This window comes from Eleutherodactylus coqui, chromosome 5, assembly GCF_035609145.1.
Source record: "Eleutherodactylus coqui strain aEleCoq1 chromosome 5, aEleCoq1.hap1, whole genome shotgun sequence".
NCBI lineage: Eukaryota > Metazoa > Chordata > Amphibia > Anura > Eleutherodactylidae > Eleutherodactylus > Eleutherodactylus coqui.
In genome coordinates, this window is record NC_089841.1 from 223,706,964 (window position 1) to 223,779,052 (window position 72,089).

At 45.4% G+C, this 72,089-nt stretch overlaps 1 protein-coding gene across 1 annotated transcript; it reads left to right on the forward strand.

The window, feature by feature from the left end:
* Positions 1 to 8,395: 8,395 nt before the first annotated feature.
* Positions 8,396 to 37,436, forward strand: LURAP1L (leucine rich adaptor protein 1 like). The gene is made up of 2 exons (XM_066604268.1): positions 8,396 to 8,931; positions 36,712 to 37,436. The coding sequence occupies exons 1-2, from the start codon at positions 8,737 to 8,739 to the stop codon at positions 37,087 to 37,089; spliced, it is 573 nt and encodes a 190-aa protein (XP_066460365.1). The 5' UTR covers positions 8,396 to 8,736; the 3' UTR covers positions 37,090 to 37,436.
* Positions 37,437 to 72,089: the final 34,653 nt, after the last annotated feature.

A 72,089-nucleotide genomic window follows, 5' to 3' on the forward strand; every position in this document is an offset into this window, starting at 1 on the left:
TTGATGCTCGTTCGAGTAACGAGCACCATCGAGTGCACCAATACTCGAACGAGCGTCAAGCTCGGGAGAGTACGTTCGCTCAACTCTACTCAACAACGTAATATGAATTCACATCACATTGTCCTCTGATGCCACCAACAGGTAGGGGATGACTGGGAATGGGCCAATGACATTTTTTTAAACGTGTCCTCTTAAAAAAAAACAGTAATTATTCCTTATCAATAATTTGGTGAGTGCATCACGTCAGCACCCATGGAGAGATTGTCCCCTTACCCTAGTAGAAATAGGAATACAGAAAAGTTAAAAGCCTCCTCCCCTTTCCCACACAGAGGGTGCTTCCTTTAACTTGGTGCTGAACTAAGCCTATCCCGAAATGTGTGGTGTAAGATGAAAACACAATGCACAACATTTTTTACAAAAAACACTACGGGTCAGATTTAGTATTACAAATGATCCGATTTTCTGATGCAAACTGCAACAGAAAATTGTCTTGCGCGATTTGCACCAAATATAGGGCTCCTGCACTCGGGAAATTTTTGTGCACAAAATCACTTGCACAAACTGTAGACGATACAACTCATTAATTTCAATGAATTCCCTCACATTGAGCATTTTGCGCCTGTATTTCCATGTTTTTGTGCACATTCGCACACCTGAGGCTCCACTAGAGTCTATGGGGGTGTGCAGGTGCGTAACTTGGTGATTTTGCGGTGTTAATCGCTAACACTGGGCACTAATTACACTGCTGAGTCGGTTCAAAACTGGCGCGGGTGTCTCCTGTGCCAAAGTGAACAGTTTCGGCAGGGCAAAAGTGTACAGGCACGTGCAAAAGTACATGATTACGCTCCATTCAGAGCCCAATAATGTCATTCTCTCGTGAGCGTATCTACACATAAATAATGTGAAAACAGTAATCTCTGTGTGAGCATGATTCTGGGGATGATACCACTTTTTTATGTGTTGCTATTTTCATACACTAAAACCCGTTTTTTTGTTTATTTTCTATTAATGGATCTGTATGAGGGCTTGTTTTTTGCGGGATGGCCTCTAGTCTTCATTTATCCCATTTTTGGGTACTAACCTTTTTTGTGGGGCATTGCAAACATGGCAATACTAAATTTGTGTTTTTTTTATTTTAATTTTTAATATTTTTTGCTTTTTTTTTTACACTTTTTATTTTTGTCCTACTAGGAGGCTTGAATATCATTACATTTGATTGTTCTCATAATACACTGCTATATTTCAGTATAACAGCGTATTATATTGCCTATGACTTTTAGCCAAAGGCTAAGCCTCATAGGTCACTATCGATGACGTACCCAGAGGCCACCTTCAAAGCCTCTGGGTGCCATAGCAACCCATTGGGACCCTGTGATAAGCCCCTTCCCACTTTTAGCTTTTTACATGCCGCAGTCACATTGACCGCAGCATATAAAGCGTTAAACTGCGGGGATCAGAGGTTTCTCCAGTCCCCGCTGTTAGAGCAGATACCAGGCTGTCATTCAACAGACCTGTGTCACGTTTCTCACACGAGACCTGTACCAGGTTTCTGATGTAGCGCCATGAAAAAGTGAATGCATCAGAATAAAGCACTTTAAACACTCCCGTAAAATAGCGTATGGGTGCTTGTTAAGATGTTACGACTGTCTAACCTAAATTTGCGCTGCCTATTAGACAGTATTAATATATCTGCCCCTATATGTGACATAAGCCCTATTTTTTTTCTTTTCAGAGTACATTTGCGTAAATACATAAGCACTGTCAATTACAAAGAGTAAGATTTTTTTTAATTCAATAAACTCCAAAACACAAACTATAACATAATGCAGATTTAGAATTTATAACTTTTATATTTAGTAGAATGTCAAAGGCAGTGCTGAGCAGTAAGTATTCCGCTGATTTACACATTGCTGTAAGGGTTGGCACAAGTTCATGGTGTATGTAATGTGGTTTTTTATCGTTTCTGTGTAAAGGTTATCAAGTTGGTGCCTGTTTGTATCAGAACAGGTGGGTGTTCACAAGGACTATGTCACCGCATGGCCTCAAGCCTGAACTAAAAATGATCAGTTTACATAAAAGTGATTGTTAGTCTTTGGGGAATGTACACATGGGGGATTCACTTAAAGGGTAACTGTCATCATCGACTGAGTATTTCCCTACAATTATATTAATAAGGTGTATTCAGTAAGAATGAAGAAAAGATATATTGTTAAAGACATGACCCTAATATGGCATCTTTCCACATACGGTAGACACAATGCACTATTCATTTTCAGTTCACATGCTAAGATTTTTCTCATTTTCTACCTCTTCCGGTTTTTCGGCGTATATATGGCGCAGCTGGCAGGTCATTCCCATATATATTTATACATGGTACGGTGCGGACACAGGATCAAGAGCTGAACGACATCAGCAGCATGTCAGCTATAACATATAGCTGACACTGCTGCAACGGCCAGAATCAAAGAGAAGTCCAATCCCGGACGAACCCCTTAAATGCTACTTGACCAGCGATCAGCTTTCCCCGACGTCCCAGTGGTGAGGCTCTGTGGCTCATGCTGTGGCCTTGCAGCTTTATAGAATAGCTGCTACCTTGTGAAAACAAAACGTAAAGTCGAGCAGGGGACACACACTATTACGCGGGGATGGGCCTGCAGTCATGACGTCAGATGCACCGCGGGCTCCTCCTACTCTGGTAGTTTTTCTGCATGGCAATGTGTAATCTAGACCGAACAAGAGCAGCGTTTGCTACGCTTTTTCGTGCTGTAAAGCAACCACTTTGCCGTCAACATTAAACAAACGGCACAAAACTTTGGAGTGGGAAATAGTGAAAGGTCTTCCATACTTTGGGCCCAAAAATGGTCCAGCTCCTGAGCTCAGGGTGAGACAAGTACAGTAATCTCTCCCGAACTCCCTCATGGGCCTTTACAGTTTTAAATCCCCAGTGGCAGCGAGCCTACGATGACTTTCAAAGCTGACTGAGAAGCCTACTCAAACCACTGCGAACGACAAGTCAGACTTTTTTTTAACATTCACACTGAACATTTTGCGCTCAAATTCGATCATTAGTAAAACGTGTAAATGATGCCTGGGAGGGCAAGGGAACCAATGACTGGGAAGGGTTGAGAAATTAAAGGGGTTGTCTCGCGGCAGCAAGTGGGGTTATACACTTCTGTATGGCCATATTAATGCACTTTGTAATATACATCGTGCATTAAATATGAGCCATACAGAAGTTATTCACTTACCTGCTCCGTTGCTAGCGTCCCCCTCGCCATGGATCCGTCTAAATTCGCTGTCTTCTGGCGTTTTTAGACGCGCTTGCGCAGTCCGGTCTTCTGCCTTGTGAATGGGGCCGCTCGTGCCGGAGAGCTGGTCCCGCGTAGTCATCGTAGCTCCGCCCCGTCACGTGTGCCGATTCCAGCCAATCAGGAGGCTGGAATCGGCAATGGACCGCACAGAGCCCACGGTGCACCATGGGAGAAGACCTGCGGTGCATCGTGGGTGAAGATCCCGGCGGCCATCTTGGTGAAGGAAGAAGTAAGAAGAAGGAAGACGTCGCAGAGCGGTGATTCGGGTAAGTAATAAAATTTTTTTTTTTTTAACACATCCCTTGGGGTTGTCCTGCGCTGAACGGGGGGCCTATGGAAGAAAAAAAAAACCGTTTCGGCACGAGACAACCCCTTTAAGGCAACCAGGGCTTAACAAAAAAAACTGTGGACTAATGTGAGGCCCAGTTGTGGATGTGCTGCTAGGTGTCGACAGGCCCATTAATTATTTCTGGGAGTGCGGCCTCCTCGGGCCACCCTATTGTCAGGTGCGCATAGTGTTCAAATGCAATTGCCAACCCAACTTTCAACCAATGTCATCGCACTATGGTTGTCCCCTAAGCCACCCAGCCACCATGTTTCTGGCCAAAACATTATGCTGCTTTAAGTAAGGGACCTTTGGCCCTAAAAAGGCAAAGTCCTGAAACTTATTTAAAACTTGCCCCCACCCCAAAAAAAACTAACCAAAAACACAGCACAGAGAACATTAAAGTGTGGACACAATAATTTGCAACCAAAATTTGTTTTAATCACAAATAATTTTAACAAAACATAGCCTCTTGGGTAACTCTTAAAGGGGTTGTCCCGCAAAATGAAGAGGCAGACTGCGTATGCGCGTCTAATCCAGCCAGGAGAAGGATTCGGTCGGCACCATGGAGACGGGGATGCCAACACAGGGGGGTAAGTTTATAACTTCTGTATGGCCAATATTTAATGTACGATGTATATTACAAAGTGCATGTATATGGCCATACAGAAGTGTTTACCTTTGCTTCATTTTGCAGGACAACCCCTTTAAGGCCAAACATAAAAAAACTGTGCAGCCTGCACCTTAAAGGAAATAACATAAAAATAGAACAACCCCAAAGACTCAGCCAGGTTTGAGGAGGCCTACCTCAACTGGCCATGGCCCTGGCTGGTGGATGGCTGCGAGCCATGGCCTGTTGGGTAGGGGAAAAGCCTGCGGCCTGGCAGGCACTGCAAACGGCCCAGCCTGGCCCATGGCCCCTGGAATAAGGCCCCAAGTGCCAGCTGTGGGTGCCCCAAATACCCAAATTTAGGCTGGCGTATGGCATACCCCAGCTGATGGTGAGGGGGGGAGTTCTGATATTGGCCCTTCTGGGAGTGTTCTGTGGCCGTGGAGACTCCATACATTCAGCAGCCAGAAACACTCTTCAGAAGGCTCTGGCTGCAGAACTGCCTCAAACAGCGTCTTCACAGCCTTCCTCATCTTGGTGATGAGGCGCTCAGGCAACTTGCGAAAATTGTCCACAAGCCACAAGCCCCCCAATAATCCTCACCCATGGTTTGTAAGTATCCCAGGACAGCCTGGTGCACCTGCGAACCAGGAGAAGGACTTGTGGGACTGCCCAAGGAGAAGCATTGGGCCCTAGCTGTGCCTGTGCTGGGCCTCTCCTCCGCTGAGCCCTGCATGTCGGCTATGGCTGACTCTACCCCCCACTGCTGTTTTCCTCTAGCTCCTTCTCCTCTGCTGGCTCTTGGCTTTGCTCCTCCAACTCTGGGATATTACTTGATGACCTAATGGGGGAAAGGGAAAAAAGAAACAATTTAAAAGTTTCAGAAAGAACAAAAAAAAAAGAGTCAAACAAGCAATTAGCTCAAGAAATAATTATTTAGAAAAAGAAAGCCCAGGAGGTAGGTGTACCAGTACTGTTTTCTGGGCCGTGCTCCAACCACCACTTGTTGCCCAAATTCATGTCGATACTGGTCGTGTGCAGAGCGTCAACTCTTCTTCACTGAGTCTACTACCGTGTTTCCCCACAAATAAGACACTGTTTTATATTAATTCTTGTCCCAAAAGAGGCACGGTGTCTTATTTTCGGGGTGTCTTATATTCACCTGGCCCGCGGCATATGGGTCACTCGCGCTGGTCATCAGCGCTGCGGCAGGCTTCAGTGTAAACCTCAGCGTTGACACAGCACTCTCTTTCTGGTGACAGGGCTTTGAATACCCCGCCTCCAGCAAGCAAGTGCTGTGATTGGATCACGAGCGCCGCTGGCTTAGCTAATCAAAGCTGAATGGCTTTGAAAAACTGAAAAGCTTTTGAAAAGCTGAAACTGAATGGCTGTGAAAAATCGAGTGCCGGCTCTGATTGGCTGGTGCTAGATCCAATCACAGTGCTCGCTTGCTGGAGGCGGGGTATTCAAAGCCCTGTCACCAGAAAGAGAGTGCTGTGTCAATGCTGAGGACACTGCAGCCTGCCGCAGCACTGGAACCCAGTGCAAGGGACTCAGATGCCACCGGCTAGGTGAGTATTGCTTGTTTTCTTTTTCATGTAGTGTAGCTAGAGCTTATTTTTGGGGGAGGGCTTATATTTCAAGCGTTCCCCCACCGGGGGTGGATTTGCCCCACCAAAAAACAAAGGGCAACATATTATTATACAGAAAATGAAACATTAATACCAGGCTGTGTTCTCTAATACTTCACACCCCCCAAAAAAATATTAAGATGCCAACTGGCAAACCCAACATAAGCCTTTGGGGGTAAGGTAGAGAGAAAGTGCATACAGGTGCTGGAGACAATAAGAAAGGCACACCAAAAAGGCTCCAGGAGCATTGTTAATGGAGTGACTACTGAATGCGGCTACAAAGTGCCCCAAATGCAGCCACACAATAGCCCTAGTAAACAATGTTTGGTTCACAGAGATGCTTTCTAGATGTCAGATATTGCAACAGGCCAATCGTATACTGATCCTGGCAACAGGCATTATCCAAAATATACTCACAATACTTTTTGCAGAGGACGGGAGTGCCAGTCTCCCAAAGGGCACCATAGACACTTACCCAACCTCAAGCCATAATGCCTCTTTGGCTCCCCGATCCTTATACTGGGTGCAGGTGGCACTCCACACAGCCAGGCGGCCCCAACTGCAGGGATAAGAAGTAACATATCCGTGGCTGGTGTTTTGGTTTTGCTATGATGCAGGGGCAATGTAAATGTCTGCCGTGGCTAAGGAGGCATCAACAGCAGACTGGTATAGTAGCCGCCCAGGAGCGCAGCTGGGAGCAGAATTACACACAATTACTTCACTGAAAAGATCATTTTGCGCGAGAAAATCCGAAGTTACAAATGCAAACAAATAGGGGGACCAAGTAGAAGCCATAAAAACCCCTGCGGGATACAGGGTGAGACATATTGTCGCTAAGCGGCTTCTTTATGGTTAAAAAGCCCGTTCACACTCTTGCGCCTACCACACTTCTCATGGCTTAGAATGGCAAGTAAAGGTCTAATTAGTGTGATTAAATGCCTAATTAGGGTGAGATGTCTTGTTTTCCCAACGTTGGGCGCAGCTCAACTCCCTCCCCTTTTCTTACTGCTCCCATAGGAGTCTATGGGACCGAACAGCGTATTTCGGCTGAAAGATAGGGCAAGACCCATCTTTTACGGCAGCATCAAATTCCACTCAATGATTTTGGTCGCTTATGACCTAAAAATCGCCAATCTGAACGAATACATTGGAATCCAATGCTTCAGACGCTCGCAATCTTCAGCCGGTCGTGGCTACATAGCCGCAATAAAATGCTCCTGTGAATAAGACCTTAGGGCTCTTTCACACCACCATATGTGTTTTTACAGTCGCTGGTACGAACGGTAAAAATCGCATGAATGAAGGAATGCCGCGATCAAATTCTGATTCTTAACCGTCTATTTTCTGCCGGTCCCACGGGCAGCTGCCGTGTATCTGCGAAGAAATACGCTGCAGTGTGGAAATCCCTCGATCATCAGAAATCCTCGGAATGACTTCTAATGCCTAAATAGAGCCAGCGGTCTCTTTTTCCCAGCGTTGGACGCAGCTGACCTCCCTCCCCCTCCCTTTTATTTCAGCTTCCATAGAAGTCGATGGGAGCTTCCAGCGTATCTCTGAGTGTAGCCTCATCGTGATGAATAGACTTGGGATCCATTTTTGCCGCGCCGCCGCCAAGCGTCATTCCTTGGGTTCAAATATTTTGAATGAATGGACTTGTTGGTTTTCCGTCCGGCGTATTGTGGCGCTTTCGTTATTTTCGATGACGAATGGCGGTAAGTATGGCGAGTGCGAATGTGGCCTTAATAGAGTTTGGTCAATAGAACCGAACCCGTCTGCCAGCTGGGTGCTATGTAAAATAACAAACAAGCGCATACTCACCCCTCCTGGGGCGCTGTTGGCGTTGGCATCGGCGGAGGTTCCAGATAGGCCGGCTGGGCGAAAGCACGTGACCACAACGGCCAATCAGATGTCGCAGCGTCACGTCCCCAAACTCCTGGGACCAGGATATGAACTCTGATGCCGAGAGCGCCATGGTGACGCTACTGCCTATGCTCAGCACTGCGGTCATGTGTTTCCGCCGATGCCAGTATAGGCGGCTATGCCCTCGTGTGTTATTTTAGGTGTTGCCCAGCTGGTGGACGGGGTTTTGTTTTAACGACAAAACCCCTTTAATCGCCTCATTTTTCTCGCTTGCCGTTATTGCGACACGATTGGTACATTTGGCACCATTTCTACCCGCCGCTCTGTGACGCTGTGCGGTTCTTCAGGCGCGTCAGCTTTAATATGCGACCCCCGTTGTGTCTGCTTGTTGTAGGCAGCGCTTTGTATTGTTTATAGCACAAAGCACATAACTCTGCCATGATCAGAGAGGAGCTGCAAACATTACCTCATGAGGAGAGCCTCTCCAGTCACAGCTCCGTGAGGTAGTGCAGGCAGCTCCCTGACACCTAAACAACGCGCAGCTAGCAGAGCCGGGCACCAGAGGAAGACGCCATATGCCCTTCTACTAGGAGATGTACGGTACAAGGGCTGCGGCACATCAGCTCCTCTTGCCACCGAGGTAAAGTTTCAGCAGAAAGTAAATGCTGGAGACGGCAGAGTGCCAGAGCGCCCGGGCAGCAGCCAGCTGATTGGTCAGTGTGCCGGGACGGAGGCCAGCTGATTGGTCGAAGTGCCAATGTGCCGGGAAGGCGGCCAGCTGATTGGTCAGAGTGCCAGTGTGCCCGGGCAGTGGCCAACTGATTGGTCCTCTCTATTACAGCGGAGGGAGACACTATGGGTGTAGAAGGACTCCTATGTAATTACATGGGAGCAGCGCACACCCTGACGGAGGAGTTGTGACTTGTCACCCAGGAAGCTATGACTTCTAGGTCTGCCCTGCACTAAGCATCACCCCGGCTGCCCTCCTCACCTCCGGCCATGGCTGATGCTTCCACGCTGGACCTCCGTGATATAGAGATCAAGCTGGGACGGAAGGTGCCCGAGAGCCTGGCGAGGTCCCTGCGGGAGGACTGCAAGAAGGATGCCGCACACCCCGAGTGCCCGCTCAGCCCCAGCCAGCCCGGCGCCCTGGAGAGACTGGAGACCAAGCTGCAGCTGCTGAAGCAGGACATGGTGAGTAGCCGGGGGTGCACCGGGCACCGCAGGGTGGGTAGTGCCCCCTCTCCTGTGCTCCACGAACAGGTGCTCCTTGCTGGGATATACATATATATGCCATGATGTGTAACTACTACAATGGCAGAGACTAGGCACAGTGTGATCCCGTCTCCATCTATAAGGGCACTCAACTTTGGGCAGTATATTAGATCCGTATAGTATACTGGCAGAGAGCCCGTCCCAGGATGGCGGCAGCTACTTATATACAGTGTATATATATGTCATATGTTACAATAGCAGAGAAAGTGTCATTCAAGTCCGACAACTTCTGCTGGGTGCTTGATGATTTTTACAGTGTGTATGTATGTATGTGTATATGTGTATGTGTATATGTGTGTGTGTGTATATATATATATATATATATATATATATATATATATATATATATATATATATAATCGAAATCATCAAGCACCTGGCAGAGGTTGTCGGACCTGAATAAAACTTTGTGTGATTGTAACATTGTTATAAGTGAATGATTACAATATCAGAGCAAAAGGAGAATTTATTATGGAGAACTAAATGCTTAAAGGGAGACTCCAGTACCCTGTTGTACCGCCTCTAGCTTAGATACAAGATGTGATACGGATGGACATAGAGGCTCTAGTACCCTGTTGTACTGCCTCTAGCTTGGATACAAGATGTGATACGGGCGGCCATAGAGGCTCTAGTACCCTGTTGTACCGCCTCTAGCTTGGATACAAGATGTGATATGGGTGGGCATGGTGGCTCAAGTACCCTGTTGTACCGCCTCTAACTTGGGTACAAGATGTGATACGGGCGGACACGGAGGCTCTAGTATCCTGTTGTACCGCCTCTAGCTTGGATACAAGATATGATACAGGTGGGCATGGAGGCTCTAGTACCCTGTTGTACTGCCTCTAGCTTAGATACAAGATGTGATACAGGCGGGCATGGAGGCGCTAGTACCCTGTTGTACTGCCTCTAGCTTGGATACAAGATGTGATACGGGCAGGCATGGAGGCTCTAGTACCCTGTTGTACCACCTCTAGCTTGGATACAAGATGTGATAAAGGTGGACATGAAGGCTCTAGTACCCTGTTGTACCACCTATAGCATGGATACAAGATGTGATACAGGGGGGGCATGGAGGCTCTAGTACCCTGTTGTACTGCCTCTAGCTGGGATACAAGATGTGATAGGGGTGGGCATGGAGGCTCTAGTATGCTGTTGTACCACCTCTAGTTTGGATGCAAGATGTGATATGGCTGGGCATGGAGGCTCTATTACCATGTGGTACCACCTCTAGCTGGGATACAAGATGTGATGGGGCGGGCATGGAGGCTCTAGTACCCTGTTGTACTGCCTCTAGCTGGGATACAAGATGTGATAGGGGTGGGCATGGAGGCTCCAGTATCCTGTTGTTCCACCTCTATCTTGGATACAAGATATGATACTGATGGGTATGGAGGCTATAGTCTCCTGTTTTACCACCTCTAGCTTGGATACAAGATCAGATAGGGGCGGGCATGGAGGCCCTATTATCCTGTTGTACCGCCTCTAGCTTGGATACAAGATGTGATATGGTTGGGCATGGAGGCTCTAGTACCCTGTTGTACTGCCTCTAGCTTGGATACAAGATGTGATATGGTTGGGCATGGAGGCATACAGGTTCCATTCGGTACCCTTCGGCATATCATTCCACATTTACTGTAACTGAGCCTCTAGATCATGCAAACTGGTAGGCTAGATAAGTTGGTGTCCCAGATGCTCTCATACATGTTCTATTTGTGATAAATCTGGCGGCCGGGCAGCCACGGAAGTGTGACAATGTTGTGGCGACTCCTATGACCCCCTTCTGTGTGCGGCCGACCATTTTCCTGCTGCCTCTTGGAAGCCACCATGAGAGGAACACATGTGGCTGCAGGATGTCCTGAACACAACGCTGAGCTGTCATTGACCCTCGTACCACTACTAGAGGGGACCAACTGTTGTATGTGATGCCCCCCAGACTACACCAGCAGGGGGCAGTGTGCCACTCCACAGCAAAGGCACGTTTGAGGTGCTCACTCCGAGGTCTCCAGACACGAACACAGCTGTCGTCAGCGCCCAAACTAAACCTGGGTTCGTTGTTGAAGACAACCCATCTGTAGTGTCCAGTTTCGTCAATTACGACATCAAACAGAGGGGATGGTGGGTGCGTGTCAATGGCAATATTTGTAATGGGCGCCGTGCGACCAAATAACCTTCAGCCAAGCACCTGGAAATGGTCTTGACAGACATAGGGGTGTAACGATGGCGCCCCCTGTCTCTGGATGGCAGACAGTGAAGCATTTGGAGTTGCCCGTGCTTGTCGGACGATCTAGCGTACATTCCACTAAATCATTTCACACGATTTAAATTTGGAATGTGTTACATTAAGTTTGCTACTTCGTTAAGCTGTCGCTGTGGAGCCTCAGCAGACGACTGATGAAGAAGTGTTCGTGTCATGATGGTGGCTTGTGTGACTGGCAGAGAGGTGGCTCCGCACGTCTGTCCAGCACTACACTCATATGAAAGCAAAATCTGTGTTGCCCATAGCAACCAATCATAACACTGCTTACATTTTACCTCAGCGGTATAAGAAATAAAAGCTGCGCTGTGATTGGTTAATATGGGCAAAAAAGACAGATTTTCTCTTAGGTAGCTTTCATAAGAGTCGGGTACCAGCCTACTTTTCCGTGGCCCAACCCATAGATGCGGTATTTGCTGCGGAAACTGGGGAGCAGACGCCGCTCCAGATTCCACAATGCAAATCCGTTCATGTGCCGCCGGCCTAAGATGTATAGGTGCATATATATATCAATACATAACAACATTGGTGTATTTTATCCCATTCCCTATATAAAGTCCCAACTATTAGGGCCCATGTCCACGGGCAAAAGAAGAATTAAAATCCCCAGCAGATTTTAACTCTTCTCCTGCCCGCGGATCCGCACCCCATAGGGATGCATTGACCACCCGCGGGGTAGATAAATACCCGCGGATGGTCAATAAAAGGGCTTTTAAAAAAAATGGAGCATGAAAAAATCTGGTCCATGCTCCATTTTCGTGCGGGTCTCCCGCGGGGACGGCTCCCGCGGGCTTCTATTGGAGCCTATGGAAGCCGTCCGGATCCGCGAGAGACCTAAAATAGGAATTTAAAAGAATTTACTCATCCGGAGCGGACCGGGAAGGTCTTCTCTTCCTCACGGCCGGATCTTTCTTGCTTCGGCTCGGCGGATGTGCCCGGCGCATGCGCGCGGCACGTCGGCGACGTGCCGCCAGCGTGACGAGTTCATCCGCCGGCCGAAAAAGAAGATCCGGCCGTGAGGAAGAGAAGACTTTCGCCGCCCGCTCCGGATGAGTAAATTCTTTTAAATTCCTATTTTCAGCGCTCATGTCCGCGGGGCAGGAGGGACCCGCTGCAGATTCTCCATGTAGAATCCGTAGCGGGCCTGATTTTCCCCGTGGACATGAGGCCTTAGATTGAACTTGCTGGTATAATAATACATTTTTTTATCACATTACAATTTGTTATCAACTCCAAGATTTCTGTTTGTTGACCGTGAATGAAAACAATGTGTTTACAAATATAGAGAGGAATCGTCCAGAGAGCCGAACCTGCTGGGATCACCAGTCTAGACAATGCTCTGTGAGCGAAACGCATCAGCACAACAGCTCTTTATAGGTAATTTGTTGCAATGTATCAGCGCAGGTCAGGTAGTGCTCATTGCAGGTCGGGCTCTACTCCGTGTATACACTAGGAAGCGCTCTATACAACAGACCAGGCGTGTGGCATCCATCTGGCACATATATGTAGGCCGGCTTCACATGGACGTGCGCGCACAATATGTAGTGAATTCAGTGGGTTCACTCACATTCCCATATTTTGCACACGCATTTCGGTTCGCATAAAAATATAGAACATGCTCTATTTTTTGCGTATTTGCGCTCCAAAGATCCCCATAGAAGGTAATAGGGAGTGCGCCAATGCACACGCAAGGAGATCCGTAAGAGACTGCGTAATTTCACTGGAAAGAGAACACATTTGCAACTGATTAGCCATTTTAATTGATGTGTCTTTTTTTGCCACACGCAAATGAGCATGCCTTGTGAGGGCATAATGCCGATGCGCATGCAGAAAAGAACTGTTCACTACACAAAACGCAGCGTTCAGGCGCGTGGACATGTTCTTGCGTTGATGCCGGCCTAAGCGGTATTATTTAATTGTAATCAGAAGCGTAACTTGAAGCTCCTGGGCCCCAATACAAAACCTGTAACAGGGCCCCAACTATAATGCTTTATTCATAGTACTGGGCTCCCTATATGGAGAAGAGAGGCCTTATGGGCTCCCTAAGGCTCCTGGGCCCGGGTGCAACCGCATCCCCTGCATCCTCTATAGTTACGCCCCTGATTGTAATTATTGTCGGGACCTCAGGCACTGTTCTTACTATAGCATATCCTGAAAACAGGACCTGTTGCAGCACTTGGATGGGCACCCCTGCTCTAAGGGCAGTGTGACCAGAGGCTACAATCTATCATCCTGGAGTCCAGAGATAGTGACAAATAGAGATGAGCGAGTATACTCACTAAGGCACATTACTCGTGCGAGTAGTGCCTTAGCTGAGTATCTCCCCGCTCGTCTCTAAAGATTCGGAGGGCGGGGAGCAGCGGGGGAGAGCGGGGAGGAACGGAGGGGAGATCTCTCTCCCCCCCGCTCCCCGCCGCAACTCATCCGTCACCCGCGGCGGCCCCCGAATCTTTAGAGACGAGCGGGGAGATACTCGGCTAAGGCACTACTCGAGTAATGTGCCTTAGCGAGTATACTCGCTCCTCTCTAGTGACAAACTCTTAGGGTTCGTTCACATCAGTGTTGGACGTTCTATTAGGAACCTCTGTCACCGAATTCTGATTAAAACAGGACAAAATAGCGCAGCATGCTGGGTTATTTAATGCTGTAAAAAGCTGGAATCCTGGAGGTAAACCAAATGTACCTCTATATACCCAGAGAGGCTATCAAGTTGGGATTATTCACCCTGGAAAAAAGACGGCTAAGGGGCGACCAAATAACTATGTATAAATACATTAGGGGACGATACAAGGATCTCTCCATGATCTGTTTACACCCAGGACTGCGACTGTAACAAGAGGACATCTGCTATGTCTAGAAGAAAGCAGGTTTCATCACCAACACAGAAGGGGGTTCTTGACTGTAAGGCTGGGTTCACAAAACCGCCCGCAGCCGCTAATCTCGGGATTAGCCAGCCATGTGGACCTCAGAAATCTTGTCCACACGGGACGGCTAATCCGCTGCGGAAAATCCGGTTGAAACCGCGGCTGCGGCCACCGCAGCCGCAGTTTCAAAAGAAGCAGCATGTCTATTTACTTTTTTTTTTTTTGTTTATTTTCGTCGCGGCCGCGCTCTCCTCTATGGAGCGCCGCGCGCAACGGAAAAGCAATCGGCCGGGCCGCTTCAATGCCCGGCGGAAATCTCGCGGTTTTTGCTGCGGCCAAACCGCAAGATTTCCGACGGGAATCCGCCCTGTGTGAACCCTGCCTAAGAGCAGTGAGACTGTGGAACTCTCTGCCTGAAGACGTGGTGGTTGCAAAATCCATAGAGTGATTTTAGAGGGACTAGATGTCTTTCTAGAGCGCTATGATATTACAGGATATAGACATTAGGTGACCAGCGGGTTGTTGATCCGGGTCTTGGAGTCAGGTAGGAACTTTCAAACGTTAATCCAGAGATTATTCTGACTGCTGCGGTATTATAGAGTCAAGAAGGAGTTGTTTCCACCAAATTGGGTAAATTGGCTTCTGCCTCATTGTTTTTTTTTTGCCTTTTTCTGGATCAACAAGGGATGGGTTGAAACAGGCTGAACTAGATGGACATTTGTCTTTTTTTCAGCCTAGCATATTGTTACTATGTTATTTATCTTAGGACGGATCCGTTCGGCCGGGGGTTTCGTTTCCTGCTCCCCAAATGGAGCAGGAAAATGAAATCCCTGAACACTGTTGTTAACGAGCCCTTAGAACTTATTCCGATGGTTCACTTAAGTTGTGTTTTTTTTGTTTTTTTTACTGCATCAACGTACCGGGGCTTTTGTGGTTTTGCGGTACTTGTATTAAAAAACCCTCAACCTCGCCGCACTCTAATGCTTTGTCCACATCTCCTATTTGCTTCTGTCAAAGGTGTATGTCAGGAGAATTCTGTAACTTTTACCTCCAACAGAAGGCTTGGACCTATTCCACCGTAGAGGCACACAGACATACATCACCCATAGGGTCTGGTTGTTGGACCTCATGCCTTACATAGGAAAGTACAGCAGTGTGCTTTCCTAAATAGTGGGGGGAAAGTATGCCAGTGCTTCCTGGCAAGGTGGATGGAAAAAAGATTGGCATTTACTGGCATCTGTTCAGTAAGTGGAGCCCTACAGGTATGGTTGGCCTATGCAGCAAGAGCTTTCTTTCTCCTGCTCTGTCTCAGGAGGGAACCGAACAGCGCCGGACGAACCCCCTTGACCATAATGCAGACTGACCACTTTCTGCCTAGTTGGCCGGTATTCTGAGCCGGATCTGCGACGGAACCTTTGAACCCAGGATGTGAAAGTGGACAAATATTAATGTTTATACATTCTATATCAGCTCTTCACAGTTTTTAAGATCTTTGGTTCCTGTCACTCATGGAAACAGGCGACTCCCCTCCGGAGTTGGCACGTGTATCCTCCCTGATGGCTCCCACCATGCCCAGCGAGGCCAGCTTCACATTCCCATAACCACTAGCAGCTCACGCTGAAGCCACAAGATCTCACTAGTTATGCTTTGATTAAAATCTTTTCATTAGTCACAGCCATAAGATTTTGCCAGAACTAGTGAGATGTTGTGGGTTTCATTCTGTACTGTGGGGGTTATGGGAATGTGATGTTGGCAGTGCTGGGCATGATGGAAGCCATCAAGTCGGATGCCCACACCAATTTTACAGGTCTTTTGTGGGTTCCAATTCTTTATCAGTTTAAAAACTGAAGGCCGGTGCTGGTGATGGATGTGCTACACAGCAAGTACTATATACACGCCCTGGGCATGGAGTCTTTACGGCAGTACACGGAAGCTGTTCTACTGCTCGGCACAAGCCTTGCAGCCTGCATGCAGTGCCATAGAGCTCAGCCAGGCTCCCTATGCAAAAAGCGCCTGCACTTTTTTCTTATTTTTTTCATGTGCAGAATAGATGATTCTAACCATTTTTGCAATAGGTTTTATTACCTGTTATGCAGCTAGGTGAAGGGGAGTACTTCTCCCCTTCACAGCACTCGCTCCCCGCTGGACTCCAGGGAGCGAGCACTGTGAGAAGAGAAGCCATCTGCAGAGTAGAACGGCTTCCCTTCACAGCATCAGGGGGCGGTGGCATATGAAAGGGACATGAAAGGGATGGGAGTAAAACACTGGGAGTGAGGGGACACAGGGGGCAAAGGGTTATTAAAAATAAATTAGATATAATAGTGACATTTATGAATAGACTGCAATACTGGAGGAGAACAGTTGTGTGCGCAGCTGCTCTATAGAGAACAGGTGCGGACACATCTGGATGGAGCCAGACAGCTAGAATTGCTCACCCCCGTCTTCACCTAGCTGCAGAGCAAAAGAGGCGTTTCTGAGAAAAATGTAGTGAATAGGTAATAAAACCTATTGCAAAAATGCTTAGAATCCCCAATTCTGTAGGTGCCAGTACTCTTTAAGCATTGGAGAGTACCTCTGTACAGACGGAGAAGATGGAGCAAGCCACTTTCGTTTCCCTTTACAACCCTCAGTAACCCTCTGTATAAAATTGGAAGCTTATGTAGATACCGTAGAAGCCCCATGTACCTCGATGGCTGCCGTATCGCCATGTGCATGAGCCCTAAATAGATTTTTTTCTCTGTCTTCTGGTTAACTCAGCCATGATTATCGCCTTATATCGCACTCGCCAACATACGATTTCCCCGTGGATGTGAAGCGTTTTTATATCAAAACCGTCTCGCATCACTTCGAGGAAGTAGCAATCCTCCTTCCTTGGCTGAGGATCGTGGAGTGTACCATTGCACACCGCACCTAGCACTTTAAGGGGTAACACTATAGCACTTAAAGGGGTAAGATACGTTATTCCCTGTCCTCAGCGGGGATGATTGGTGGGATCCAACTGCTAGAACCATCAATGATCGCCAGAATGGGGGTCCTGTATCCCCCTGAGACACTGGCAAGTGAATGGCGCAGCAGCTTGCATGCTCAGTTCATTTCAATGGGAGCATCAGAGGTAGCCAAGTTCAAACCCCAACCAGGATGTTTCCATGGCTCCAACAGGTTTCAGTGACACATTAGCTAATTCACCACCAAAAGCCAAGGAGGCTCTCATTATAAAGACTCCTCTGTTAGGTAAACGTGATGTAACCATGCGAGATATGACAGCCAGATGTTATAAAATATGGCCCATTACTCCTGTGTCACCTCCAGTATCCCAGAACATAGTTTGGTTCCCCCTGGCCTCTGTGATGGGAAGGATCAGGTTACTCAGCGTTTCCATTAACACATATTCCCAATCTCCAACAACCGTCCCCCTACCACCTGCTGCTGCTGAGGACAATAACCTATAGGGACAGAGCAGAATAGGGAGATATTGGAAATAATAGTACAGGCGAGCTCTGAGTACTTGTATCACTCAGTAGAACAAAATATATTGTATGTGCACCTATAACAATCCAACCATTTCGAGAGACCCCACCAATCAACAGGTTATCCCCTAGCCCGTGGATAATGGATAACTTGCACTTGTGGTACAAGCCCTTTAAGCCTGATGTGACAGCGTTCTTCCTTCCGTACTCGTAGGCGATGGTGACAATGTGTCCTAGTATAACTGATCGCATGTGCAGAACACTCATGTCATTTGGAATACAAGCCTACTTCCATCTTGTACGAATTAGAGGCAGCGCAGAAGTGACTGCAATTCAATTTGTAGACCACATGGACTGATTTTTATGAAAACTGTCCAAATTAAGTCAATTATCTGAGATGCCGGCACTGGGTCCCTAGAATCAGCAAGATTAGCCACCACATACAGTTCCCTGGTCTACATACAGTATCGTTTGCTGTATATGTAGAGGCTCTTCTACTGGAAGTGATCACTTTAACCCCTTAGCGACTGTCCATATACCTTATGTTGGCGGTCACTAATGGGCTTTATTCTGATGCGCCGTCTTCTTACTTTCTGCATCAGAATAAAGCTACGGGGCCGGGAAGTGTAATAGCTCCTTGCTTTGGGTACCGGAGGTAGCATACCGGAGGCGGCAGTGAGCGGTCCCCGGTCATGCCATCGGCGTTATTCAATGACTAACGGCAATCGCTGAAAACAAGGGGGAAAAAAGAAAGATTTTTCTGTTTCATCTCCTCTCACCGATACAATGTGTGTCATAGTTGTAATGCATGTCACATGGCCGGACGGGAGGAGTACATCTGACACATGCACTTTCTTAGTTTTTTCAAGCACACCCATAATAGAGCATTTCTTCAGGAAAACCTCTAATTATAATATATTGTATATGAAGAAATAAGCTGTGTATCTGTATGCAAATGTGAATGAGGTGACTAATCTTATAAACACCCACAATTCACAGGGTCGGGTAATAGATGCTTCGGGAGAACTTACCATCAGGTATTGCACCTACAGAATCCCTGATGCAAGAAAATACTTTTCAGATCTAATTTTCTTCAGAGCACTTATAGATGATGACAGGAGAATCCCTTTAAGAATAAGATCCTGTTTTTTGTAAAATAGAGTTAACCCTTTCCAATCCACTGTCTGACGTCTTCCTACATTCTGATTGAAGCTTGTACAGCTCCAATGTCAGAAGATGTCCGACAGGGTCTTCTTACCGTCTATTGCCAGCCACTTCGCTGTTGGAGCCTCTCTGGCGCACACACTGGCTTTAGCCAGCAGATGGCACTGTTGTATAACAGCAAAAAGAAAAAGCCTTTTAGGAAACCGTGAATCCAAAATTGGATTGGAAAGGGTTAATTGGCAACAGGACACCATAGGGTAGGCACCCTGTTGTATCCCGCTTGTTCCAATCTTTGCAAGTGCGTGATGCATGACATTCATGGAGTTTTTATTAGCATGAAAAAAGCCACAAAAAAGGGAGGAAGCCTTAATGGGGCTGTCTTATAGGCAGCGGTACAGGATGGCACAGGCTGCTGCAGCCAGTCACAGTGCTTAATCGCTCAGCTCTGTCATTGGCTGCAAAGGCGTTGGATGTCCTGTAGACAGGCTCCTGCAACCTGTAAACAGTACGACACCTGGGGTTGTTGGGACGTGCGGGGATCAGGAGAGGTATCTATTAGCTGGTTTATTATTTTCTGACGTGGGGAGCCTGTTTTTAAGATACAAAATTCCATCGCACAGCTCCTTCAATTATGGGCTTACTGCCTGCATCGTGTGGCTAGTCGGCATTTGTGTCTTCAGCTGCAACACACATTGTGCAGCCAAAAATCACACCTTTGGCCTGCCTTTCTCATCTGTAATGTAAGTGGACGCTGTTGTGTCAAGGCTCACAATTTGTGGCAGCCCAGGGGTCGTAAAACAATCTAGCAGGTTTAGACTTCTTGCATCTGTTGGGTGGCGGGCACAGCAACTTACTAGTTGCAGTGTGACTGCATTCACAATACATGCAAGGAAGGCAGCGCAACCCTATGGTCTTAGCCAAAGTCACTGTATAGCCTTATTCTTAATTTCAACTGGGATACAGCTACACACATTAGGCACCCATGGAAAGTGAAATTTGGCTTTTACTCACTTGGTTTCCAAATATGTTCAAACACACAGGGGTTGTCTGGTTCCCAAACATTAGGGCTGGCTGTAGTAAAATACTGTCCCACCGCTGCCAGGATCCAGCACTGCAGCACCGCTGTGGTCCCGGCGTTTGTCGTGACAGCTAAGGTCAGATGGCTACTACAGCCAATCAGAGGCCACAGCCTCACCAGTCGTTCTTCTGGTATAATTGATCACATCCTGAGCACCATAATGCTAGAGATTCGTGAATCAGCTGTCACAAGAAATGCGAGGACCACAGGAGGTGCTGCAACGCTGGATCCTAGTGGTGGCAGAGGAGTAAGTACTGCTTAGTTTGTTATTTTACCCCCTATTGAAGAGATGTTGTCCAGTAACCAAACAACCCCTTTAATCCATTTGGCCTACGTTCTTTCGGGATGCTTTACACATAGTTGACTTGGTGTAGATCTGCAGCCAATTTCAGTGCTGTTAATTTGTCCCAGATCTCTTCCTTTGTATTGGGACTGGAGGGCAAGGAATGTTTTTGCCTGTGGAGAGGGTTTAGGGAGGCTTATATAGGCCTTGCAATGCTCCCTGGGAAAAAGCCATGCAAATGAGTGATGGGATAATCTTCGGCACCACCATCTATTGGAATCATTGCAAGGGGTGAAATCCGGGCTGAACATCCGCAGCATAAATTGACATATTGTGGTTATAAAATTTGCACCGTAGGTCATTTTATGCAGCATGTGGACGAGATTTCATTAAAATCTAAAGTGCAGCATTTATGCTACTTGTGGAGATACTCTTCTTCATTCTAAAACACTTTTCAGTACTCTCAAAAAAGTATCCGGACTTTAACCCGTCAACCTTAAGCCAAAAGGACACACTTAGTCTTTGCCATATGTCATGCTGACATGGTTTTGTCTGACAGAGCCAACTCTTAGTGTGAACAGAGTCTCACAAACAGCAATGTAACAAGTCACTACTAGAGGACATTGCAAAAGTTTTCTTGGGGTTCTGCTTGGAATGTGAGGAGGACTTTTCTTAGTGCATACACAAGGAGCAGCTCACCCGATGGCGCGGCACACGTCACCGCGACGCATCAATCAGCGGCTAGTGCTGATCCTGGAACAGGTTTTAGTTAAGCAAACATTGAACAGTTACTGCAGCAAATGTCACATCCCAAGCACCCCTGCAGGGCCTCATTAACCCTTATTATTCAGGTGAGAGTTAGATCCTTCAGCCAAATGAGAAATTCATATGTCACAATTTACAGCTTATCTGAGCTAGTAAGAGGAGGACTAACAAGTGAGAATAATCTGCAAAGTGTATGAGTTCTTTTAACCTTGGCAGAACTACATGGTACATGATATCTTAAGAGTATTAGGAGAAGCATTGGCTCGTGAGACCTTAGTTGAAAATGGTTGAGAGGCTCACTATTAGGGCTTCTTCACATGACCAAATGCGCAAAAACGCTCGCCCCAAGCACAACGTATTTCACGTGATTGAGGTTGGCTGAGGTACATTTGCGTGCGTGTCTGTGCATACTACTGTACGTTTTGCACAGAGAGCTAGTTCACACGCGTGCACGACACACCCTTTCTATGGATTAAAAGGCTATTTAGCCTAATGAGGTCCAGATGTGGGTATTAATGTAATATGTCTCCACCGGAAGTATGGGCGAGACCGGGCTGAGCTAGAGGTAACGCCCAGGTTATGGCCACACCAAGCTGGCGAAAGAGAGATAGTTCGTGGATGCGATGGCAAGACAGGATGCCTGTATCTGGCGTCCTGTTGCTACGGTGAGCCTCCGTGATTTTTCTCACAGGGTCCGATTACGATAAACAGCGTGCTCCCTCTATGAAACCCTTTACACGCTGCAATCTACATAGATTGCTGCGTGTAAGGGGTTAACAGCAGGGGTCACTGCTCCGATGCACCCCCAAGCTGATGCAGCGGGAGGCCAGCTATTACTAACAGCCAGCTCTCCCGCTGCAGGAGCTCGTCAATGTCGAGGCTGATGGCAAAGCAGGACAGCTGTATCTGGTGTCCTGTTGCCATGACAAACCATCGGTGCTCCACAATTTTTTATTGCGGGAGTCTGATGACAAAAAACAGAGTGAGCTTCCTCCCTTTGTGAAAACCCTTTACATGCTACGATCAACTTGGATCGCGGGATGTAAGCAGTTACCAGCGTCCCTATGATGCACTGAGCTCTCAGTAGCTTTGTCAAGCTAGGTACATCACAGCCAATCGGGAGCTGTAGGCATGACTTGGGCGTTACCTCTAGCGCAGCCCAGGCACGTCCATACTTCCAGTGTCGACATATTATACTAATAACCCAGATGTGTTCCTTTTTTCGTGGCTGAGCGCAGTGTTTCACACCTCCCCTTACATATTTGCGCACCTTCTATAACATCTATGGAGGCCTTTGCTGCGCAAAGCCCAGGAAAATAAAGCTGATCCGACTTTTTTCCCAGTGCGAAAAACACACTCATGAGCACAAACCCATTGAAATCAATGGGTTCTATTTTCTGTGTTTTGCACATGCAGAAATTTATTTTGCGCACAAACACGGTCACGTGTAGCCGCCTTTACGGGGGCTTTACATGGGCCATCTGTCAGCAAAAAGAATCGCTCAAATGCATGATTTTCAGCCTTTGTTACCACATATGAGTGTGCACATTACCTTGGGTTTACTAACCATTTGCCCAGAATGTTTCTGAATGCCTGACTTGTACAGTTGTATACATGAGTGGTCATTCAGATTCCCTGCTGATTGGACCAGAGACAGAGCAATGCAGTATGGGAAATGAGGGAAAAGAAGTACAAGACAGTGAACTACTGGCACAATGGTAGATTTGCAACACACTCCTCGCCTGAAAGTGGATTACAAACATCAGGGCAGCAGAAAAAAAGATCACCTGAAAATCAGAACCTAAAAACATATAACATGTTGCAAATGGCAGTAGGTGAGGAGAACCTGTTATATTGTAGAAAACGTATTGGAAACTCAGGTACGCTTTAAGAAAAAAAAGACTGACAAGTTTTTGAAGATGTTGAAATATCTACTTGTGCAACATCAAGCATTTGATAGCTCACCATTTTACGACAACTGATGACCTCTTTGTTACCTCAGGCTCAAGTATACAATCGAGAGAAGGGTTGGTTGGTTGGTCTACAAAGTTTGTGCTTCTGTACAAACTTATACAGACTACTTTGTAAAGTTGTACACTACAAGGACATAGAGGAGGTAGATACAAGCCGTAGCTTTTGGGTTCTGTACCTAATTGTTCTGTTGAGAAATATGGCAGTGGCTTGTTTATGACTCGTTATAGCTTGACATCAAAAAGCATAGTAAACCTAAACTTATTTTTTGTGTCTTTTATACGTCCCAATATAATTATATACCCCATTCTATCATTTTCTCCTTCCATCGCATCGGATGTCCGCGTGCCCGAATCTACAGCACAAAAACATTCTTCGTTGGTTGTCTTTTGATTACATGTTGGCCTTGTTTTATGATGTGACTCACTGTCCTAGAGGTATGTCTGTCTTTTTAATATCTCCCTTGGTGGAACATTACAGCTTTATTGTGGTTCTGCAGTGAAACCAGATCACTTACACCCACAATGTTAAGACCGGATCATGTTTTGATAGCACACTAATTTTCATGCTTCGTTCTGCAGTGTTATGCTTTCAGGTTGCGTTCTTCCCAGGCTATGGTAACATATTCTTGGACTGGCGTAATATCTGGATAATTGCTTACATGCCGTTTCATACGAAGAGACGTCCTTTCAACAGCTGAACAATAGCCTCTTGGTGTCAGTTCTAGTTATCCCCATTATCTTGTTCATTGGCTCGCATATCTTGTCAAGCTTCAGCGGCCTCATCAGCAACTCTCCAAACTTTTCAGAGCATTTCCAGTTGAAAGTCTTCTATTTTATATACGACGAGGGCAGAACATACATGAAATATAAAACCATTAGCAGGTCTTAGTAGGAAGAGGAAGAAATAGTTATTAGAAACCTTTTTAACACTGGGATGTTGACAGTTCGAGCACCTATAGTATTTTTTATCTATAAGGACAGTAATTGTAGAAACCAGGAAAGCCCACAGGAAACAGGGTGTGCAAGAAACACAGTGAATACAGATCGTAATGTGTATTCGTGTGTTTTTTACGCAAGCATTTAAACTTTAACGGGCAATGTTGGACCATGAATACGAACCAAAATAAGACGTTCTTCCTTTTTTTTTTTTTTGGTGCAACCGATGCGCCCGTCTTTCTGCAGGATAAGATGGCTGCACTGCCGGTGCGGACGACTCTCCGCAGCGGACGGCAGATAGAACACATGGCCAGTAATGGAGCCGGTCATGCAGAGACGTTCGCACCCGGAGCGGCCGTCTTATCTGCAGTCACACAGGCGCATCGGCGACCGTGTGACTGAGCCCTTAATTAAATGGGTCCGTATAGTCTGTCGCTCTCCAGCCTTTGTTATCAGCACCGCTGTTCTCCAATGACTTCCTGGGTTGGGTGGGTCATGTGACACATGATTGCTGCAGTTGATCCCCAGTCTCAATATTAGTGATGCCAGGGAATATCCACAGTGATCATGTGTGTTGTCACACGATCACACAACCCAGAGGTCAGCAGGGAATGGCGGCGTCAACTACAGTGGCCGGGCAGCAATAGAGGAGGTGAGTATGGCCTGATTTTAGTTTTTTTTGTAAACACACTAAAAATTAAAGTGGGGGCCGGACTGCTGTGTCTGACCAAACAGCCGACCCCCCTCACTCCTGGGCCCTGGTCCACCACTGCCTTAAAGCCACCTTCTGGTCCAGACTGGAAGGGGGTTGATATTACCTAGTGCCTTCCTTTATTTCCATACAGCCACCGATTTACCTTTTCCCTCCTGTGATCCAAGATGGCTACGCATCTTAGATTTAATTTTCTTGTAAACTCAAGCCATGTTCAACTTCTTTGGAGAAGCTCCATGCCATCTTGTGGACTGTTGTATTCTACATGTTTCTAAAGGGCTTTTTTGTTTCCTTTAGTTGCAGAAACTTACAGAATGAAAACTGGTTCTATTTTATACATATTTATCTGAAGTTACTGTCCCTTTAAATACATTATAAAATTCAACTTCCATTGTTTGGATTTCTTTTAAAGGGTTCCCAACTGTATAATAATGCAGAGAGACGCTTGAAACAGCCTCTTTTGCTCTGGCCGGCCCATTGCCGCTATTTAGTTAATGGTCCCCCAGTCGCTACAATGGGTGACATATTATATTACATTTCTTTGCAATTTATGGCTGCCAGCAGGTTCGGTTTCAGCAGCTGGACGCATGGTAATTAACTGTGACTGACAAGTCTAGCCATGGCGGGATAACCTTTGTAATCTCGTCTTGAAGAAACTGTAATTTAGCCAATATTACCGGTTATAGCAATATGGCCATTTAGTGTGATACTCTGAGGGTGAGTAGTGATAATACAATAGGATTACATAATTTTAAAAAACTGGGTTTGCGCATACAGCTATTGCCTAATATATTAGCAGAAAAGTGGCAAATGAGGTTTAAGACAGATAAATGTAAGGTTCTGCACATGGACAGAGGAAGTACATGTTACCATTACACACTAAATGGGAAACGCTAACATGAAAAAGGGCTTGGGTGTTTTGGCTAACTGTAAATTTAACTAGAGCAACCAGTGCCAGGCAGCTGCTGCCAAGGCAAATAGGATCATGGGGTGCATCAAAAGAGGTCTAGGGGCACATGACGAGAACATGGTTCTTACTCTTTACAAGCCACTGGTCAGACCACACATGGAATATTGTGGACAGTTTTCGGGACCGGTACTCGAGGAGGACATATCAGAGCTTGAGCGGATACAAAGGCGGGCAACTAAAGTAATAAATGGAATGGGCGGACTACAATACCCAGAGAGGTTATCAAAATTAAGATTCTTTAGTTTAGAAGAAAGACAGCTGAGGGGCGACCTAATAACAATGTATAGATATATCATGGGACAATACAGAGATCATTCCCATTATCTGTTTATACCCAGGACTGTGACTGTAACAAGAGGGCGCCCTCTACATGTAGAAGAAAGAAGGTTTCTACATCGACATAGAAGACTGTTCGTTACTGTAAGAGCAGTGAGACTGTGGAACTCTCTGCCTAAAAGAGTTCAAGAGGGCCTGGACGCCTTTCTTGAGCGATACAATATCATATGTTATAATCATTAATTACTTCAGAAGGGGATTATTACAATTGCCAGATTGGAGTCAGGAAGGAATTTTCTCCCTTAAATTGGAAAAATTGGCTTCTACCTTATTAAGTGTTTTTTGCCTTCCTCTGGATCAACATTGGGGGTAATAAGCTGAACTGGATGGACATAGCTTTTTTCGTCCTTACATACTATGTTGCTTCTATTGCTGAAAATGCTCCATTTATGAAGAGGAGAGGTGCCTTGAAGGTGTGGGGGGAGCAGATTCCCTGTGTCCTTCATGCTGCCTGTCAGCAGACATGTCTTTCAGGGCAATCACAGGAAGTTCCCTTTCTTCTTTACTGCTCTATTGTGTTATTGCAGCACATCATAAAGCAGGCCATGAACCTATCCATTCTAGCAATGTGTAACGAAGAGCTTGGTAAGTGCTTCTATAGGAATAGACTCGTGGGAGTACTGTAGTTATGGACACACAGAGCTCCATAGGCCACAGTTACTAACATGGCTTGCCAATAAAACGCGGAAATGGGAATTCCTGGAATTCGGCTTTCTTGACTTTTTTCCCCTGGAGTATGCCTTTAATAAACTCCAGATTAACTGTCTTTATATAGCTCAAGCAATTGCTGAAGCCTCAAATATGAAGTTGTTTAATTCCAAAATTTCAAGTAATGTAGTCAAGCAATAAAATGTGGGGGGATTAAGCTGCAAACAATTCTGCACTACCACGGAGGTAGAAATAGTGTACGGAGGATTGAACAGAGGCTAACATGTCTCTATTGCTTTCCTAATATTTGCATCTTTCTTGTGTATTGCTTATTTTGTTGCTGTATTGTTGTAATGTTACATTTAAGGGAGTTAGCAAAGCGAGGGATATCATACCCCCGGGATATGGCATCACTGAATATTCACAGTCCGACTACTGGGGTCCTCATGAGCCTTAAATTAAACAGACCATATCGCTAGTTAAGCTTTGCTGCTCAACTGGTTTCCCTGCCCGGCCACACTCCTAGATACTTGCTGTGCAGGGAGCAGTGGGATATGTCACTGATAAGCTCCCATTATCAAGGAAAGCAAAAAACAGTAAACTTTTTTTACTATATTCCTCAGTATAGAATATTTACTACCGTATAGTATTTTACTAAGGGTACTGTTGTATCTTGTCTCCACCAGAAGAATGGGTGGAGACAAGCTGCACGTCCACATCCAATGCCCACAACTTCATGGGCTGGGCCGGAGAATCTGCTGGTCTGTGCTCCTAGCTCCGCTGTGATAATTTCCCCGGCAACCTTCTTCCCTTTCAGTTTCGGTGGTGTAAGTCTCCCCCCCCCCCCCCCCCTCCTCCTCATCCATTACTTTCCCCCGTTGTCAATATCCCCGGGCGGCACCCCTCAAGCCGGCACCGCTGTGGGCTCGTGGGTCAACAGTGATACTTCCCTGGCGACCTTCCCTGCCGGCGTCAGCGCTGTAATTCCCCCCTCCCCCCCTCTTTCCGCTCCACTGCATTACCCTGCTGAGACTGCCCCCGGCGCTCTGCCTTCTCCCGTCCCTGCTCTGGCGAAGTTGGTCACCAGCTTGCAATATGTGATAGCACTGAGAAAACTGACAGCGCAGGAGCCAGGAAGGGAACTAGGGAGACCAGCGGAGTGTTACTGGCCCCCGGCACTCTGCCTTCTTCTCCCATCCCTGTTCCGGTGTAGTTTAGTCCAGAAGCCGGTAAGGACACAAGGGAGAGCGGCCGTGGGGTCAGTGACACGACGAAGTGGGAAGGGACATAATGGAAACCGATTCTCCGGCCCAGCCAATGAAGTTGTGGGCGTTCCTTGTGGGGGTGCAGCTTGTCTCCAGCCATTCTTCTGGTGGAGATAAGACACAACAGTACCTTTACTATGTTGTTTTATGTAGCAAAAAGAAAGGTATGCCGATGCAGGAAAATATTTTGACATACATAGAATGAATAGGGCTCTATGGATAATATTGGCCCCCCTTTTCCTGATGAGGTTATGTAGCTCCACAGTTAGGTACCAAATTTATTCCATGTCACATGCAAATCAGCAAAGACGAGTCACGCTGATTTATGAGCTGCCGAGCTAAGCATGCCTCCTTTCTCTTGATAGACAGGGTTTGCTGTGTAACATGGGATGCAATGAGCGGTCTATAAATAGTTTATAAAGCATGCTTATAAATCAGTGTGACTCTTCTCTGCCAGGTGACTCTTCTCTAAAGATTTGCATACATCATAGGATAACTTTGGAAACCAAATCTGGAGATACATTGGCTTATTAGGAAAAAAGCCTTCGAGGAAGAGGGCCTGCCATGTCTCCTTCATCTGTGAACTTCAAACGGTACCCGCAGACAGACATAACATAAGGACGGAAAGGATGACCAAAACACACACCATGCATACCTGCTTAGTTTGTGAATTAACCAAGTCACTTAAGCCCACAAGCCTGCTTCAAGGGTCCTCGTTGTCTCGTGGGTCCCTACTCTCAAAAGACAACTTCCACATAAAACCTGCCTGCATGCAGGGCGACTGTCTGAATAGGGACAGCCCCATGCTGAAACCTACGGACCTAACTTGCCCAGAATGAAAAACAATCCAAAGCAGGACAGGATGCAGTTCACAGCAAGACACTAGGGATTGCATGCAACACGGAACAGGACTGTTCACACACATGTCTAGCCACCTACACAGTAACACAACACAGAACAGGCCTTCAAGAAAGCAAAACCCTAGAGTGTTGGGAAACCAGCATCCTCTAGCAGATCCACACCCAGACAGTTCAATTAAACCACACCTGTGAAGCTGTGCTGCTGTAAACCCATATTTAACAACAGATCCCAGCAGCGCAACCTGACAGGGCCTTAGAAATTATTGATTTTTTAACAAACTAGCAAGTGAAGTTTGTTTTAGGGGTGAGAAGGTGGGGACAGGTTGAGGAAGAGAGTTGAGAAACGTAATGCGAACAGAGCCTAACCAAAAGAACCTAGCAAAGCCAAAGCAAAAACATCTTAATACTCAGGCAATGTGTTGTACTTGAGGACAAAGGTACTACCTAAGATTCATTTTGAAATTGAAGCCATATATGGGCCAGATGATCATATTTTAAGGCAGATTCATTACTGTCCCAAGGAATGCTGAGTTAATAGTATGGAAGCATCCGAGCTCCCTAGTTGTTGAGGGTGGAAACTGCTCATAAGGTAGTGTGGTGATAGTAAGATTTATTGTAGGTTGTAGGCTTTGATGGATAGATAGGTTTCCACGTTGCTTTTGAAGATCCGTGAGAATGGGATATCTTAGGATCGTGAGTTTCAGAGTACGGGGGATACATGGGAGATGTCTTGGAGACTATTATGTGTGGAACAGACTAGAGGAGAGCAGAGTGGAAGGTCTTGCAAGGACGAGAGATTATATGTGTTAAAGTATTGGAAGATTAGGGCAGAGATCATGGAGGGGTTGTGGATAGCCTTAAGGTGCATTTAGACTGGAAGATGATTGCTCAAAAATCGCTTAAACAGCAGTTTGAGTGTCAGTTTTGAGCAATCATCTTTGCATAACTATTTAGTAGCTAATTAGCTACTTAAAGAGTTATAAATGCAGGCGGAGCAGGACACCGCTGATTGTGAGAACAAAGCAGCTGTTTGCATATGCAAAACAGCTGCTTTGTTCTTGCAGTTATCAGCGGTGCCCCGCTAAGCTGATAGCTCTGAGAAGCAACAGGAGCACTAACAGCTCCTTTGTTCTCTGAGCTTTCAGCTGGTATCCTACTGGGAATTCCCAGCGGGATGCCATCTGAAAGAATGCTATCAGCTGTGCCCGCTGAGAAAATCAGCATGCGGCACTGGTAAACGTCATTGTTGATTTCTATTATGAACGAATAGTGCATGAACAGTGCGCGATGGCCGCGCATTTAGATACAACGATTATCACTCAAAAGGTGGCTTTTGGGCGAATTTTGAGCAAAAATCGTTGTGTCTAAATGAGCCTTTGTATGCCATTGGTAATATGTTGAAGTGAGTTCTCTGAACAATGAGTAGCTAGTGAAGGGAGAGTGGAGAGGCGGAGAAGTAATGAAGGGACAGGTGGATTAGCTGGTCATCAGAATTGAGGCTGGATTAGAGGGGTGCTAAAGTGTTAGATGCTGGGCAGAGAAGGATGTTGCAGTTGTCTGTGTGGGAGATGATGTGGGTGTTCATCAGCATTTTTGTTGACTCAAGGTTGAGGAAAGATCATATTCTAGAAATGATTTTGAGTTGGAGGAGCAGGAGGTGGTGAGGGCTTACACAATATGTACGGTTTGAAGGACAGGGCAGAGTCCTGGAACCTCAAGACAGCAGATTTGTGGGACTGAGTAAAGTATGGAGCCATTAACTGTGATTGATAGGTCTACTGGTAGGGTTAAATGAGATGAGAGAGACTATGAATTCAGTTTTTTGAATGTTGAGTCTTAGGGCTTTTTACACTGAATGATTATCATTCAGATTTTCGTTGCATCACGGGAATCTGAGTAATAGTCATTCAGCAGAAATGCCTGGATGAGCTATCGGACCGAATAGCTGACGGACATTGTTTGATTCTAGATAACAAAGAGTTAGCTTCAGGACCAAAGAGGTAGATTTGAGTCTCCACAGCATTGAGGGTGGTACTGAAAGACGTTGAATTCTATGATCTGTCCTAGTCGAAAGTTTTAGATGGAGAAGAGTAGAGTTCCCAGGACAGAATTTTGAGGGACACTAAGGCTTCCTTCACATGAACGACACAATATCACCAAAAGAAAATTGCAGCAATATCGAATCGGTGGTCCGAGCGATAGTGCCATGTTTTCTCATAGCAATACTGCGATTTTGTGGCGCTACAAAGTCGCGCAACTTTATAGCCCCACCTGCGAGGATTTTTGTAGTGGGGGGCTTGAAATATGGGCCCTACCCCGAAAATAAGCCCTAGCTGCAGTAAAAAAAAAAAAACCAAACATCACCTAAGAAGCGCCGTTAGCTCCGGCACGTGTCTCCTCTTCACCCCCGCAAGTGTCTTCCTTTTCTGCCAGCCCTTCCTAGATTGAAGGATCAAAATCCCTACCTCCAGGAAGGGCTGGCTGTGGTTGGTTCACGAGCGCCCTGGCTCAGCCAGTCATTGCCGGCGTTCGATGAACCAGTCACAGCCATTTATTCATTCATTGAATGGCTGTGATTGGTTCAACGAACACTGGCTCTGCTTGGCTGAGCCACAAAGCTTGTCAACCAATCACAGCCTGCCCTTTCTGGAGGTGGGGATTTTGATCCTCCAATCCAGGAAGGGTTGGCTGAAGACTTCAAGCAAGTGCCGAGAAGCTTCAGTGAAGACCCGCACTGAAGATGACAGCGCCTCTAAGGTGATGAATTTTTTAAATCCTGCAGCCAGGGCTTAGTTTAGGGTTTGACAGTAGGATTTCAACAAAGATTTCCTACTGTCAAAGTTGCATCGCACTGCACAAAAATCTCATTTTCAAGAGGAAGGCTCCTTAGGGAAACATGCGCTACAAAACCTTGCGAGTCGCATGCGTATCGTGAAACCAGCACGGTTTTTGACTCGCAATGTCGCATGCTACAAAACCTCGCAAATATGAAGGAACTCATAGGAAAACATGGCCTTCACATACATACAATTTGTAACATTGTCGCATCGCAAGAAAACCGCGCGACTTTGTTGCCCCGTGTGAAGGAGGCCTAAGTGAACGTGATGTGAGGAGGTGGTTTATGAGTGAAAGATACAAACTTTTCGGTCAGTAAGGTATGAGGAGATCCAGGCGAGGGCCAAGTTCATGATCCCAAGTGTGGAAAGAATTTATAACCGGAGGGAGTGGTCAACTGGGTCAAATGCAGAAGAATGTTCCAGAAAGAAAGGTAGATAGTAATGTTTTGAGGTTTTCGCAGTTAGCAGATCATTATTGTCTTTGGTTTAGGTGGTTTCCATGGAGTGGTAGAATTTGAAGCCAGATTGTAGCTGGTCAAAGAAGGAGTGAGCTGAATGAGAGGTGGCAGGATAGTTCAAGGTGTACAGTTAGTCTGGGGCCTATACTTGGCACCAGTTTTGATCTTTTTCCAAAGGTGAAAGTCCAAAAATAACTATGTGAACAGGATAAACTCTTAATAGTAGAGATTGTGCACCTCGTTCTCCACTTATTAGTGTTTTGACTAAGTAGATGATAATGTTGAACATTCAACTAGATATGTTTTAGTCAGCTGAGTAAGCAATTTCATTGCTCGTATTACAAAAATGGCAATCTTTATCCTTTTCTTTCCCTTGCGTGTTTGAGAATTAGTGTTTCCAAGAAAACGTTTGTGGCCGTTAGTCAAATGAGAAAAAACAATAATCTTACTGCGGCCAACTTGAGGCGGTGACAATATTTACTTCTTCTGTGTTGGGTCTCCCAGCTAAAAAACTTTAGAAAGATTGATTTATAGTGTAAGGAATTAAAAGCCCTTCCTCTTTAAGTTCGCGGCTGTGCCTTATAAAAGAATGCGTGTGAATATTTTTGCAAGCAGTATTCTAATGAAAACATAGGCAGTAGTAAGAGTCCGGCCATTAAAGAGCAGTCAGCTCTTATGTTCAGTGACATGAGAAATGGAATTTAGAGCGAAACACAGATAAAGGGTTTGACTCCTCAACACAAATAACATTGTCCGTGTCAAATTACTCGAAGAGCAAGTCTAATAACCAGATTAGAGCCAGACATAACTCTAAGCTGTACCAAAAATGCTCTTTGTAAGCAATATCTTCAGAGGTGTTTGAGATCCCAACAAATCACTCATAACAGTGCCAGCAACAAGTGTCAGTCGGAGGGCTGGAGCGCGCTTCCCGGGACGGGACAATGCTGTCTGATGCTCGGATTTAATTGTTTATACTGAAAATACCAACGCCTGGCTCTATAGCCAGCTCGAAGTATCATGTTTGTTGAGGTCAAACTTTTGTCCGTGTTCTATAAGGCTATTATTTGCAGAATTTTTTTGAGATGGCTGAAAATCGATGTAATCCAAAAAGTGGTCACAAAAAGGCATTTTCTATTATTGTACTACAATACATTAACTACTACTAGTGGGGTATCACCAGGGTGAATATTAGGCCCTATTCTTTTTTAGATATTTATTAACAACGTTGCAGAGGGATTGTATAGTAAGATGCCAATATTTGTTGTTGACGTAAAACTAGGTAACGTATTTAACACAAGAATAGACAGTAGGCGGTTGCAAGAGGAACTGAAGAAATTGGGGGCAGAAAAGTGGCAAATGAGGTTTAGCACTGATAAATGGAAGGTTATGCACACGGGCAGGGAAATACATGTCACCATTAAGGGTGAAGTCAGATGTGCGTTTTTTTGTGCGCAAAGAAAAAAAGCGCTTCTGATAAAACCATTGGTTCCCTATGATGTGCCCAGATGTCTGTCTTTTACAGGTGCAGAATACTCGCACATGCAAAAGATAGGACATCCATGCTCTGGGAAGGTCCGTGCTGCACATAAAATATCCCAGCAGGGAGTCCCCTCATAACTGAACACTGTAACAGCACTGTCACAGTGTTCAGTGACAAGGGGACTCCCCGCGGGGATGAAGGAATCCTCTGCCACAGCTGTGGCAGAGGATCGCGATCTTCACACATTGCTTTCAATGGGAACCGGCGCTGCAGCCGACCCCTTGGAAAGCAATGGGCTGCAGACAACCCCTGTAGTGATTTTCGTGGAATGGCTTGAAATAGAAGTCCTTCCTTGAAAATCATCCCTAGCTTGTGGAAGAAATAAAAAATATATATACTCACCTCTCCATCACTATCAGGGTTCCAGAGCGTCTTGTCGTTTGGCTTCGTTGGCACTGTTCTGAAGCTCTTTGAGCAGCCAGGGATTTAAAAATCCTAGCATCCTAAAAGAGCTGTGTCTGATTGGCTGAGTGCTCAGCAAATCACAGGCAGCGCTCAGCCATTCATTGAATTACAGCTGAGCTCTGACTATGATTGGTTACAGTGCTCAGCCAATCAGTGGCAGCACTCAGCCATTCATTGAATTCAATGAAACTCGGCCCGATATCACTCTCGGGGACTTGCGATTTGCCTGCAGATTCCCTTGCATCACTTCAGGAAAGTAGCAATTGGCAAGTGTTTTGCATTGTTTTCAATGGGAAGCATCGCATTGCACTTGCGTGCACCTCACCTGCATTGCGCTGTTTTGCCTGGCCCCATTAAAAACAATGGGTGAGCAGTTGTGTGGGATCACCCAAAGATAGGACGTACCATGATTTTTTGCCGCTCGGCGATGTGAGGAAAAACCCCTCATGTATACGACCCCATTCAAATTAATGGGGTTCAGATTTGTGCATCCGTGTGAAAGCGGCTTAACTCTTATTGTCTATTTTAAAAATTCTTATTCTAGGGATCATTTTAAGACTGAACCTCAAAATAAGCCGTAGGAGAAGAGTTTTTGTTTTCTATTCTGTAAAGCATCATGGAACAAATGAAGTGTATTTGGGTCACTTTGTCAGGATAAGCAAAAAGTATTAATATGCATTGAATTGATTTTAGCAAGCTGATGTGAAAAGCTAGTTAAAGACAAAGTTAATTAAACTGTTACAAAGAAGGGAAAAGCACAGTTATAAAGTAAGTAAATACGTATCAGGGTACACTGAGAAGCACTCTGGGAAATACATTTTCTCTCTTCGAGACATTTAAAATTAGTTCAGTGTAATTAGGTTGTTCTTAATCGCACATCTCAAAGTGGTGGGAGACCTGTAGGTTTTTATTGGAAATGAAGCTTTTGAAGGCAAGCGCTGTAATTCCCAATGGCTGCTGCTTAAATAATGTTTGTTGGTATTCGAACCATTTCATATTCAGCCTTAATGATGGCTTGTGTATTTGGATTACTCTTAGATAACATTATGGAGAAATAGCTCCATAATTACAGATTGCCTGGTTTACCAGATGCAGATAATAGAAATGCAAAGAAAGGTATATCACATTAACCCATTAAGGACCAGGCACAGTAAATTTATGGCGCTTGGTCCTGGGCTTTAATCCCAGCCGATAGTAAAAATATGGCAGGGGGTTAAAGCAGAAGCAATCAATCAGAAGCTGTTAGTCACAGCCATTAACCCGGAGGAGGACGGAGAAGTGGTTTTTAACCCTTTCTGCGTTCTCATTTCCCAAGTACACAGCGCTCAATGAGTGCTATGTACTAAGAAGTAAAAGTGGAAGTGTTTATTCCACTACCCGAGCCGGCGGTCACGTGACCACTGGGGGTCCACCTGGCACAGCAGAGCTGCAGGGCCCTAGCAGACCCTGATCAGCTCTATTAGTGACTACTGTCCCTATAGGGGATGTTTTCTCCTGTAACTGGGGCTACAGTGGAAAAGTATCAAATAAAAAAAAGACCATGTGAATGTCCCCCAGAGGTCTTATATGACATCATGGGGAACATAGATGTAAAAAAAATTATTACATGAATAAGTAAAACAAAATTACAGAATAACACAGCGGCCGTTTGCTACTAACGGAGTGGCCAGCAGGGGGGTGGGGCAGTGCAGGAGATTTTTCTCCTCTCGCTCCCTCGCCCCCCTCTAATGAGATAACACAGCGGCCATTTGCTATTGAACTGTGTAAATTAAGCAATGAGCGATGAGCTTCATCGCTGATCTTTCATGCTGCATAGAAGAGGAGTAAAGAAACTCATCACTCATTGCTTAATTTAAACAGTTCAATAGCAAATGGCCGCTGTGTTATCTCATTAGAGGGGGGCGAGGGAGCGAGAGGAGAAAAATCTCCTGCACTGCCCCACCCCCCTGCTGGCCACTCCGTGACCCAGCCAGCTCTGCTAGCTCCCGTGCAGGAGTGCGGAGACACAGGGACAAGTGTCGGGCATCGTTTGCCCGACACTCATCCTTTGTAAATGTGCCTTAGGAAACCATCCAGAGTAGGAGACTAGATAGATAGATAGATAAACACCTTACAAATTGCATGCCTTAAATTACATGGGATTATAAATCATATTTCAATAAGACATGTAGAGACTGATTTTAAGTGGAGGTAATATGACACAGATGCTGTCAGGGAGAAGTGAACATCTGTCCGAGCAACAAGGTTCCATTGGTCAGGGGTTTGAGCCACTCAGCTGCTGTTACCAGCTGGCTTTAAAAACACCCAGAGCAAGGCAAGAGGTGAAGTAAACACAAATTTGGTGGGAAAACTCTCAGCCAAGCAGGAGTCAAAAGGGCAGCTTAGTGCTAATGATTAAAATCCCATGCATATCGTAGGTGTTTCCATATTTTTGTCCACCCCATATATATATATATATATATATATATACACACACACACACACACACACACACACACACACACACACATATATATATATATATTACCTTTCAGCAAGAAAGAATTTGCAATATTAAATAGAGCTGTGGGAAGACATTCAATTCTTGTCCTAGTCATACACGTTAACACAACTAACAAGTTATCGCTTCTGACTCCCCACAATCCCTTTGCATGGGTTGTACGCAAGTGTGTGAGCATGATTAAAATAGGGAGGCAAAAAACGGAGCCCCACTAGTGTGTATAAATATATTCTAGCTCCAACGCTGAAGACTATGACCGCACTATGAAAATCGATGACTCTTCCTTCCAGTAATGGTCATTGCCCAGTTGTGTTGCAGTGTGTCTTCGTACATGGACACACAACCTATTCTAACCATCTTTTATTTCATTCCATGTGTTAACAGATCTATCTTCGAGCTACGGATGTGAAGCTGATGAGACAGTTGCTCATCATCAATGAAAACATTGAGTCTATCAAGTATATGATGGAGGAGAAGGACATCGTCACCAGCCAAGGGAGCAGCCTTAGTGGGAGCCTTTGCAGTTTACTCGAGAGTCGCGATAGCTCCTTGCAAGGAAGCTATACCAGTTTACATGGCTATAGTGATGGCATGGATGAGATCTCTGTGGGCAGTTACTTGGATACACTAGCAGACATTGTCCCGGGACACTGTACCCCAGATTTCGACCAATATAATGATGTCCAACAGGATTCTGACAACTATCAACCACTATGCAATGATTCCAACCAGCAGTACGATGAGTACTATTGCTTTAGATAGGACTAGCATATCAGATTTGTCCATATTGGATGATTGACACATTTTCTTAATTATTCTGATAGGTCAAAAATAGAACTAAATGTACACGAGTTTTACTGTATAGGTTGTTTTTGCTACTCTGTTTCTCAACATGCGTGCAACTACTATTTATTAAATAACGTGTAATTTTGCATATTTTATAATATTATTGACTGAAGACTGCAATTTTCATAATCTGTGTTCTAATAAATCAGGGAAAGGGCTATGGATCACCGTACAACCGCCACACCGTTCTGCGCTATTTTTAATTGCTTTGTGTTTTCTATTTTTATTCCACGAAATAAAGCACATTGTCACTCAGCCATAAATCCGTCATGTGTGTTTTCTCTTATGACCAGTCATTAAAAGTTCATTTATTGATATAATGACAACATATTTTACACACTGTGCATGAAATTCATTGCTATCATTTTTAATTGTCAGAAATAAAAAAAATGTAGTTTTGAAAAAGATTTCAAATGGCATCTTTGCAGAAATACCAGCAAAAAAAGTTTTTCATGCTCATATCTTAGCATAATAGTTCTATGTGAATACATACACAGTCGAGTCACATTACCATGACCATCTCCTATTTTCAATGTCGGCAGCACGTAGCCAATGAAGCCTGGTGGGTACCTAAGGTTTATGATAGACTGTCTGCTCACATATCGCTCATTGTCATGGGTGAAGGGGAGGATTTATCAGAATTGCAGAAAGGGATACTTATTGGCTTTCGGGTCAAGGGTGGAAGGATTTCTCAAACAGCGCAGTTTCGAACTGTCCACGTGCTGGTGTAGTAAAAGTGTATCATGAGCAGACAAATAGCACCATTGGGAATAACTGACATGGAAACTGAGAGGTGAGATTCGACTACGAACATACGTGAGGCCAATCGATGCACTAGAGTAGAGCAATTCACCATGAAAATGAACCAGGGGGCTAAAAGATGTGTCTAAAACAACAGTTCAGCCAACCCTACTGCATATGGGGCTCCTAAGAAGATGGGTGGTCACTGCGCCTATGCTAACAAAAGGGCATTGGAAGAAAAAACTTCAACTTGCACGGCAGTATTTGAATTAGACCACCACTGATTGAAAGAGGGTTGCCTTCTCCGTTGAGTCACGTCTTTTGCCTCATCGAACAGATGGATGTTGGCGTGTAAAATGAGAAACATCGGAGAACAAGCACCCTGCAACCATTCCTGGAAGAACACAAGCTGGTGGCGGCAGCATTATGGTCTGCGGAATTTTTTTGTAGAATTTTCTGGGCCCACTCAGCCATATGGATGGCACTCTGACCCAATTTGCTTATGAATCCATCCTTGATGATCATGTACACCCATACATGCTGTTTGTCTTTCCTGGGGCAGATGGGATCTTCCAGCACGACAATGCAACATGTCACATGGCTAGAAATGTACGATAGTGGTTGGAAGAGCACAACCAAAACTTCCAATTACTTGCCCCAATTCCCCAGACTTGAACCCAATTGAACATCTGTGGGACCACCTCGATTGGGATGTTCATTCTATGGACCCTCTCCCACGAACCCTCCAGTGACTGTGGGATGCACTGCAGTCAGCATGGCTCCGGATACCTGATACACCCAATTAGCACCTCATTGAGTCACTCCCAGATCATTGAGCTGCTGTCTGTTTGGCACACGGTGGTTACTCAGGAAATTATCTGCCAGTCATAATAATGTGACTCGACTCTGTAGTTACATAGTCAATTCAAAACGACAGAAATCCATGTAGTTCAACTTATTATGCTGCTTTATAAAAAAGTGAATAGCATTTTTCATTTCACACAAAGCCCCCCAGATAGCTTAGCAGTTTTCTTCTGTGCCCAGTGTGTTTACTGGCACGACTATCGGCAGTGACTACTTCCGGTCCACGGTACCCATAATAACTTGTGTTGGCTTCTGTGCCTGCCAGCACTAGACCAGTCCAGCACACATGGACAGGACCGTAAGACGGCCTATGGACATAACGTAGGTGGAAGTCATGAAAATGCATGCAAAGTCATGTCGTGCCAATCTATGGGGAGCAGTTAAAGAAACTATACTGCAAAAGTGCTTGATTTTACAGGGTAGATTAATAGAAGCAAAGGCATCAAAGTCCGGGATTACCTATCTAATAAATAAACCCCTACAACATCTTGTGGCAGAGAGTTCTATAGTCTCACTGCACTTACAGTAAAGAATCCCTTGCTGGTTGGATGGGGAAACCTTCATTCCTCTAGAGAAGCTGTAATTTATGCCCCCTCATGGTCCTTATTTTATGTCCCTTCATATTGTACAGGGGAATATGTGAATAGGTCATTATATAGATCTCTCTCTTGCCTCCTGATACATTTGTACATAATAAATAGGGCCCATCTAAACCAAACTAATTCTAATGTTGCTCATCTTTATAGATTCTGTAATCCACCTCTCCCTGCTTACTTTGGTTCCCATTCTTGAACCTTTTGTCCTGCTCTGCTGTTAACCTTTTGTTCTTACAATGTACTGAGGTTATGGCCCACTGCCAGTCAAAATTTTGACATCGGATCACCTGTCATTATTGGTCAATTGCAGAAAGAATCCGGCTAATTAATGATTAACAAATAAGGAAAACAAGTAAAATAGTTCTACATTAGACAAGTTTTACATGAATGTTTTAAGCTGAGTTTACGTGGGACAGAATTGCCACGGAATTTCCGTGCGGCATTTCCACCCGCGGCTCCTAATCCCGGGATTTGCCAGCCATGTGGACTAGATTTTGCAAAAATCTTGTCCACACAGGGCGGCCAATCCGGGCAGAAACAGACATGCAGTGCGGAATTCAATTCCGCGGCATGTCAATTCTTTTTTTTTCCGCTGCAGCCTCACTCCTCTCTATGGGGAGTGTAAGCCGCAGTGGAATGCTGGCAGACGATCCGCTGCTAAACCCGTGGTGAGATGCTGCGGGTTTTGAAGCTGTGGCTCTGCTGTGGAAATTCACGTTTTTTCGGTTCTGCCAAACCGCAAGATTTCCACGGGATTTCCGTCCCATGTGAACTTAGCCTTACAACTATGTTTCTGCACCTGTAATTTGAATGTGTGTCCTGGCCCGATTGTGGGTTTTATGAACCCGAACTGTCACCATCATAGATTTCTATGACGATCACAGTTTGAGTCTGTAAACCCTGCGATCGAGTCAGGACGCACATTCATATTACGGACTCAGAAATGCGCCTGTTATCACGCTTGTATGAAACTGGCCTTAACCTGTATCTCCGACCAACAGTATACATTACAAAGTAGACTAAAATCCAGAAATGAATGAAGGATGTCAAAGTGGACCTGGTTACTATGAATTAAGCTCAGTTGCAGATGAGTCGGCCATCGCAATGTATGAAAAAATAGTGTTTTTCTGAGGATCATGAAAGAAAGTCCCTACGATGAATCAGGAAGTACCACAATCACTACTAATGGTGAGAGAAATTGTGTAAAATGGCGTGTATTTAGAATATAGCTTTGCTGCAATATTTTCATTCCAGTACAAGAGGGGCCGCTTCATGCCCACCAGCATATGGGAATTGTCATTTCTACGCATTTTTCTGTTTCTATTTCGGTAATGCTCTCTAGCAGGACAGGGAGATAACTAAATGGTGATATATGAGAACTGTTTACAGCTGTTCAGTTTGCTCTGGACGGGTTACTTCCTTTCTCACAGAGTTTTTATTATTCCGTTTTTCATAATTAAAATCATCTGAGCTCCAGTGGAAAAAATGCTAAAAATACACATCCATGTGAATACATTCAACATACATGTATAAATATAACTCCTAGGCCACTTTTTTGGAAACCTCTTTGCTTAAGGCATTATTGTATGTCCCAAAATTCAGGGCCTTCAAACGAGATGTGCAACAAATAAAGCTCTTCAAGTTCATATAAACCTGTGGCCCAGCCTAGAGAAACAGGGGCTCCCTGCTCAACCTTGTTATTCAAACAAGCGATGGTTTACCAAGCAAAATACAAAAATGTACTCCGAACTTTGTATATAAAATAAATGTGTGCAACCTTTTTCTTGTAAACTCAACCTTTGTACTCACAGATTCTGCCTACTTCCTGTCAGCCATATTTGTTCTGTCTCCTGGTCAAGCTAAGAGCATGAGACCTCCTCCCTCCCTCTCTCAGCACCGCACTCTCCATGCAACCAATCAGAGTAAACCCCCCGAACACTGTGAAGAGGTATGTCTGACTGTGTAGTGTCTGTGGACCACATATAGCCCATGAGGCCATTCGGTGTGGCCTCCCCACCATCCAATCACATAAATGCTTGCATGTGTGTGGCTTCTCATATGTATGGTAGTTTCCATGTCAGAAGAATGAGTTGCACATTCCAGCTCAGGGATAGGCAAGTAGTAATGGTTCACTGTGTAACCATCTCTGAGTCACTCTTATATCAGAAGAATGGGGTCTTGTAGCCATGTTTGGTACTTTCTTGTGACCTTCCAGTATGACAAGGTAGCCCTCGGAGCCAAAACGTTTGTGCACCTCTGGTCTAAAGTTTACATATAGTTCCTGCTATATCACTATAGAGGTGAGATCTTGCACATTTCTCATTTTCACTGCCAAGTATGTGGCAATATACGGTGCCACATATAGTGTAAAGATGTGTATGCCTCATACATTACATTAGATATTTTAAAGGCACATAACTCATGCATGTGAGTATTGAACGTACGCACTGAATAATCTATGAACCGTTATTGCTAACGACCTGCCTGGAAGTTAGACATGCTGAGCAAAGTGGTTCAATAATGACAAAAAATGGCAGCATGCAAGGGCTTTCGACTTATCTTTTCTTAGATATCAATGATTAGAGCTTATCTACAGCCTTTGGCCAGACACATGGGGGAAAAGTCACCTGAAATGACGATCATTCGTGACATGGAATGGCAAGCTAAAGTCTGCCAAACCAAGAACTGATCATTTGTATGGGTGCCACTTGTAACATAGTAACATAGTTCGTAAGGCTGAATGAAGACAATGTCCATCTAGTCCAGCCTGTCTAGCCTCCTGTTTTGTTGATCCAGAGGAAGGCAAAAAACCCCAAGAGCAGAAGCCAATTAGCCTGTATACCCGGATTAACAAATAATCTTAGATTTATAGCCTTTAATATCCTTCCTCTCCAGAAAGACATCAAGTCCCCTTTTAAACTCCTCTAAGGATTTTGCCATCACTACGTCCTCAGGCAGAGAGTTCCAGTTTTGAGGATCCTTGCAACAGATAGTTGGTTCACTCAGACTCTGCACCAATGCCAGTCTCCTGGTGCTTCTATGTGGACTCTTTATGAAAACAGTTAGCACAGCTATCGACACCTGGGGATCAGAAACACTGCTCGGACAACCAATTCTCATTTTGCCCTGAACACTGCCAGTTTTCCTGAACTTCTGTATCAGTCTCCTGACAGTTCGTGCACTTACGTGCTGTTTTCCTGGGTGTTTTTGATTGAAAGCCTCAGCCACTTCACATGAACTTCTGTTACTGACCATGTAAAAGACGATGCTGTGAACAATCCAGGACAGACCTAGATTGTTCACAGCATCTTCTGGTACATGAAGAATCATGCGGTTTGTGTTTTCCATAAAACATAATTCAATATAGCAACTTTATTAATACTCAACATGACATCATCCATAACTTGGAAATGGCTGCAGGTGTTGAAAAAATGACTACACTGATCAATTTCTTATGAATTTCTAACCTTAAAACATGTATGCCTTGAACCTTTTTTCATTGCAGTTTCTTGACTCAAAGATGGTCAACAGTCACCAAAAGCATGCCAAAGAGTTTTCCTGTACCCATCTAAGTGTTCTACAAAGTTTTTAACTTGTATCTCTTTCTGTTCAGAAGATACGTGGGGCGGCCCTGACTTTCGAATCACCTTATATATTCAAGGGTACTATCTGTAGCTCAATTAACAGTAGGGTTTTTTTAATAGGTTAATAATTAGAGATGAGCGAACGTACTCGTCCGAGCTTGATGCTCGGGCGAATATTAGGGTGTTCGGGATGCTTGTTACTCTTAACGAGCACCACGTGGTGTTCGGGTTACTTTCACTTTCATCTCTGAGACGTTAGCGCGCTTTTCTGGCCAATTGAAAGACAGGGAAGGCATTACAACTTCCCCCTGTGACGTTCAAGCCCTATACCACCCCCCTGCTGTGAGTGGCTGGGGAGATCAGATGTCACCCGAGTATAAAAGTCGGCCCCTCCCGCGGCTCGCCTCAGATGCCTTGTGAGTTAGCTGAGGGAAAGTGCTGCTGGTGCCGGAGCTGCTGTAGGGAGAGTGTTAGGAGTGAGTGTAGGCTTCAAGAACCCCAACGGTCCTTTCTAGGGCCACATCTATCCGTATGCAGTAGTGTGGAGGCTGCTGTTAGCAGTGTTGCCCTTTTTTTTTTTTTTTCAAAATCGGCTGTCTGCAGAGCATTGCGCCCTGCAGTAATAGTCCAGGGACAGAAGTGGTGGTTAGGCAGGGAGAGTGTTAGGAGTGAGTGTAGGCTTCAAGAACCCCAACGGTCCTTCTTAGGGCCACATTTAACCGTGTGCAGTACTGTGCAGGCTGCTGTTAGCAGTGTTGCATTTTTTATTTTATTTTTTTAAATCGGCTGTGCAGAGCATTGCGCCCTGCAGTAATACTACAGGGACAGAATTGTGTAGGCAGGGCCAGAAGACATATATTATTGATTGAATATAGTCAGTGGGCCTTTTCTTTAAAAAAAAAGGGAAACATTCTATTTGGCCTGCCTCTGACAGTCCTCAGCGTTCTGGGTACGTGTGTGGTGAGTGGAGAACGTAAAGAAAAATCATACGCAGCCAGCTACGTTTAACAGCAGGCTTGCGCTAATTTATTTCCTGCCTGGGAAATCAAATCACTGGTAATACACCATGCTGAGGGGTAGGGGTAGGCCTATAGGACGTGGACGCGGGCGAGGACGCGGAGGCCCAAGTCAGGGTGTGGGCACAGGCCGAGCCAGTGCGGTGGCCAGGGGTAGAGGCAGGGCCAGACCGAATAATCCACCAACTGGTTCCCAAAGCGCCCCCTCGCGCCATGCCACCCTGCAGAGGTCAAGGTGCTCTACGGTGTGGCAGTTTTTCACAGAGACGCCTGACGACCGACAAACAGTGGTGTGCAACCTTTGTCGCGCCAATATCAGCTGGGGAGGCACCACCAACAGCATGCGCAGGCATATGATGGCCAAGCACCCCACAAGGTGGGACGAAGGCCGTTCACCGCCTCCGGTTTGCACCACTGCCTCTCCCCCTGTGCCCCAACCTGCCACTGAGATCCAACCCCCCTCTGAGGACACAGGCACTACCGTCTCCTGGCCTGCACCCACACCCTCACCTCCGCTGTCCTCGGCCCCATCCAGCAATGTCTCTCAGCGTAGCGTCCAGACGTCGCTAGCGCCACAGTTTGAGCGCAAGCGCAAGTACGATGCCACGCACCCGCACGCTCAAGCGTTAAACGTGCACATGCCTGGCCCATGTCTTTAATTTGGTGGTTCAGCGCTTTCTGAAAAGCTACCCCTACTTGTCATACCTGCTCGGAAAGGTGCGCCAGCTCTGCGCACATTTCCGCAAATCCCACACGTACGCTGCCACCCTGCGGACCCTGCAACATCGGTTTAATCTGCCAGTGCACCGACTGCTGTGCGACGTGCCCACACAGTGGAACTCTACACTCCACATGTTGGCCAGACTCTATGAGCAGCGTAGAGCTATAGTGGAATACCAACTCCAACTTGCGCGGCGCAGTGGGAGTCAGCCTCCTCAATTATTTACAGAAGAGTGGGCCTGGTTGGCAGCCATCTGCCAGGTCCTTGGAAAATTTGAGGAGTCTACCCAGATGGTGAGCGGGGATGCTGCAATCATTAGCGTCACCATTCCTCTGCTATGCCTCTTGAGAAGTTTCCTGCGAAGCATAAAGGCAGACGCTTTGGAATCAGAAACGGAGGCGGGGGAAGACAGTATGTCGCTGGATAGTCAGAGCAACCTCATGTCTACATCTCAGCGCATTGAGGAGGAGGGGGAGGAGCATGAGGAGGAGGGGGAAGAGACAGCTTGGTCCACTGCTGAGGGGACAGATGTTGCTTGCCTGTCATCCTTTCAGCGTGTATGGCCAGAGGAGGAGGAGGAGGATCCTGAAAGTGATCTTCCGAGTGAGGACAGCCATGTGTTGCGTACAGGTACCCTGGCACACATGGCTGACTTCATGTTAGGATGCCTTTCTCGTGACCCTCGCGTTACACGCATTCTGGCCACTACGGATTACTGGGTGTACACACTGCTCGATCCACGGTATAAGGAGAGCCTTTGCACTCTCATTCCCGAAGAGGAAAGGGGTTCGAGAATGATGCTATACCACAGGGCGCTGGTGGACAAACTGATGGTAAACTTCCCATCCGACAGCGTTAGTGGCAGAAGGCGCAGTTCCGAGGGCCAGGTAGTAGGGGAGGCGCAGAGATCAGGCAGCATGTACAGCGCAGGCAGGGGAACATTCTCCAAGGCCTTTGCCAGCTTTATGGCTCCTCAGCAAGACTGTGTCACCGGTCCCCAGTCAAGGCTGAGTTGGCGGGAGCACTGTAAAAGGATGGTGAGGGAGTACGTAGCCGATTGCAGCACCGTCCTCGGTGACGCCTCTGCCCCCTACAACTACTGGGTGTTGAAGCTGGACACGTGGCCTGAACTCGCGCTGTATGCCCTGGAGGTGCTTGCTTGTCCTGCGGCTAGCATCTTGTCAGAGAGTGTGTTTAGTGTGGCTGGGGGAATCATCACGGATAAGCGTACCCACCTGTCAACCGACAGTGCCGACAGGCTTACACTCATCAAGATGAACAAAGCCTGGATTTCCCCAGACTTCTCTTCTTCACCAGCGGACAGCAGCGATACCTAAGCAATACGTAGGCTGCACCCGCGGATGGAAGCATCGTTCTCTCTCACCATCCAAAACGGGGACATTTCTGCTTCATCAATCTGTGTATAATATTCCTCCTCCTCCTCCTGCTCCTCGTCCTGAAACCTCACGTAATCACGCTGAACGGGCAATTTTTCTTAGGGCCACAAGGCTCACTCATATAATTTTTCTAAACAATTTTTATACGTTTCAATGCTCTTAAAAGTGTTGGAACTTTAACTTGAACCAATTTTTCGTTAAACTGGGCTGCCTCCAGGCCTAGTTTTACCACTTAAGCCACATTAACCAAAGCGATTAATAGGTTTCACCTGCCATCTTGGTTGGGCATGGGAAATTTTTTCTGAGGTACATTAGTACTGTTGGTACACCAATTTTTTTGGGCCCTCACCTACAGTGTAATCATAGTAATTTCTATGTTCTTCGCCTGCACTCATGGTACAGAAAGGTGTGTGGGGTTGGCCTACACTTTAGCTACATAAATGTAACTGTGGCCTTGTCTATACTGCAGCTACTGAAATGTGAAAGAGACTGTTATCTCCCTAAACTGCTGCAATGGGAATGTTACTGGGGCCTGTCTTGAGTGCTACTATTACTGAAATGGAACTAAGACTGCGCTCCCCCTATACTGCTGCTAGTGATATGTTAGTGGGGCCTGTCCCTAATGCTACCGCTGAAATGGTAATAATTCTGGGCTCTGCCTATACCGCTGCTAATGGTATGTCACTGGGGTGTGGAAACAGAGGCTTCACAAAGACATGATGGCGGCGAGGCCATTTCCCACCAACGCTGTTACTGTTAAGGTGCATATAACCACGGACACGTGTAGAGGACACATAGTGCCTCCAAAACATCCCCCTCCTCCTCCAACAATGAAAACATTCTTGGCAAATACCTTTGCATTGGTCCATCTGGTAGCAGTCCAAGAATTTCACCTTTAACGACACGACAAGAGAGCACCACCACCATCCCCCGCCACGGCCCACTTAATCCTGGCCACATTCCGAAAACCAACAAAATAAAACCGCGCTACCAGGTCCGCAGTCACCACCACATTACCACCAACGAGGTTACTGTTAAGGTATATATTACCAGTCAGACTGGGGCATGCAGTGTGGGCCGAAGCCCACCTGCATTAAGCACGACATTACTACCTCAGCTGTGTTGGGCAATGCAATGGGATATTTTTATGTACCGCCGGTGGCTTCCTGGCACCCACCCATGCTGTGGGTCCACAGAGAATTATAAATGCATCTGTTTCCACTTCTAAAGAACCCCAGTCTGACTGGGGCATGCAGTGTGGGCCGAAGCCCACCTGCATTAAGCACAACATTACTACCTCAGCTGTGTTGGGCAATGCAATGGGATATTTTTATGTACCGCCGGTGGCTTCCTGGCACCCACCCATGCTGTGGGTCCACAGGGAGTTGTAAATGCATCTGTTTCCACTTCTAAAGAACCCCAGTCTGACTGGGGCATGCAGTGTGGGCCGAAACCCACCTGCATTAAGCACAACATTACTACCTCAGCTGTGTTGGGCAATGCAATGGGATATTTTTATGTACCGCCGGTGGGTTCCAGGGGGCCACCCATGCTGTCGGTCCACAGGGACTTCACAATAGGGAGTTGTACCTGCCTGTGTCTATGAATTAAAAACCGCGGTCTGACTGGGGCATGCAGACACCTTGACAGAATGAATAGTGTGTGGCACATAGGTTCCCCATTGCTATGCCCACGTGTGCAGCTCCTGATGGCGGTGGCACAGGATTATATTTCTCATTGCTTCTGTACAGCATTGTGGGCTATCGCCCCGCCCCTTTTAAAGAGGGTCGCTGCCTAGCCGTGCCAACCCTCTGCAGTGTGTGCCTGCTTTTCCTGTGGCAGACACACTTATAAATAGACATGAGTGTGGCGTGGCATGAGGGCAGCTGAAGGCTGGGCAGGGACAGTTTGGTGTGCGCTGTGGACACTGGGTCGTGGGGGGGGGTGGTTGGTCAGAATGTAACACATGAGAAATGGCAGCGGAGTGTCATGCAGGCAGTGATTGTGCTTTGTTGGAGGTAGTGTGGTGCTTAGCTAAGGTATGCATTGCTAATGAGGGCTTTTCAGAAGTAAAAGTTGTTGGGAGGGGGGGGGCACTCTTGCCGGTATTGTGGCTTAATAGTGGGACCTGTGAACTTGAGATGCAGCCCAACATGTAGCCCCTCGCCTGCCCTATCCGTTGCTGTGTCGTTCCCATCACTTTCTTGAATTGCCCAGATTTTCACACATGAAAACCTTAGCGAGCATCGGCGATATACAAAAATGCTCGGGTCGCCCATTGACTTCAATGGGGTTCGTTACTCGAAACGAACCCTCGAGCATCGCGATAATTTCGTCCCGAGTAACGAGCACCCGAACATTTTGGTGCTCGCTCATCTCTATTAATAATGTGAAAAAATCAAAACGTGATGTGAAGAGCCAAAGACATCTATTTGGCAAACTGCAGAGATGAATCATAGCAAGGAGAAGTTGTCATGGCGGCCTGAGCCAGATGGACAAGAAAAGGAAATAAGACATGACGTCACCTGTGAATCATTAAATACCATTATTTATTCTCCCACTTTTAAAAATCCTGCATATCTCCATGTAACCCCTTGTAATCTGTGGGGAAACTTGGTAGCAAGTGTACAATTCCCCTGCAGCTATATTATATAGGTATATTGCCTTAGTGGTTGCTAAGGCACCGAAGTATGAGTCAACATGCAGCATCTCAAACCCTTCTCCCACTGTACTTTCTAACGGATGCGTATGCAATGCCTGGTTCCCTTCCCCAGTTTCACAAAGGTTGCAGCTGCTGTCTCCTCTTTCTCTGCGGACTAACCATAGCCACCATCACTAGGTCGGTGGGGACTATCTGGGCGTTTCAGTTGAGGGTGGGGAGGGTTTATTGGGTCCAATATAAACTTTATTGAAGATACTGAAAGAGGCAGTCAAGGGTGGTCATAGAGTGAGTGGCACCATTAGTGTTATTGAGGATGTGATGTGTGGGGATCATGAGGTGCTACATACTGTAACTTTTTCAAGCAGGGGTGTCTGTACATATACGGGGTCTGGAGTTTGCAATTTTAGGGGGTCTAAATAAGTTATACATACACAGACTAATATATATATATATATATATATATATACTGTATATGTATATTGTAGCAGGGTGAGAGGAGAAGTCAGGGATGGAAGGTATGTGTCGCAGAGGTTGCTCAACTCGGTGATGTGGGCCTCGCATCCTCTCTCCAGTACAGGTTTTCACCTGAGCCAGGGAACCAGGTGGCGCTCAGGCATCTGCTAGATATAAAAGGAGTAGGTCTGCAGAGCAGGGGTGCGTGCGTGCGTGCGTGCGTGCCTGCCTGCCTGCCTGCCTGCGTGCGTGCCTGCCTCAGACATGTGCACTGTGGAAGACTAAAACAGGAATTGGTCTTCCCAGGAGCCTGATGAGATCCCTGTTCCTGCTACTACTGACTAGAGGAAGCTACTCACAAGTCTACTAAGGGGTTGCTACCAAAGAGGCTACACTTCAAGCTGGTAAAAGCTGCCTGAACCAGAACTACCCGTTATATTGTTTATTGCTATGAATAAAAAGAATGTTCAGATGTTCATACTACCTACTGCATTGAACTTGAAGGACTTTTGATTTCATCCACTTTTACTGGGATACCAGCTGTTTATGTTATAACTAGAGATGAGCGAGTATACTCGCTAAAGGCAATTGCTCGAGCAGCATTGCCTTTAGCGAGTACCTGCCCGCTCGAGACAGAAGGTTCGGGTGCTGGCGCAGGGGAGCGGTGAGTAGCGGCAGTCAGCAGGAGGGAGCGGGGGGGAGAGAGAGATCTCCCCTCCGTTCCGCCCCACTCTCCCCCGCAGCTCCGTGCCCGCTGCCGGCACCCCGGAACCTTCCGTCTCGAGCACGGGAGATACTCGCTAAAGGCAATGCTGCTCGAGCAATTGCCTTTAGCGAGTATACTCGGTCATCTATAGTTATAACCTCTCGTGTGAATAAACCTACACGAACGGACTTTTATTGTTTGCCTGGTGTTTAAACCCGCCGGAGCGTCACAATATATACACATATATATAGTCTGCATCTATTTAGGGTGTGCTGAAGGGGTGATATGTACTATTTATAATTTGCTAACGGAGCCTATAACAGCAAAGTGAGCCTTGTTTTAACTGATCTCTTCCTTGGGGGTTATTTGGTTTGATAATTTTGTCCTTAAAGGGGTTCTGTCACTAAAAAAGAAAAATGCTATACTTATCTATTCCTCCCCCATCCGTCTACTTACCAGATCTTCACCTCACCTATCTTCTCCTGTCTCCTGCAGTCCAGGGGCTCACTTCACCTCCAGCTGCCTGATTCTGCTCCTTCCTGTGAGGTTATGTACATTAGGTTGGCAGTCTGCCAATGTACATTACATCACAGCTCACAGGCCAGCAGGAGGACTGCCTATCTTCTTCAGAGTTTGCTCATGCGAGCTGTCTCTGAAATAGATTAGAATTCCTTCCTAGGCAGTGAAGCTACAGCACAAGGATGTGACCTCCACTGACCCAGCAGGAAGGAGTTTGTGATAAAGCAGCCTTCATAACAAGCTGGGCCCAGCCTTCAGTGATCTGACCTGGGGCACTGGAGAAGCTCAACCAGGAGAAGATGTGATAAGGAGACTGACAGGGAAGGGATAGGTAAGTTTAGATAATTTTTCTTTTAATGACAAAACCCCTTTAAGGGGTACTTAGCTTGAGAAGATCGAGAGGCACTGCTCTATAAGACAAAAGAGTGAAATGCATTTCTTGAACCCTGCAAACCTACTGTTTTGTTCCTTAGGTCTCAGTCACAAGAGCGTTTTTTCCACGCATGAGTAGACACGTGAAAAGAGTGCTTCTAAAAGAACCAATGGATTCCTATAAAAGCATTCACATGGACGACTTTTAGACGCCCAAAATCCTCTCACCTGCCAAAGGTAGGACATGCGGGTGCAACTCGCATCTACGGTCCGTGGTGCGCGCAAAGATAGGACCTCCAATCGTGTGAACAGGCTACTTCAAGTAGCTGGAATTCACCCATTCATGCGATCCTTTCCACAAGCGAGGGGCGATGTTTTTGCGTGCCTATTCATGTGCAGAAAAAACGCGTGTCTGACTGAGGCCTTGGAGAAGCAAATTTGCTGATGACAACCTCCATCTATGGCCATTCTATAGGCAAACAAAATAATTATGTTTTGTAAATGTGACATTTTTATAACAAGTTTCTTGTAAAAACTGTAAAGAAAAAGAAGCCTACAGAGTGTCTTCACTAAGGAAATTAGAAGGTACTATGCTCCTCTTCAACATCAGTAGTGGATAAGCTCCAAACTTCACTCTTCACCTTTACAAGCATGGCTCTGGGTTTTCACTTGGGGGTTATTTATTTTCCTCTTGCTATCTTGTAGGTAGATTTGGAAAATGCATCTATTTTAGGAACTTTCACAGACAAATAGCTTACACAGCTGAACTTGCAATCACTTCAGTTTGGCTATTCAACGTCAACTGGCTAAGATATTGCAAACAGTAAATACAGTGCAAAATATTTAACTAACACTAGAAGGAAGTAATTAATGGAGACTTTGAAAAGTCATATTTACTTGATACATGCATAAAATGGTGTTTAGACTTCTTTTATTTACATTCGTTACTATAGAATTGTGTATATAAAAGGTAATATGTATAAAATGTAATGTATTTCCACTTTACAACTGCAACAAAGGGTTACTCCCACTGGCATAACTATAAGGGATGCAGCTGCACCCGGGCCCAGGAGCCTTAGGGGGCCCATAAGACCTCTCTTCTCCATATAGGGAGCCCAGTACTATGAATAAAGCATTATAGTTTGAGCCCCACTACAGGTTTTGCATTGGGGCTGTTATGTTCGTGTGGGCAAATAGGCACCGGGCCCACATGAACATGACCCAAAGACATGGGTTAGGACCAAGGGACCGAAAACAAACAGAGACTGGAAAGAAAACTGCATACTGTGGACTGGACTCATGGACAGCCATAACATAGGACACTCGCCAAACAGCCCCACATTTAAAGCAGATGGAATAGCTGAAAATAAATACGAGTGATTAGTTTGTGAAGTGGCCAGCGAGCCCAGTGATCAAGGGTCCTCATGTCTCGCAGTCCCTACCCTAATGAAACACAATCCAGCACAGGACACAGTTCACACTGCAAGCTGCAACACCCAGGAAACAGGACACAAGTCACACAGAAAGCTGCACAGAGAACACAAGCCACACAGAAGGAAACAAGACTGCTCACCCTGGACACCAAACAGACACTGAAAGAGGCCTGTATTTATATATGATCTCAGACCTGGGGATTGGCTGAGAAGAGAAAACCACACCCAGCCAGTTAAACTATCCCTCACCTGTGAAGGTGTGCTCCTGGAACCCTGTAGAACAACAGACACCAGCAGCACAACCTGGCAGGGGCCCAGGAGCTTCATGTTACACCTTTGCATTAGGGGTTAAGAGAAGTTGGAGGGCCCCAAGATAAACTTTTGCACCCGGGCCCATGAGCCTTTAGCTACTCCCCTGGTTACTCCCATTTAATCATAGAATGGTAGGGTTGGAAGGCACCTCCAGGGTCATCTAATCAAACCCTGTGCTCAATGTAAGATTCACTAAATCCTCCCAGACATATGTTTTTTCAGCTTTTGTTTGAACATTTCCATTGAAGGAGAACTTACCGCCTCCTATGGTAACCTGTTCTACTCATTGATCACCCTAACTGTCAGAAAGTTTTTTCTAATATCTAATCTGTGTCTCCTCCCTTTTAGTTTCATCCCATTGCTTCTAGTCTTTCCTTGTGAAAATGAGAATAGGACACAGAGCTCACCAAACAGACTAAATGAACAGAGTAAGGGAAAAAAGGAAGTCTGACCCCACACCTCCGAAGTCGGGGAACACTGCCTAAAAGTAGGGTGATCGTCCCGACAAGGACAGCCCCACACAGGAACCTAAGGTAATCCTGACTTGCCCAGGATGGAATTAGGGAAAGAGGCAGAGGACTCACATCAGGCGGGGAACACCAGACAGGATCAGAGCAAACACAGCAAACTACAGATAGGACTTCGTTCAAACATAGGCATCCACACACCTATGGACGGAGGGGAATTCAGACACGAATGAAGCAGGACTTAATTGACACTGACCAGGCATTTGCAAAACTACAAATGGAGGGAAATACAGAGAAAACTAAACTGAACATAGTTCACACTGACCAGGCGTCTGCACATCTACAGATGAGGGGGGGGGGAACGGACATAAATCAGACAAACACATGCATACTATCACCAAAGTTCTGAAAGGAAGTGAGGATAGATATATAATGACCAGCCCCCGTTAGCAAGCGGCGCTGGTATTTATGTGCACAGATCCCAGGAGATTGGCTGGCTGGAGAAATTCACACAATCGACTAACCAAATGAGGCTCGCTCTAGTTAGCTAGGTTCTGGGAACGCGGCGGGTTACCGCCCCGTGTCGCATCCCCGTTACCATGACACCCTGGTGCGCTTGCTCTGCACTTGCTGCTCTATGTCTGGATCTCGGCTCTGGAATCTCTGCTGGATGTCTGGGCTTCTGCCTGTCTTTAGCAGGCGCTGGGGGCTGTTCTCCCAGCGTCCTGGGATTGGCTTCTGTTGCTGTCAGGCTCCCCGCCCCAATCAGTAGCTGGAGCGGGAGTTCTGACAGCATTTAAACCTTTCAGTTCCTGTCCTGCACTGCCAGTGTATGTTTGGTTTACCACTACACCAGCTGTTTCCCGATCTGATACTTTGTTGTGACCCGCTTGCTTGGACCCTGACTTCGCCTTCGCCTTCTCCTGACCCCTTGTGCTGCGTTTTCTCCAGTTGCTGACCCGGACTGCCTGACCTGTCTCTCTGTTTGTTTGTTTCCATGTTTGTCTGTAGTTTGACTCCCGGCCCTGCTTCCCTAGTGAGCCTAGGGACTGTTGCCCTACTTCGGTAGGGACAAGGGTTGCGGGTAGTTTTTCAGAGACTTCCAGACCCCGACCTTAGTCCCTTGACATGTGATCTGTGATCACGTGACTGTCGGTAGCCCCCTGGCACAGCAGAACTGCAGGGTCAGAGCCCTGATCAGCTCTGCCAGTGACTATTATCACTACAGGGGGATGTTTTCCCCTGTAACTGGAGCTCCTATGGATGTAGCTCCAGCTACAGTGGAAAAATGTGAAATAAAAACTAAAAAAAAAAAAGACAGTGTGAATGTCCCCCAGAGGTCTAATATGACATCATTAGGGTCATGGATGTTAACAAAACTAGTTACAAAAATAGGTTTAAAAAAATTATAGAATAAAATAAAAATATATACATATAAAAGAAAATGACCCAAAGTCGACACCAACCAAAACCGTCGCTATATGCACCGTGATCCAAAACCATACATATTATATATCAAACCATCCGAAACAAAATGAGGAACCCACTCCCATACTTTATTTTAGCATAAAATTACTAATTAAAAAAAAAACAACTATAAATGCTTTAAAAAAAAAACATTTTTCTAGCTTTTTACCTCAAACAAAACAAAGAAACAGAAAAAAAAAGTCAGTAAAAAAAGATATTAAAAAGAATCGCTCTATATGTCACGGGAAAAAAAATCAACAAAAATAATTTTAGTAGCTGAAGGAAAAAAAATCAGGCAATAAAACCGCCATATGGGTAAAATCCCTAAAAAGTGTCTGGTCCTTTAAGGTACAAAACAGCCTGGTCCTTAAGGGGCTACAGGAATGTTACTTTTTTTGTGATGATTTGACAATTTGCCAACAATTCGTGTTGAAGGGGTTGTCCCGCGAAACAAAGTGGGTCTATACACTTCTGTATGGCCATATTAATGCACTTTGTAATGTACATTGTGCATTAATTATGAGCCATACAGAAGTTATCAGAAATTTTTCACTTACCTATTCCGTTGCTAGCGTTTTCGTTTCCATGGAGCCGTCTAATTTTCAGCGTCTAATCGCCAAATTAGACGCGCTTGCGCAGTCCGGGTCTTCTTCTTTTCTCAATGGGGCTCCATGTAGCTCCGTGTAGCTCCGCCCCGTCACGTGCCGATTCCAGCCAATCAGGAGGCTGGAATCGGCAATGGACCGCACAGAAGCCCTGCGGTCCACCGAGGGAGAAGATCCCGGCGGCCATCTTCACCGGGTAAGTAAGAAGTCACAGGAGCACGGGGATTCAGGTAAGCGCTGTCCGGTGTTCTTGTTTAACCCCTGCATCGGGGTTGTCTCGCGCCGAACGGGGGGGCTGTTGAAAAAAAAAAAAAAAAACGTTTCGGCGCGGGACAACCCCTTTAAAGTAAATTATGTAGGCTAAAATGAAAAGCATTTTATGGAGAGAACTGCTTAGATAATCCTATAGATGTGCATGTTACATATCAGGAGGCTTGCAGAATCGGAGGTCCAGTATGTGATGAGGGAAGATCTTTTCCTGCACCTTCTATCAGTGATCTAATGGAAGAACATTACTGTCATTGTCTCCCCATCCAGAACTGGCTGCTTCCTGGGAATTCAGGCATTACATTCAACTGGAAATGAAGACTCTGTGCCTTTAAGTGCTTCCACAGTAAATACATAATCTGATTAGAGTGATACAGTGCTGCAAAATATGTATTAATTGGGGCTGCACAATGAGTTCTTCTAGTGCAAGCTGCATTTATGTGCTAAGTGACATTCATCTCTGTCTGGTTATAATTAACATTTCAATCCCATTTCCACCTGGTGATTTACATGTCAGTAGCTTCACCTTGTAATGACACGTATATAACATCTGGGATGGATTCCATTTCACATAATCCTTCCAACTGTTCCTTTCCCATTTCACAGATAACTACCCTTTGTTACATATCTCTGGAAAACTGCCTTCCAAAGTCAATACATAGGCACACTCGTCTCTTTATATACCAGCTAACACTGTTTAAAAATCACTGGGGCAGGGGAAACAACTACATTATCAAAGACCTTTCACTGGGTTGATTCCAAAAATATAACTTTTTTTATATTCTAAATACAATACTAACATAAAAACGAAACATTACAAAGTGATTAGCTGCCCCACCACCACTATCGGGAGTCTGCAAGATATTAGGCAGGACAGGGATGATCTAACTCAGACAATACTCCTATATCAGAAATACACACTTAGCTATAATGAGTTATAGAACCTGTGGGTAGGCTAATCTGCTGTTGGACCCGGTGCTCTAGCAGTCAATATTTAATAATCGCCCACATGGTCAAATCTCCAATCTCAATCCCATTCCCATGATATTTTGATCAATGGGTATAGTTTGTGTGCTGGTGGTGTTTGCACTGTTTCTGGTATAGTTTGTGTGTAGGTGTTAGCACTGGTTCCAGTAGAAATCCCTTGTAGAACTCATTCACATGAGCGTATATTGGCCGCCGTTTTCACGGCCGGCCGATATATGCTACCATCTGATGCACTAAATTCCAAGGCATCAGATCATACAGGCGTATTCCTGCGGTGTAAAAGCATCCGTCCGGCAAATATAGTGCCAGGTGCTTTTATGCCGGGCAGGAAAGATAGTCCTGGAGCTATCTTCCCGGCTGGAATACGTCAGCCGCTGCATAGACTCCGATGGGAGCTAGAGAAGGGAGGTGGGAGGGAGTTTAGCAGCATGACTGCTAAACTCCCTCTTCCTTCTCTCCTCCCCTCCCATTGCTGGCTGCGGACAAGGGGTGGGGAGTGGCTGGAGCTTAGCTTAGCTCCGCCCCATCCCGCTGCCTTCCATTGCAAACAGCCAGAGGGGAGGAGAGAGGCAGAGAGCCGGTGAGGAGGATCACTCATGTTAGAAATCCCTGTATACAAATTCTGGACGAGAACAGAGTGCAGTCACAGCTAGGGTCCTTTTGGGCAAGCTGATTATCTTTTGATCGAGTGAGTGGTGTCACCATTAGCTTGTTCGCTCTTGTGCTATTTTTTTGGCACGCGCAAGAAATACATGTGCTAAAAAAGAAAATGTCAGTGAATCCATTGAAATCAATGGATTCTATTCTTTGTGCCTCGCAAATTTTGTATGTGCAAATACTCCCATGTGAAGGAGCCCTAAGAGTTAGTCAACCACCATGAGGGAGCGCCGTCATTATCTCCAGTAGAGTAAGTAGTCATGAAGCAATAATGGGGCCCATTTGGCCACATTGATCGCCAGCAGCAAGTAAGTAAACAGTAAGGTCGTCATTATTTTGTTTTATCTTAGAATTAACTCGGCGTTCTGATCCCTTGATCATTTGCATATCTCCCTCCCTTCCTCTCTACTTACCCATATCATGGGAAATATTGCTTAGACTGATTGTCTTTACTACTAAACACCCATTGTTACCCATTTTGATCTGTCAGAAAACGGATCCGTGCCGTTGGTCATGGCTCATTTATTAATTGAACCATTGGTGTTAGTGTGAACAGAGATCCATAGTACAACCTGCAGTACCCTACAGTCTTAGGCCGGCGTCACACAAGCGTATGCATACTTGCATGTGCATGAGCGTGGTATTTTTGCAGAACGAACGATGTTTTTTGCGCATGTATCGACGTATTTAGCTTACACTACAAAGACAATACCATAAGATTTGTGCTTGGTTAAGGAGCAAGATCAGCTCCGAAACACATTGCACCCTATTAGCTCAGCACAGCCCCCTGTCTGAGTCTACATTCGTTTGTCTGCTAATAAACAAGCTGTAATTGAAAACCTCCCAGACCTGTTCTGGTTTATTGAGGGCGGACCTGGATTAAGAAGAGTCCCGTTTTTACACAGGGCTCCTCCACGAAGTAAGTTCTACTATCCTTACTAATAATTGATCCATAGTCTCTCTGTTACCCAAACTGCTAAAGAGCGCAGGTTCTTTCTACCTTATCCGATTACACAAGCGTATGCATATTTGCATGTGCATGAGCGCGGTATTTTTGTGGAACGAACAGTGCTTTTTTTGCGCGTGTATCAGCATATTTAACTCTATTTTTTTCTGCACATGTTCCTTTGCGTACAGGAAAAAAAGGAACCGATTGAAATGGCCAATTAGTCCAATGAGTTTCACATGTTACGCACATATGAAGAAAGCCATAGAAAACAATGAGTTGTATTCTCCGCATATTTGACACCGGCCTTATACAACGGTTATGTGGTGGCAGTAATAATATACAGGCGTACATCCAATCCTAACTACAATTATACCATTTTCATATGGTGATACCAGTCTACTGCCAATACCACGAGATGAGGCTCTACAATGTGCAGCCCTGCCAATAGGCTTACCACTGTTTAGTATATATTTAGATGTATTTTTTCCTAATTCTCAGGAGTATACTATGCTACATATTATTTTTAATACATAATGCCCCATAAATAAAGGAAACAGCCCATAACCTGACAACATAATGATACGTAGGATCACAGAATAATGACCAGTTAATAGAGACGATGTATCATTTTGGTCATCATGACATTATATCATTATGTCTTTTAGTAAGATCTAATTTATCCTTCAGGCTAATCAGGTTTCTGCTTCCAGAAGAGTGGACATATTGTTGGAAGGATTTCATCTTGTCGGAGGTCAACACGTGGCTGTCTGTGCTTAGATTTCCCACAAAGACCTTTGGATAGAGAATACTCAAATCCATCAAAGTTAGGATATCTGATGCTAAAACCCCGAATCCATTGCTAAGATGAAGAGAGGATTTTACTGTTTCTTTGTGCTGCATGTTGGATGGAAAATGATTTCTAGATTCTCTGGGAAAATATAGACATGTATTGGTCTACAACAAAATAGGAGATAAAAGCCTGCAGAGAGGACGGCCGTACAGAGAAGTCATTGTGCCATGTTGTTGTCAGGTCACTGAACGGCTTTTATTTTCCCACATTTGGTTAAATTTACTCAAATCGTCATTATAAGGTAAAATAGGTTAATTTTATTTTAAAAATAACAAAACTAACTGAACACAATAGAGACTTTTTCCTCAGTTAATAGCCTTAAAGGGGTTTTCCATGGAGCATACTGCTGATGATGTATCCTCAGGATAGGTCATCAATAGTTGAGTCAGCTGAGTAGCCGACCGATCAGCTGAGTAGGCGCATGCTGCAGTGTCGCAAATACACAAAGGTCGGAGTGGGAGCAGTGGAAGTCGCCATGCCGATCTCTGTGTAGTGGCCAGCGCTTGTAACTGCAGGCACAGACTGCGTTGATTTCAGTAAGAGCCATGCCTGCAGTTACAAGCGTCGGCCACTACACAGAGGTCGGTGCGAAGACTTCTGCTGCTTCAGCTCTGACCTCTGTGTATTTGCACCCACTCACCGGATCAGTCGGGGTCCTGAGCAACAGACCCCAGATGATCAACTTTTGATGACCTATCCTAAGGATAGTGTTGTGTCCTCCGGACGTGCAACCTCAAAAACACAAACAAAAAGGCACAACTGTGCAAAGAAAACATAGAACTATGGGGAATTCTCTCCCTATAGCCCCCTAATCCGGGAGGGGGCCCTGCCTACTCGGCGGACCGATCGCTCTGACAAGTGCGAGCCCGCACGCGTGCCTGGGCCACTGACAAGTCCCTATCAGGGAGCCCTAGCACAGAAGAAAGGCGAAACAGAAAACCAAATGAAACAGAAAAGAACTTAGCTAGCCTGGAGAGCTTCAGCCAAGGTGTGTTCCTTCATCGCTGTCCAAAGGCAACTGAAGTATTGACCAGCACAGGAGATAATGCTGGCACAGTTTAAGTAGGAGCCCTGCTACTCAGCACCAGGTGCTAACTGACATTACTCCTGCAACTACCACACTTCTCAGCTCCAGGAGAAGCGAGAGCACACCCAAAACCTGGTCTGGCCTGCAAGCAAGGTGCAGGCCTCAGAACGGCTGCAACAGATAGGTCATTAGTAGTTTTCTCCCTGGAAAACCCCTTTAAATAGACCAAGGACCTGCCAGGACATGACCATTGCAGGCACTTTCAGCAGTGGACAGTTGTCAACATGGGCACCCTGACCGGTCTGCGGCTACATAGCAAGCTGTGATGCACTATGTGGTCTGACACCTTTCTATCATAGAGAGAATTGACTTTTCCAACCATTTGTGTTACAGTATCTCTTCTGTAGGATTGAACTAGATAGGGTAACCTTCACACCTCACACAAATCTGTGCATCTTGGGCACCCATGACCTTGTTGTCGGTTGTTCTTCCTTGAACCATTTTCAGTAGGTACTAACCAAAGCATACCAGGAACACCCCATATGACCAGCCATTTTGGAAATGCTCCTATCCAGTCATCTAGCCATTATAGTTTGCCATTGCCAAAGCAGCTCAAAGCCTTAGGTTTGCTTCTTTTTCCTGCTTCCGAAACATCAACTTCAAGAATCGATTGTTCGTTTGCTGCCTAATTCATCTCACCCCTTGATAGGTGAGCCATCGTCCTGAGACAATCAATGTTATTCATCAGCTGTCAAGGGTTTTCATGTTGTGGCTAATTGCTTGTACTCTACTTCTTGTATACTATCCTGAGTTCGGTTGGTAGATGTAGTCTTACAGCCAGATAGGCCTAATATTTTCTTGCAGGCATCTATAATTAACTGTCTCATATGATTAATTTAGCATAGCTACCAAGATCTGGTTTCCCTTTGAATAGACAATTCACAATGATGTGTAGGAAAGTCATTTAATGAAATGGTTCGGTGTATATCTAAAATTTCAGTTAAATATTTAATACTCCCATTTAAAACTCAGAATAGATAATCCCAACAATCTCCATTTATGCAAGAAAGTTATTACATAATTGCTATTTTGAAGATCGGTTAAAGTATAGATATTTAACCTACTGTCTTGATGCTTTGTATAAGACCACAACTGCAGGATCTGATAATTAGGGGTTACTCACATGGGCATATTTGGTCGCTTAATACGTTATGTATTTATGTAACCAAAATGTACGAATTCCCTGTGTTTTTTGAGCACGTAAATACATAGTTATCACTGCATATTTATGCACGCAAAAAAACGCAAGTAGGTGCAGAAGATTTCTCCTTTCTTCCGGCGTACATACGCAGTGAACAACCCTAATGGAGGAATGGACATGGAGGAATATTTCAGGAGACTAAGACTGAAAGAGTTCTTCCATGACAAAGAGGACACAGGACTTTCAAGCACCCAAACACAGGAGGAACTTGGGGCCAAGAAGAAGTCTGATTGGACACCCACTCCTGGACACAACCCCACTTTGGACAAATATATAGACTCCTTTAGACATGTGGTACAATCTACTATACTGGACAAGCGGAAAAGGGAAACATTTAATATCAATATGCAGGAAAGAAGGGCCATCTGTGCACTTAAGAGCAACAAGGAGATCACCATTAAGCCTGTGGATAAGGGTGGCGCTGTAGTCCTCATGAATACATCAGACTACGCAGAAAAAGCAAATAGACTGCTGATGGACACCAGATACTACACCAAACTGGATCAAGACTCGACTCAGAAATATGTGAGGGAATTGAGAAGGGTCATCAGAAGCATGTCTGTGGGCTCCACAAAACCTTTGGACTTGATACCAGAGAACCCCAGGGTAGGAGAATTATATATTCTTCCCAAACTACACAAAGCTGGCAACTCAGGGAGGCCAATTATCTCAGGTGTGGGAACCCTCACTGAAGGAATCTCAGGATGGGTGGAAGGTGTCCTCAAATCACTGGTGAGGAATGCAACCAGCTACTTGCAGGACACCACAGACCTATTGAACAAACTGTAAACCGTAGGTCCCCTCTCTGATGGTGCCATCCTGGCCACTATGGATGTGGATTCCTTATATTCCAACATCCCACAAGAAGATGGGCTGACCACCTGCCAAGCACACCTTGAGGCCAATAGGGTTGACTCTAAATCCATGCTACAACTCACAAGATTCATCCTTACACACAATTATTTCTCCTTTGGCAAATAGATATTCCTGCAACTCACCAGGACTGCTATGGGCAATAAAATGGCACCGCAATATGCCAACCTTTTCATGGCAAAACTGGAGAGTGACTTTTTGGCCTCCTGCCCCAGCAAACCATTGGCCTACTTCTGCTATATTGATGACATCACATTCATCTGGACCAACACCGAACAAGAACTAATAAAATTCTATGAAAGATTCAATGCATTCCACCCCACCATAAACCTAACATTAAGCTACTCATATACAAAAATAAACTTTTTAGACACCCCCATAAAAATTTCAAACAACTCAATACAGACATCCCTATACCAGAAACCTATCGATTGGCCCACATACCTCAGATGGGACAGTTCCCACCCTACACACATCAAAAAGTCGATCGTTTACAGCCAGGCCATCAGATACAACTGAATCTGCTCCAACCCAGAAGATAGAGAGGAACATCTATACCATCTTAAAAGGACATTTTTAAATCAGGGCTACCATCCCACCTCAATGGATGACCAAATCACCACAGCCACTAGAATACCCAGAAATCAATTACTCCAATACATGGAGAAGGAAGGAAACGACTGTGTACCTCTAGTGTGCATATACAAACTAAACCATAGGCCTGGATGGCCAACTTCCAAAAGCCCTTGTAGAGATGAGTAAATCAGCACCACCAAAACCCTAATATAATGTAATCTATAGCCACCCCGACATGTTTTGTCTTGCGGCATCCTCAGGGGGAACAACAGCCAGGGCTAATTAGAAACATGCCTGCACTTACAAGCGCCGGCCACTACATAGAGGTCAGCACGGAGGCTTCCGCTCTGACCTCTGTTAACCCCTTGAGTGGCGGGTTTCCTACCACCCTGTCGTGCCCACCAGGGCAGGTTTTTTAAAATGGTCTAATCATTGAATTTCAACAAATTTTGCAGTTGCGTCTCAAGAGCCATAACTTTTTCATTTTTCCATTGACATGGCCATATGAGGGCTTGTTTTTTGCGGGATATGTTGTGATTTTTTAAACAGGGCGGAGGAAAAAAAGAAATGGGGAAAAAAGAAAAAAAGGGGCCATGTCATTAAGGGGTTAAATAATGTATTAACTTCCTTCTCTCTGTCATTACGATGCATGGATACCACATGTGTGATTGTATTTTTGATTTTTTTACAAAGTAAAGGGAGACAAGTGTTTTTATTGTTCACAGGGACCCATCAGGACCCCTGATCACATTCCGGGGGTCCGATGGTGACAGCCCTTTACATGCTGCAGTGACAGCCCTTTACATGCTGCAGTCACATAGACTGCAGCATGTAAAGGGTTAACACAGCAGAGATCGGAGGTTTTCTCTGATCTCTGCTGTAAGAGCTAGTACCTAGCTGTCCTCTGACAGCTAACAACCAGCTCTCCCTGCCACAGAGACCATGGGCTTGCTTCTGACAAGCGATGGTCTCTATGGCAACCTGTAAACAAAGCAGGAGGTTGCCGGCAGGTCGGCAATATCTTCTGCTGTTTTTTCAAAGCCCTTGCACTGCTCTCTGTGGGACTGTGCAGGCAGAGCACACTGTCACAGCTTGTGGCATTGTGCTCTGCAGCTCCCATAATGATACATAGCCCGGAAATCTTCCGGGCTATGTCGCTATGAGCAGTGGAGCTCCTCCCGGAAAATTTCCGGGAGTGCCACTCAAGGGGTTAATGCGGTGTTGTCAACATGCGCCCGCACAGCTGATCAGTCGGGGTCCCGAGCGGCGGACCCCGGCCGATCAACTATTGATGACCTATCCTAAGGATAGGTCATCCGTAGTATTTCAACGGAAAACCCCTTTAAAGAGGTGTAACATTGATATAATATTGCTGTTCGTTCATTATTTCTAGTGTACTTTGAATCTATTCTGGATCATTTCTCAATTTCTATAGAAGAGAGTACACAAAAGATTTTGCTACTTCTCTCCTTACTTCTCAGGTCCGATATGCAGGATCATGATGAACTATTGCAATTTGGCAAGCAATACATGCCAAAGAATATCGTCTTGTTTAAATAACGTGAAGCTCTTGAATCCGAAAAAGCTGTAACCCGACTCACCAGCTACCTTCCAATTATATTAGCTGCCAGATATGAAGAAACGTTTCTGGATGAGATCCTTAAAGCGTACCTGTCAATCATATGGGAAGATGTACAACTGACTCGTGAGTACTTTTATGCTCACATAAGCAGATCAAACGGCGAATGAGCATTTCCTGTTCGTTGGTTCATCTTTTGCACATTGAGACAGACTGATTGTTGTAGAAATGAATGTTCCAGCGAATGTTCATGAATAATAATTGATCCATATAAATGAGGAGGAGGCCCAGAGCGAGACTATCAAATTGTCTATATACGAGATCTAGTAGACAATGCCTGCACTCTGTCTTCTATGAGTGACCTACAGCCCATACATTGGCCGTCATACACAATATTAATTTATGCATATTTTGAAGCATGTAAGCTGCCTCGGGACATTGTGAGTTTTTGAATAGCTCCTTTCTGCTGCAATTTTTGGGTAAGTGGCAACACATAAAAAATGTTCTGTACCAAACACACATCCATATTGCTATTCTTCATGCTTATTATTATATAGTCACTCTGCTGTGTAATAAAAGCCAAGAATCTAGTGGTCTCAGTGTTTAATACTCTGCACTTTCTTGGCTTAGCCACTCAGCTGTCCACATATGTTTTCCTTGGACAATAGGAGTTAAAAAGGGTCAGACAGCTGAGTGCATTGATCGGGAACTTACACAAAGTTGGCCTGGTTGAGACTTGGCTTTCGTTTGATATTTCTTCCTTCATGGTCATTAAGCTATTACTGGGAGGTCTTTTCAATGGTTGAATATTGTCTGCCCTGTAAGGACTTGACACCTGTTTTTCTGCATAATGATATTGTTCCGGGGGTTGATTTTTTTTTCTAATCGAATACAGTATTTTATTGTTTCCCTGAAAGGATCTTCGCACCGGCTTACCAAGACATCTGGGCTCTATTGTGATGAAAACTGATGTAGTTCCTAAGTAATATTCCTGATCCATATTGATATTCTAGTATCAGTCAGGAATTATTATAGCACAGCTGAAATGCTATTCTATCATAAGTCCCCTAGGTACTTGAAAATAAGCCCTAGCGAGACTACATAAAAAAAAAAAAAACATTACCTAGCAGCTGCAGTCCAGATCCCTTGTGCTACTCTCCAAAGTTCAGTAGCTCTCAGCAAATCACATCCATCACGTTGGTTAAGCGAGCATTGCATTGATTGGCTGAGAGCAGTGCTCACTTAACCAATCAGAGCCATCGATTTACGAATCCCGCGACCAGCAAGTAATGTTCTATTGGTGGCCAATGAGTGCAGGACGCGCATTCCCTTTTCCTGGCTGTCATTACCCACCCCACCACCATCTTCAACCTCTCCCTGACCTCTGGGATTTTTCCCCTTCATTCAAACACTCTGTCATATCCTCTCTGCTAAAGAAACCGACCCTTGACCCAACAGACACTGCCAACTACCGATCCCATCTCAAATCTCCCCTTCATATACAAATTATTAGAATGCCTAGTGTATTCCTGCCTCACACGTTTTCGCTATGACAACTCTCTCTTCGACCCTCTCTAGTCCGGTTTCTGCCCCCTACGCTCGACTGAAACCACCCTCACAAAAGTATCAAATGACCTGATGATGGCAAAGTCAAGAGGTGACTACTCCCTACTAATCCTCCTTGACATCTCTGCTGCATTTGATACTGTTGACTAAGACCTCTTTCTCACTATACTTTGCTCTATCTGACTTAAGGACACTGCTCTCTCCTGGTTCTCCTCCAACCTATCTGACTGCTCTTTCTGCGTCTCCTTTGCTGGGTCTGTCTTCTCTCCAGTTCCTCTCGCTGTAGGCGTCTCCAGGGCTTGGTCCTTGGTCCCCTTCTCTTCTCTATCTACACAGCCCCAATTGGACAAACCATCCACAGATTCGGCCTCCAATACCACCTCTATGATGACAACACCCAGCTATACACCGTGACATGTCTGCACCTTTCCTCCTTCACCGACTGTCTATCTGCTGTCTCTAACTGCATGTCCTCTCTTTTTCTGAAACTTAACCTCTCAAAAACTGACCTCCTTGTCTTTCCGTCCTCAATCAGCCAACCTTCCCCCAACATCTCCATATCAGTATCTGGCGCCACCATAACCCTCAGACTGCACGCCCGCTGCCTTGGGTCACACTGGACTGTGACCTCTCCTTTACCCGCCACATCCAATTTCAGGCCCAAACATGCCACCTGCACCTCAGAAATATTGCTAAAATCCATCTGTTCCTAACCACGGATATGCTAAAGACACTTGTTGTCGCCCTCACCCAGTCCCGCCTCAACTACTGCAACTCTGGTCATTGGCCTCCACCACACCAGACTCTCCCCTCTCCAATCCATACTAAATGTGGCAGCTAGGCTCATTTTACTATCCAGCTGTTCCTCAGACGACTCTGCATTATGCCAGTCACTGCATTGGCTGCCCAACCACTGCAGAATGAAATTTAAACTCCTCACTCTCACCAACAAAGCTCTCCATGCTGCCGCACCACCGTACATTGCTTCCATCCTGTCTGTACACCACCCAACCCGCACACTGCGATCTGCTAACTTACTCAGACTAAACACCCCTCTAATATGAACCTTACACGCTGACCTACAGGACTTCACCAGAGCAGCACCACTCCTCTGGAATGCACTGCCACAAGACAATCCCCAATGCACAAAATTTCAGATGCGTCTTAATAACGCACCTCTTCAAGGAAGCATACCAAATCTCCTAACCTAGTCCCCCTGCTCCTCCCCATGGCTCCCCACACCTTCCACCCTGCCTATTGCATATGACCTCTACCCCTATACCTCCTTACCGTTCCCACCCCGTTTGCTTTCTAATAACTGATTTCCACATGTAATTCCCGTAATGCCTGCATTCCCCCGTGCCTCATCTCTTCTCCACCGCGGACCTCCTGTATCACCCCCACCCCTTTGTGTCAAACTGATTGTATACCACATGTAATTTGCTTTATTGTCTGTGTTCTCCCGTTCTTGCAAGCGCTGTGAAATAAGTTGGCGATATACAAAAAAAGATTATTATTATGTGATGGAGGGGCCTTTGGATTCCCAAAGGCTCCAGGACCCGGTAGCAACTGCTACCCTTGTAACCCCTATAGCTATGCCCCTGCTTCACATATAAGGACAAATTTACTAATCCTGTCCAAGAGTATATTCCCACAGCACCTGGAAAATCTACAGCAAATCTGTAGCACAAAAACTTGATTTCCATATGGAAATTTCACCTTTCATTTCACCTTTTGTGTAGTAAATGGTGAAATCCACTGTGAAAATCCACAACAATTGACATATCAATTCTGCTGCGGATTTTTTCTGCACTGCGTGGATGAGATTTGTTAAACGGTCATCCACATGGCTTGTAGCCTAAAGTCTGCACAGTTTCCGTGCGTAAATTTTTAAAAGAAAATTTACAACATTTGAGCCCATTGGAAACAAATCTTAATAGTCAGTGCAAACAAACGAAAAATGTGCCTCATTTATTTTAGTAGCTCTGCTGGATGATAAATTTGGAGCATTTCAGACACTTCTGTCCAAGTTTACACTGCATATTAGTTGGCTTATTTTGCACCAAAATTTTGCAGCAATTTTGGCACATGGTATTGTATTTAAAGCCACGGCCACTTCAAGTAAACCCACACCCCTTCATTAGCCAAGTCACAAAAGTGCCAAAAACACATCTTTTGGTCCAAATTAAGCCAGTATTGGCATACCAACTTACTAAATTTGCTCCATTGTCTTTATCACAATTTCTTTCTAGCTTGTAACAAATATTTTGTTTTGGTCACACAGAACAGTTTTTTGCTGTTTTGCAGAGAGACGATTATGGGAAAACACAACATAAAATGCCCTAACTAGAGCATGATGAACAACTGCCTGTTTAGTGTGAATGGAGGCAGGCTCCTGGAGCGATCTCCGACCCACTACACCTCCATTCACTGAGTGATCCTTGCTCCTATGTAAAAGCACAGGAGCAATTATCGCTGGAACGACTGTCGGGCACTAAAGCGCCCAACAATCGTCCCATGTAAAAGAACCCCTATATTGTATCTTTTTATCTCCCAATGTAGTGAAGATCATAAGTAATCAATCACACATAGACAAAACTGCTCCATAGGCTTTATGCATACTGTAGAGTATGTCACCTTGTATTAGAGCAGGTTTAGGATATGAATAGCTACCAAACACACCTTCCCTTGTAAAGCGCTCCATAAGAACAATTTATTGGTTACAAATGGTGCATTAAAAAAAAAAAAGTTAAGAGTACACAAGAACCAAAATGATATAACTGCAATCACGTGCATACCTCCAATGGTGGAAGACACTTCATTGCTATTGGGCCCATGTGGTAGAGGAAGCCCCCCACTAAGATCATAGAACCATAGAACCCTAGAATGGTAGAGTAGTACCTAGAATGGTAGTGTCTTAGACTACTGATGTATACTAATGCACAGTGTGCATCTGGAAGTCAGAGAAGCTGGTGTCGCCATCTTTGTTGAACCAGATGGTCGCTTTAAGTCTTACTATACAAGACTTTTCGTTTTTTAAGGGTATATGCTCACATATTTCTGTCTGATTTTTGGACCTGAAAGTCAATACGAAAATCAAACAGTAATGAATGGGTGTATGGGCTTTTTTAAAATTCGGATGAATAGTCTAAGTAAAAAAAAAAATCGCAGCATATCCAGTTCTTCCCTGATTTTGGACCGAGAATGTAACATATCCATGTGTTCTGTTCAGCACATCACACAGCTAGGATTGTCCAAGTGCTGTTCGATGCCAGTTGTGCCCGAGAATCTCGGGCACAACTTTTTAATTGCCCACGTGCATGTACCCTAATGCTGAACTTTTCTTCAACTGTATACCATGATGTGAATCAACTGTCTCTTAAACGTAGAATATCACGAATTCTTGGAATTCCATGGGTAGTGCTAATCGTTTAATGTGAGCCTGCTAAATGTATTCTCTATAGCAGTTGGCATATATGTTAAACAACACTGACATGAATATATATACATACACAGTATACATATATCATAACCTGCCTCAGCCAACGCTCAAACAGGCAACATACAGTTGTCCGTGGGAGACGCATTGTTGTTCCAAGTTGACACCAACAGTTTTCAGGGACAGGTCTTGTGTCTTGTTAATCGTAATCACAAAATACATTCGGACAGGTAAACTGTAGTATTTTAAAGTGTATTGGTGAATGCTTGTCAACATCGATTAGAGGGATCCAAAGACTAAAAACATCTTCGTTCTCAGAACAGCCAGTCAGTATTGTAGCCTCAATCACATCAGTAATGTAGACTCTTAACAAAGTAGTGAAACTTTCAGGCAAGCATTCGGCTCATCAGCTCCCTGTCTCATTGACAATGTCTACCCTAAGTCTCCAGCCAGTAAGAGCAGTACTCTTCCCATCGATCTCCGATCTTGTCTGCGCTCTTGGTGTTTTGTTGACCGCTTCTGTGCTATACTTTGTGTGTCATGGTGCAGTCATTCCAGACAATAGATTTGCACTGTCTGAGGACATCACCTGATTCTGTATTCAAACAGCAAACAGATGCTTACTCCCTGGTCAGATCAAGTGGCAACTTGTAAGTTGAGTGGGCAGCTCTGCCACCATGCAGTAGAGTTGTAGCTATGCAAAACGAAGCAGTTGCAAGAGCGATTTCACCAGCATTTCTTACCTTGACAAGAAACAGATTAATCAGAAACATTTTTCCTTTTCCTCCAAAAGTATCCAGGAAGTAGATGCTTCCAGTTTCGCTTTGAATATCTTAAGTTTCAAAAACTTTCTTTTGTTCTGGGACATTGTCAAGCTAAGGCCTCTTTCACACGGGCGACAGCGATATCGCCGCGAGAAAATTGCAGCGATATCACATCTGTGTTCAATGCGATATTGCAACTTTTTCTCGCGGCAATATCATGCTTTGTTTTGGTCACGTGTGCTGCTACTAAGTCACGCAACTTTGTAGCACTCTTGTCTAGATTTTCGGGGGGGCTTGAAATATAGTAAAAAAAAACCTAAAAAGCACAATACACCATCTAAGAGGCGCTATCCGGCTCTGTGGCACATCTCCTCTGCATCTTCGGCAGACATGCTTGTAGTTTTCACCCAGCGCTTCCTGGTCAGGGGTTCAAAATCTCCGCCTCCAAGAAGCACTGGCTCTGATTGGTTCTCGAGCGACACTGCTCAGCCAATCACTGCTGCGCTCGATGAACCAATAACAGCCATTGCATTGAATGGCTGTGATTGGTTCATTGAGCGCTGGCTCTGATTCGCTGAGCCATGGTGCTCGAGGACCAATCAGGGCCAGTGCTTCCTGGAGGCGGAGATTTTGAACCCCTGACCAGGAAGCGCTGGGTGAAAACTACAAGCAAGTCTGCGGGAGCTGCAGAGGAGATGTGCGGCGGAGCTGTATAGCGCCTCTTAGGTGATGTATTGTGTTTTCTTGTTCTTTTTCATGCAGATAGGGCTTATTTTAGGGGAAACAGGGATTTCCTACTGTAAAAGTTGTATCGCACTACACGAAAACTATGTTTTTTTTGTGCGATGCGATGCAACACATAGGAGGACTCCATAGGAAAACATGGGCTACTAAACAGCGCAAATTGCGGCAATATTCAGCATGCCTCTATTTTTTTCTTGCAATGTAGCAGCCTACAAAACATCGCTAATGTGAAGGAACCCATTGGAAAGCATGGGCTTCACAAATATGCAGTTTGTAGCACTGTTGCATCGCAAGAAAATCATGCGTTTTTGTCACCCGTGTGAAAGCGGCCTACACTTCATTTGCAGCAACATATCATCTCAGTTATCTGAGATCATAAGTCATTTCTCTAATAAACTCACGGCTAACTGGTTGAGGACCAGGTCATTGTGGTGACTGCAAATCAAAGTTTGACAAACGTAAACTGCAGGACATCTTCAGCCATTCGTTGTTTAGATCTTCCCCAGAGCTCCCGAGGAAGTGGCAACATGTGAGAATGATTGCAAACAGCTCTCCGCTTATCACTGAAGGGCAATCATGTTGTTGTTGGTCATTCTCGAGCAAGCTTATGCCCCTTTTACACGAGCCGATTCTCATTTGAACGAGTGCACAAGCGAGTGGCGTCACCGCTAACTCATTCGCACTCATGCAGCCTGTTTAGATAGGCAGATCATTGTTGAGAGTCGTTCAAATCTATGCGAAACACTGAGCTTAAAGATAACTAGAAGTGAACCGTCGATTCTCGTTAGTCATTCAATTGCTAGCTCACATTTAGAAGTAATGATAATCATTCACTTTCGTTCGATTAAGTGAATTTTGAGCAACAATTATTATGTGTAAATGGGCCATAAGTCTCAAGCATGCTTCTTTGTATGAGTTGCAAAGATTTCCGTTGACTGTCATGAAGGCTTCAAAGGGTGTTGGACCTCGAAAAATCACTAGAGATGAGCGAGCATACTCGCTAAGGCAAACTACTCAAACAAGTAGTGCCTTATGCGAGTACCTGCCCGCTCATCTCTAAAGATTCGGCTGCCGGCGGCGGGCGGGGAGCGGCGGGGGAGAGCAGGGAGGAACGGAGGGGAGATCTCTCTCTCACTCTCCCCCCCCCCCCGCTCACTCCCGCCAGCAGCCGAATCTTTAGAGACGAGCGGGCAGGGACTCGAATAAGGCACTATTGGCTCGAGTAGTTTGCCTTAGCGAGTATGTAGACGCTCCCGAGCGCATTAGTAGCAATAGCATGTTGGCTTGGAACGCGTGTGCCTTGTTTGCGTGATGGCCATGTGATTTTAGTAGTCCACATGTAGTAAGTAGAGATGAGCGAACGTACTCGGTAAGGGCGATTTCGCAATTGAGCACTGCGATTTTCGAGTACTTCACTACTCGGGTGAAAAGTACTCGGGTGCGCCGGGGGGCAGGGGGGGGG

What these genes read in the sequence shown, in the direction of transcription:
- LURAP1L (XM_066604268.1), top strand. Translation starts at nt 8,737, where the DNA reads ATGGCTGATGCTTCCACGCTGGACCTCCGTGATATAGAGATCAAGCTG. An exon ending in AGCTGCTGAAGCAGGACATG is followed by an intron (nt 8,932 to 36,711) that starts GTGAGTAGCCGG and finishes ATGTGTTAACAG; the next exon opens with ATCTATCTTCGAGCTACGGA.